General features: G+C 38.2%; 1 long non-coding RNA gene across 1 annotated transcript; it reads right to left on the bottom strand.

Annotated features, from left to right (window-relative positions):
* Positions 1–28968: 28968 nt before the first annotated feature.
* Positions 28969–64758, bottom strand: LOC140492131 (uncharacterized). The gene is made up of 2 exons (XR_011963500.1): positions 64360–64758; positions 28969–33513 (listed from the first exon to the last, which is right to left on the bottom strand). It is a non-coding gene; the product is annotated as an uncharacterized lncRNA (long non-coding RNA).
* Positions 64759–72089: the final 7331 nt, after the last annotated feature.

The following is a 72089-nucleotide window of genomic DNA, read 5'->3' as shown; positions in this document are numbered from 1 at the left end:
GAGGTTTTGTACAGGAAGTTGATGGGACTGGAGAGTCATTTCAGACTGGTGTCGTCTACAGGACATCTGAGATCTCTGTGAACAGAGCCAGCAATGATGTTAAAAAGGCATGCACTGTCTGAGCCAGAAAGTGTAAGTTAATTCACTGCCACAACATGTTCTGAAAGTTAAATAAAGAGAGGAAATGCAAGACAGGATCAAGAGAGAAGTAAAAGGGTCAAAGAAATGTTTTAATTATTTTTATTTCTCCCACAATTATTAATATTCTGTGCCTTTACTTAAATTTTGCACTGAAATGGACAAGTCCTAATATTTTTGGTTATGCTTAGTGTATGGCTATTACCCAACTTAACTCTTTCATAGCATTGTATATGTTTTAATGTTGAATCTTTCAGTGAAATACTGCTACAGCACAGCTTCTGGAAGACCAAGGCAACCTCTTCAGCAACTTTCTGATTTCTTTATTCAACTACACACAGGAAATTACCATAATCTGATGTCTAATACGCATTTTAATAATGGTATGAGCTAATTTGCATAATGGTAGTATTGTTTCTAATCCCTTGGATTCTAGACCTTCAGATATAAAGACTAACCTTTCATTAGCTTTTTAGAATTTTATTGTCTTTCCATGTTATTTAAATTATTTCTATACATAAATCCCTAAAACTCATTGCTCCTCTGCACTTGCATTGCACCATTTTAGAAAATGCCATTTCATCATTTCTAGTTTATATAAACTTTATATTTACGACTGGTTTTGACTCAGCATTTAACTGCATTGCCATTGCTGAATCGGCCACCATCAACATCCTGGGATTCACCACTGAGCAGAAAACTAATTTATTCAATCAGATTAAAAACTGTTGCTAAAATAGCAGATCAAAGAGTGGAGTTACTGCAGTGAGTCATACCACAAAACTTCCGTAAGCCTACCCACCATTTGCAAAGCACAAGTCAGGATGATGGAATAGTTTAAACCTGCCTGGAAATTTCATAACACCCAGAACAAGGCAGCTATTTGACAACCAATCAACTACTTAAAACGTTCAATCCTCTACCACAAATGCTCTGTGGTTAGTGTTTCCCATCTACAAGACATATCTCATCACTTCCTGCAAAACTCTTTTCCAAACATTCCTTGTCACCTAGATGACAAGCACAGCATGTACACAGGAGCAGCACTAGTTGCAAGATCCCCTGTAAGTCATACACCACCCTGATTTTTTAAATTATAATCACTTTTGTCTTTACTGTTGTTAGATATAGATCCTGCAGCCTCCTGCCTAACAGCTCTCTGGGACACTGACACGATAGACTGCAGTGGTTCAAGATAGTGGCTTCTGTACAGCAATAAGGGGTGGACAATAAATTTTGGATTTACTAGTGGCTGTCACAATTGAAGAACAAATTTTTAAAGATCTCCCTTCAAATCCTGAATGCCGTCTCATGGCAAATTATGCTCCAATACCAATTGAAAATAATAGGCAATTTCTGGTTCACATTTGCTCTTCTCTGTCATATGTCAAATCAGAAAGGTTTTTCTTAATCTTACCATCTTTTCTCACTGGTGAAGCTAATTTGCTTTGATATAATGCATACGGCTGGAGTTGGTCTTAGCACAATGTAAAGAATACTTGCTTGTAGAGAGTGAGCATATTTAGACTTACCTATTTATGAATTTATTGCAGCTGGAATCAGATTAAAGCATTTCATAAAACAATTAATTCAAGGTGACAGTGCACAGTTATGGATACATCTTACTTCATAACTTTCTGTTAGTATCTGAATTGTTAGGCAGTTAGATTCCCCTTTAGTAACCCCCTCAATTATGTAGATGGTATGGATAAAAGACCTTATTTTTACAAAGGATTAAAATTGGCTATTGGAACAAACAAGTCTGAATGTGCATTAGTACAAATTCTGATGTTTTCTTTTGTAACATATACCTTTGCAAAAATAAACTATTAACAATTTTGGAATTTTTTTTGCCAGATGTAGTGAGTCACCAAAGATTAATTTAAGAAAAATATGATTTTATAACTCATCTAACAATTTGATCTGTTTTGTTTTGTGATTATTTATCTGAATGCATTTTCAGCAGAAGTCTCACTGGCTTCAAAATTTTATTAAGATAATGTTCCTTTTAAAAAAATGTTTAATCTGCTTTCTGTCTGTTACATGGAAACAAGTATCTCTAAAATAAATAGTTTCTCTTTCATACTGTTTATGAACATTTTAGATGTCATAACCAGAACAGAGACTTGAATAACTCCATTTACGGTAAGAATTCACTCAGGGTTTGGCTACCAGCCCTGACTTTAATTCTAAAATTAGTGCCTCAGTGAAGTTCATAATAATTCAGATTTCACTGCTCATGAACCTGACAAGCTTTGGTGTCTCTTAAATTTATCTCTCAGTGAGCTAATTGAAAACTATCCTGAGATCTGGAAGTGTATGGTACAAATTGTTAGTATTAGAACGCATGAATATTTATTACCCAGAAGTTAATGTAGAGTCCACAATTGAATCTAGCAGCTAATGTAATCCATGTATCTACAACAAAAAATTAAACATAACATAACAGATGGTCAATGATGGATTAAAGATGAGTATATTTTCACATATTGCTTTGAGGCTTTTATATTAGATACTATTTTAGTTTCAAAGTACTGTTAAGGTTAGTACATTTGTTCATTATTTGATGAGGAATTGGTTCAGCTCAGTTGGCAGGATTGTTGGCTTACAGAGCAGTTTGATACCAACAGCCCGTGGGTTCAATTCACCTGTTTGAGGTTATCATGAAGGACTCTCCGTCTCAACCTCTTCCCTTGCCTGAGGTCTGAAGACCCTCAGATTAAATCGCCATCTGTTGCTTCTCTCTAATAAGAGAGCAGCCCCTATGGTTTGGTAAGGGTTTGGTGATGCACCAACATTACTTGTGACATATTTATGAGATTTTAATAAAACAAAGATGTCAATTAATCATAAAATTAGCATATTGGGAATAAGGGAGACTTCTCCATTGTTTTTTAAAGATCTGTTTTATCACTGAATATAGCAGGCTGTTTCTTTCAGCTGTGAGCTTGATCTTCAACAGATGCCTAAATTCATTGCACCAGCACTGTTACTTCATATAAATAGGATGCTGCCTGGTCATGGATAGTGCTGCAATGATTATCTTCTGAACAGGCCATCAGCAGTGATTTTCTTACTCCTTTGTGATCTACTTTAAGATGTTTCTCTGTAATAAAAGAATTTTATAGATTCAGGTGCTCTTTGCTGATGTCACATGCATTACAGAGCAACAGGATGCTGCATCAGAAGTGAAGATTTACCTGGAGATAACTTGAAATCAATGTGTGTCTTTCAAATACTTTTAAAATTTTTCTGAGCACTTACATCGTCCTCCTCCAGCACCGTGGTTAAGCTTTAATGTATTCTATTCATGTCAGGTCTCGGATGTCTTGAATCCCTTGCTGTTTTGTTTAAGATTTTCTAAAGTTACACACTTAGGCTTTGGACATTTTAGTTGACATTAGTTAGGTCAATGGAATTGGCTATCAATATTCCTGTATTGAACACTAGCTGGCATAATTATCAACTCACTTCAGCCACACTGATTATGTCTAAATTAAACTGAGCTACCTCTATCATTAATGGACTCATTCAAGTTGTATACGGCACGGTGGCACAGTGGTTAGCACTGCTGCCTCACAGCGCCAGAGACCCAGGTTCGATTCCTGCCTCAGGCGACTGACTGTGTGGAGTTTGCACATTCTCCCCGTGTCTGCGTGGGTTTCCTCCCACAGTCCAAAAGATGTGCAGATCAGGGGAATTGGCCATGCTAAATTGCCCTTAGTGTTAGGTAAGGAGTATAGGTGGGTTGCGCTGCGGTGTGGCCGAAGGGCCTGTTTCCACACTGTACGTAATCTAATCTAATTGTGTATGAGGCCATGTCAAGTATACGCTCATGGTGTACATGATCAAACAAGATCTTATCATCAATAGTTAGCACAAGTCAATTTTCTGACAATCATATTCCTAATGTATAAAACAAATTTTGGAGATCTGAGGGGGATGGTTGATGCAGTCACGACTGGATGGTAAGGAGAATCAGGTTTGGAGGACCACTTTCAGAAAGCTTTATACCTTCATTGGTAAGTGCATTCAATATAAGAGTTGAGCTAGCATGTGACAGCTGTATGGAACATTGGTTAGGCCACTTTTGGAATACGTTGTTCAGTTCTGGTCTTCCTGCTCTAGCAGAGATGTTGTTAAACCTGAAAAGGATCAGAAAAGATTTACAAGGACGTTGCCAGGGTTGGAGTGTTTGAGCTATAGGGAGAAGCTGAATAGGCTGGGGATGCTTTCCCTGGGGCGTCAGAGGCTGAGGGGTAACCTTATAGAGATTTATAAAATTATCGGGGGGACAATGGATAGGGTAAATAGCCAAAATCTTTTTGTTTTAAATGTAGGGCGGTCCAAAACTAGAGAGCATGGGTTTAAGGTGAGAGAGGAAAGATTTAGAAGGGACCTGAGGAGCAACCTTTTCACGCGTTTATGGAATGAGCTGCTAGAGGAAGTGGTGGAGGCTGGTACAATTACAACATTTAAAAGCTATCTGGACAAGTACATGAATAGGAAAGATTTAGATAGATATGGGCCAAATGCTGGCAAATGAAACTAGATCTGTTTAAGAGTATCTGATTGGCATGGACGAATTGGACTGAAAGGTCTATTTCTGTGCTATATAGCTCTATGACTATGAGTAGTATTAAGTGATTTAAAGCTAGATGAATAGTAGAAATTAAGGTTTACCTGCATGACCTTTAGGGAGTGGGAAAGGGGAGATGTTGTTTGGTTTGTTACATCTTTGGTGTGAGTTCTGAAACTGACATGTGGGTTAGTTATAGCTAACTGGAGATTCTTAAGCTCTATGTTCTGGAAGAGGTGAAAGTGTTAGCATGGAAGTTACTTCTGATTTACAATGGGAAATTTTACTGAGGTACTACTCTGGGATTGGGCAGGGAATGATACATTGAATACTGGCTGGTATTTATCTCAAAATCAAAATAATTTAAGAAAACAGATTTCCCGATCATGAGGTTTATGAGAGTCTGGTGCAGCATTTCTTACATTACCAATTCTTTATAATGTGCATTGAGATGTTCTAAAGTTAAGAAAGCTGCATTATAAAAGCAAATCAATTTTCTTTTGACATGTTTATTAATTTCTATAGATGCTAATGCACAATTATTTGGTTCTAGCTACAGTGTAATGAACTTGTGGGAGGGACCCAAATATCATTTTATAGGACACACAGATTGGCTGCTGGGGTTATTTTGTTTCCTTATATTGCTTATGTGTTAGGAAGACTTGGCTCCTCCCTACTTTTCTTTAGAACATAGAACATCGAAAAATACAGCGCAGCACAGGCCCTTCGGCCCTCGATGTTGCGCCGACCGAAGCCTACCTAACCTACACAAGCCCAATAACCTCCATATGCTTATCCAATGCCCGCTTGAATGACCCTAAAGAGGGAGAGTCCACCACTGATACTGGCAGGGCATTCCATGAACTCACAACCCTCTGAGTAAAGAATCTACCCCTAACATCTGTCCTATACCAACCTCCCCTTAATTTAAAGCTGTGTCCCCTAGTAACAGCTGACTCCATACGCGGAAAAAGGTTCTCACTGTCAACCCTATCTAAACCCCGAATCATCTTGTACACCTCTATCAAATCTCCCCTAAACCTTCTTTTCTCCAATGAGAACAGCCCCAAGTGCCTCAGCCTTTCCTCATACGATCTTCCTACCATGCCAGGCAACATCCTGGTAAACCTCCTCTGCACCCGTTCCAGTGCCTCCACATCCTTCCTATAGTATGGCGACCAAAACTGTACACAATACTCCAGATAAGGCCGCACCAGAGTCTTATACAACTCCAACATGACCTCAGGACTCCGGAACTCAATTCCTCTACCAATAAAGCCCAGTACGCCATATGCCTTCTTCACAGCACTATTTACCTGGGTGTCAACTTTCAGAGATCTGTGTACATGGACATCAAGATCCCTCTGCTCATCCACACTACCAAGTAGCCTACCATTAGCCCAGTAATCCATCTTCTTGTTACTCCTACCAAAGTGAATGACTTCACACTTAGCTACATTGAACTCCATTTGCCACCTTTCTGCCAACTTATCTATATCCCGCTGTAACCTGCCACATCCTTCTTCGCTGTCCACCACTCCACCGACTTACGTATCATCCGCAAACTTGCTCACCCAGCCTTCAAGCCCTCCTCCAGGTCATTTATAAAAATGACAAACAGCAATAGTCCCAAAACAGATTCTTGTGGAACACTGCTAGTAACTGCACTCCAAGATGAACCTTTACCATCAACTACTGTCCATCTGTCTCCTTTCAGCCAGCCAATTCCTAATCCAAACCTCTAATGCACCCTCAATACATTTTGAGATTGTTTAAGGAAAATTGTGTCCCAAGTCATTTCTTATCTCTCCTCAGAGCTCCTGTATACTGAACGTCATGAATTTGCAGTTCTGAACATATCTGATTTAGTCACTTTTTTTTGACTGAATATACATTGGTGATCTCTTTCTCTGTATTGCTGCTTTTGGGTAGTGTGGAATTTAAATAACGTGGGACTGTGCTGTCGTGGAACACTGACTCAGTTGTTAAACTGCACGTCTTTAACCTATGGATATGTTGGCGGATCTCAGCTGTGGTAGTGTGAAATGCAATTGCGCCGTGGTTTATTGAGTAAACTCAGCTGTGAGATGTGAGTTTTGACAGCAGACGAGAGCTGGCAGGGTTTTGTTATGACGCTCCTCATGCAGTGAAGAGTTTGCTGCTGCTCAGCACACAGCCTTCCACGTGAAAAATGGCTCGATGTCTGACAGGCCTGAGGACATCTGGCAAGAGTGCAGTGCTGGAAAAGCACAGCAGGTAAGGCAGCATCCGAGGAGCAGGGGCCCTTCATCAGGATTTTGCCCAAAATGTCGAGTCTCCTGCTCCTCGGATGCTGCCTGACCTGCTGTGCTTTTCCAGCACCACCCTCTCGAATCTAATCTCCAGCATCTGCAGTCCTCACTTTCGTCTGAGGACATCTGGCACCTATCACAGAGTATCACAGAAAAAAATCGAAACGTTTCAAAATAAACTCCAGGTTTGATGCAGTTATTCTCCAGAAGGGGACGCTATATTCACTTACAAGTGCAAAGGATATCACAGCCACACAATATTTATTGCATTCATTGCTGTATGCTAGAAGCCCCTTTATGCAGGACAACTCTTTCTCATATCGACTAGTCTATTCTTTACCTTAATTTTAATGCCACCCACGTTGGGAAGAAGAGGAGCTGTCTGAGAGAGAATGACAGAATGGCAGAGGTGATTTGCACATTGAACTACAGAGAGCCACATTTGCTAATTGAGATCCTGTGGCCAAAACACAGTCTAAGAGATGGGGAACGAAATCAGGGAGCCAGCAGGCTCAGAGCAGCAGCTCCGGAACAGGATAAGTTTGTTAGACTCTAGTTTTTTTAAAAAATCGCTCAGGAAGCCAGCCTGCCTTTTGAATTGAATTTACTCTTTGTCAGGAAGATTTGACTGAACATTAGTAATTGAAATGCCAGCAAATGTAAATTGTGGAATCTTTTTTCTGCAGATCCCTCTGATTATGCCTGGCAGGGTTTGATAGAGGGTTTAATGCGGGCACTGATTTGTCCTGACAAAAACTTTTCCCTGCCACAAAGTCTCCCAAACTTCTTACACATTGTCCGTGTTAAGAAAGAAAAAAAAGCCGCTCTGCAGACAGTGCAGGGGGAGGAATTGCACTTGCATAAATATTATGACGGGAAGATTCTTCATCAGTTCACTGCCAAAAAGCAGGTTTAATGTACAGCACCATAATCAACTCAAGGCTAAGCAAGGAGACAGGCCTGAAATGCACTGCCATAAGGACTAAGCCTGAGCTGTTGGCTCCAATCTGATCCACATAAACCAATGGAGCCAACCATCATTGGCTGAGTTTTATTTCCTCCCTTTTCATGCCAAGTGCAGTCTAGTCAAGATTCATTATCCCAACCACCCTGAAGGCAATTCCACAGAGGCTGGGACTCAAACATGGGACTTTAAATCAGGGAACACACAAACTATTGGAGCATTTATAGATGCTCACTTTGTGAAACTATCTTGGAATTCAACACAATGAAGCAGTAAAAAAATGAAAGTGCCAAACGGAGAATAAGATCCTGTTTTTCCAATAACAGGAAAGGCTGAGGAACAGTTACATCATTGCTTTATAAAAGTTAAGACTGAAACTTTAAAAGCAAAAATCTCTTGAGGAATTTAATATTTTCCCAACAGTTAAAAGATTGACTCTGGAACAGTTGTTCTGCAGCAGACTGCCTCTAACATTTTCCAGGATCTAAGTTTGCACAAGCACGTCTGGTGAGGTAACAATTGCTGAATCTTACATATTTTTTGGCTAAGTGTAAGTTACATTGGATTTTTTTGGAGGGTTTCTCACCACATGCCCAAGCGAGTTTTCTTGCCCTATATTACCAAACTCAAATCATTCATTGTCTTAAGGCCTTAATGGAGTCTGTCATGTCTGATTTCAGCTCCAATTTGTCTGGAAAACTTGCCATTTATCAGCATATTTTGCACCTGAGCTACCTGTAAAAGCCCACTGTGCATCTGGGCAAACACTGTCACACTAGAATTGCCTTATATAGTTCCTTATGTTTGCCCCAGACATTTTCAGACAGGGATAAACAGTGCCGCACTTTGCGGACTATGTCCTGAGCGGTCCTGCTGAAGGGGTAGTGCTGACTTGGAACTTCCTCCTCTCCAGGGCTGACAGAGGAGTCCATTACACCAGACCATGTCGGTCTGGTCCCAGGTTGACACCTGGGTTAAAGCAGATTCAGCTGTCTGGAGGTATGTCTGGCACTGTAGGAAAAAGGTCAAAAGCTCTTCTCCATTCAACTAATGTAAGTGCAACACCTCACTTAGGGAGTGTGCTGGAAATCAAGTCCCACTGTTATAGGACAGACCAAACTCCCTCCCCCCCACTTCAAAACATTTTAAGAAGATAGCCCAGACCCTAGCTTTTCTAGTTGTTTTAAGCAGCTGTACAGTGGAGTGATGCAGCTGGCCCAACCACTTATTCTTAAACAAAACAATTTATTTACAAGGTTATTAAATGAAACACAAACAAAAGAGAAGTGAATACTGAATAACTTAATCCATCCGAAAACCCAACTGATTATTCCAATTTAATGATGCTGTTCCAATACTTTGCAACAATCCCATAAACACCCCTTGGCACAAAAGAAAAAAATCAAACACCGGGTCTTTTAGGAGAGAAGTCAGAGACAGAGTACCAGCCTGGACCTGCTTCTTTGGGTCCAGCAGCTTCAAAACACTAATGGTAATAAAAACCAACCCGAGAAAAGCTGAGCTGAGAGAACTGACCACTCCCCTTTCATTGGACACGTGTTTTTTTTCAAACACATGAAAGCCTTTTGTCTGAGGCAGTATCTATTAGCTATAATCAAACTGGCCCTAAAAGCCTTCAACTTAGACTTTTTGGAATCTGTGCCTTTTATGACGTCTCTGGAAAAAAAGCCAAGGTCAACATAACCTTGTTAAAGGGGTAGCATCATTACACTGCTATTCATAGAACTATTGCAAAATTAGTGTATTTTATAGAAGTACACCAAATTCCTCAATTTTCCTTGACTGATAGAAATTACAGACCCGGTTCCTATAAAGAATTACTATTTATTCCAAATAAATAGATTCCAGCTATAGATGAAGTGATGGACATATGACCTATACCAGCTAAAACTCTAACTTTGTTATCGAACACCACCTACAAGCAAACAGCTAGACACCATAAAGAAATAGGTGTTCTGGACAAAGGGAAAGACTAGGACGGAGGTTCAATGATCTTGTCCAACAAGGTTCACTGAGATAATCCTTTTTGCTTTCCAGGACGTGCTGTCCCTCAATCTTCTTTCTCCAGACACTACTGGCTGGAGTCTTGGGTGACTGGTTCATAGTTATAAAATCTTTGACTTATTGGTTAAGAGCCATAGTTTTCAGCAACTTATGAAAGGAAACAAATTGGTTTTCTTCAGGCTTTTGAGATTTTTTTACTGCGGAGAGATCATCCATAAGTTCATAAGATAAGGGGTAAAATTAGGCCATTTGGCCCATCAACTCTGCTCTCCCATTCTATCATGGCTGATATGCTCCTCAACCCCATTTTCCTGCCCTCTCCTCATAACTCTTCAACCTAATTAAAAGTCTGTCTAACTCCACCTTAAATTTACTCCCTGTCCCAGCATCCATTGCACTTTGGGATAGTGAATTCCGCAGATTCACAACCCTTTGGGAGAAGTTGTTTCTCCTCAACTCTGCTTTAAATTTGCTGCCCTTATCCTAGGACATTTTGTCCTAGAAGGGCCCACAAGTGGGAATGGTTTGGCCGCATTTAGAATACTATGTACAGTTCTGGTCACTACATTACCAAAAGGATCTGGATGCTTTGGAGAGGGTGCAGAGAAGGTTTACGAGGATGTTGCCTGGCATGGAAGGTACTAGCTATGAAGAGAGGTTGAGTAAGTTAGGTTTATTTTCATTAGAACACAGGAGATTGGGGGGGACCGAATTGAGGTTTACAAAATCATGAAGGGTATAGAGAGGGTGTATAGAGACAAGCTTTTTCCCAGGTTGAAGCATTCAATAGCGAGAGGTCACTCTTTCAAGGTGAGATGTGGAACGTTTAAGGGGGATACACGCGGCAAGTACTTCACACAGAGGGTGGCAGGAGTATGGAACGCGTTGCCAGCAGAGGTGGTAGGTTCATTTAGAACATAGAACATAGAACATAGAAGAATACAGCGCAGTACAGGCCCTTCAGCCCTCGATGTTGCACCGATCAAAGCCCACCTAACCTACACTAACCCACTATCCTCCATATACCTATCCAATGCCCACTTAAATACCCATAAAGAGGGAGAGTCCACTACTGCTACTGGCAGGGCATTCCATGAACTTACGACTCGCTGAGTGAAGAACCTACCCCTAACATCAGTCCTATATCTACCCCCCCTTAATTTAAAGCTATGCCCCCTTGTAATAGCTGACTCCATACGTGGAAAAAGGTTCTCACTGTCAACCCGATCTAACCCCCTAATCATCTTGTACACCTCTATCAAATCACCCCTAAACCTTCTTTTCTCCAATGAAAACAACCCCAAGTGCCTCAGCCTTTCCTCATAGGATTTTCCTACCATACCAGGCAACATCCTGGTAAACTTCCTCTGCACCCGTTCCAGTGCCTCCACATCCTTCCTATAGTATGGCGACCAAAACTGCACACAATATTCCAGATGCGGCCGCACCAGAGTCTTATACAACTGCAGCATAACCTCAGGACTCCGGAACTCAATTCCTCTACCAATAAAAGCCAGTACGCCATATGCCTTCTTCACTGCACTATTTACCTGGGCGGCAACTTTCAGAGATCTGTGTACATGGACACCAAGATCCCTCTGCTCTTCCACACTACCAAGTAGTCTACCATTAGCCCAGTAATCCATCTTTTTATTACTCTTACCAAAGTGAATCACTTCACACTTAGCTACATTGAACTCCATTTGCCACCTTTCTGCCCAGCTCTGCAGCTTCTCTATATCCCGCTGTAACCTGCCATATCCTTCCTCACTGTCTACAACTCCTCCGACTTTCGTATCATCCGCAAACTTGCTCACCCAACCTTCTAACCCTTCCTCCAGGTCATTTATAAAAATGACAAACAGCAATGGTCCCAAAACAGATCCTTGCGGAACACCGCTAGTGACGGCACTCCAAGGTGAACCTTTGCCCATCAACTACTACCCTCTGTCTTCTTCCAGAGAGCCAATTCCTAATCCAAACCTCCAACTCACCCTCAATGCCATATCTCTGTATTTTCTGCAGTAGCCTACCATGGGGGACCTTATCAAACGCCTTACTAAAATCCATATATACCACATCTACCGCTTTCCCCTCATCTACCTCCTTAGTCACCTTCTCAAAGAATTCAATCAGGTTTGTGAGGCATGACCTGCCCTTCACAAAACCATGCTGACTATCCTTGATCACATCATTCTTATCCAGATGTGCATAAATCCTATCCCTTACAATTCTCTCTAAGACTTTGCCCACAACAGAAGTGAGACTCACTGGCCTATAGTTACTAGGATTATCCCTACTCCCCTTCTTGAACAAGGGAACCACGTTTGCTAGCCTCCAGTCCTCTGGCACTACTCCTGTCGACAAAGAGGACACAAAAATCAAGGCCAATGGCTCTGCAATCTCCTCCCTTGCTTCCCAGAGAATCCTAGGATAAATGCCATCAGGCCCAGGGGACTTATCTATTTTCACCCTTGCCAGAATTTCCAACACCTCTTCTCTACATATCTCAAAGCCATCCATTCTACTTATTCGTGCCTCAGTATTTATATCGACAACAATGTCCTGTTCCTGAGTGAATACTGACGAAAAGTATTCATTCAGCGCCTCCCCAATCTCTTCAGCCTCCACACGCAACTTCCCATTACTATCCTTGATTGGACCTATTCCTTCCCTAGTCATTCTTTTATTCCTAACATACCTATAGAAAGCCTTAGGGTTTTCCCTAATCCTACCAACTAAGGACCTTTCATGTCCCCTCCTTGCTGCTCTTAGCTCTCTCTTCAGGTCCTTCCGGGCTACCTTATAACTCTCAATTGCCCCTATTGAACCTTCACGCCTCATCTTTACAAAGGCCGCCCTCTTCCATTTAACCAGGGATTCCAACTCCTTATTAAACCACGGCTCCCTCACACGACCCTTTCCTCCCTGCCTGATAGGTACGTACTTATCAAGGACACTCAATAGTTGCTCCTTGAACAAGTTCCACATATCAATTACCCTCTTGCCTTGGAATCTACTTTTCCAATCCACACATCCTAAGTCATGCCTCAACGCATCATAATTTCCCTGCCCCCAGCTATAACTCTTGCCCTGTAGTACACACTTATCCCTCTCCATCACTAGAGTAAAAATCACCGAATTGTGGTCACTGTCCCCAAAGTGCTCACCTACCTCTAGTTCTAATACCTGGCCTGGTTCGTTACCCAGAACCAAATCCAGTATGGCCTCACCTCTTGTTGGCTTATCTACATATTGTGTCAGGAAACTCTCCTGCACACATTGCACAAACACTGACCCATCTAACGAACTTGAGCTAAAGCTTTCCCAATCAATATCAGGAAAGTTAAAGTCTCCCATAACAATCACCCTATTACTGTCACTCTTCTCCTGAATCATCTTAAGATGCATCTGGACAGATACATGAGTAGGTGGGGAGCAGAGGCTTAGGAATTGGGCAACAGATTTAGACAGTTGATTTGGATCTGCTTAGGCTTGGAGGGATGAAGGGTCTGTTCTTGGGCTGTAAATTTTCTTTGTTCTTGTTCTTTGAAATGTCTGCTCTACTTCTATTTTATTCAAATCTTTTATCATCTTGAATACGTCAATTTGATCTCCCCTCATTCTTCTAAATTCCAGAGAGAATAGGCCTGAACTGTTCAATCTTTTTTCATATCTCTCATCTCTGGGATCAGTCTAGTGAACCTCCTCTGAACTGCCTCCAAAACCATTACATCTTTCCTCAAATAAGGGGACTAAAACTGTGCACAACACTCCAGGTACAGTCTCACCAATGCCTTCTATAGTTGCACCAATAATTCTTTACCTTTATATTCTATTCCTTCAGCTATAAAAGCCAACATTCCAATTGCTTTCATTATTATCTGCTGTACCTGCATGCTAGTTTTCTGTGACTCATGAACAAGGACACCCAGATCCCTCTGCACTGGAACACCCTGAAGTCTCTCCCCATTTAGATAATATGTTGCCTTCCCTTTTTTAAGACCCAAATGCATGACCTCACACTTATCCACGTTAAACTCCGTCTGCCATATTTTGGCCCACTCTCCTAACCTATCAATATCCATTTATAAGGTTCTTATTTCCTCATTGCAATTTATCACCCTGTCTACTTTTGTGCAATCCACAAATTTGGCTAAAGAGCCTCCTGTCTCTCAATCTAAGTCATTAACATAGATTGTAAATAGCTGGGGTCCAAGGTCCGAACCCTGTGGCACCTCACTAGTTACATTTTGCCATCCAGAAAAAAAAAAACATTTATTCTGACTCTCTGTCTTTATGCATCAGCCAGTCACTTATCCAAGCTAACAAATTACCCCTAATCCCATATGGTCCAACCTTGTGAATTAACCTTTGTGCAGCACCTTATCAAATGCCTTCTGGACGTCCAGATATATTACATCTACAGGATCCCCATTATTCACTTTGCTTGTTACATTTTTGAAGAACTCTAGCAAGTTAGTCAAACATGATTTTCCCTTCATAAAACCATGCTGACTCTGACGGATAGTGTTTTGAATTTCCAAATGGATAGTTTCTTCTTTTCTAGAGGTCTGCTGGCTTCTGATCAAACATTCACCCCCCCCCCCCCCCCCCCCCCCCAATTCACTGAAATTGAACTATTTAAATAGAGATGCAATGATCTGCTTACCTGATTTTTTTGTTGGTAATACTTGTTTTAGTATTTTGAAATTATGCCATGAGATGTTAGATCTGAGCATGTTACCATTTCTGTCTGGAATTTTTTTTGAATGTGCCATTTTCACAAAATTTTCAGCCAATTACTTCAAATAGGTCAATGGTTCTTTTAATACAGCATCTAAAACAATTTCAGATGATGATAGATTGTGTTTGTACACTAGCCACCTGTGGGGAACGTTTAGTGTTTACTTTTTCAGTAATAGAAAAGAACTGAATAAAACATTGGCATTTTTATCGTTAGAACATTGAATACCAGAGTTGGTTGAATGGAAAACTGAGAATCTTTGCACAGTTTAATGTGAATTCAACCAACTTGAAGACAAAATGGGATAAAATTAATTCTTCAATTTGAGAAATATGAACTTCATGCGAGATTGCAGAAATTACACCAATTATCTTGTGTTAAAACATTCTGAAGAGGTGCAAGAGTTAGATCTACACAGTTTTTTTTAGAATATGAAAGCCAGTCCTAAGTAGAGGGAGAAATGTACAAGGTAGAAAGGATACTCACCATTCCACTGTTACACCAGTAGCTATTTTTCACTACTGATGGGTGGTAACAGGTCTTCCTTAAGAACAGAAAAAAGTACGGTTGATCTCACCAGAAAATTGTTTACTGCATTCCATTAGTATTTTGTCCAATTTGGGATTATATTGTGAAAAAATATCCACACCCTCATGTGCATTGTCAGGAAGAAAATGGGCACATCAGCATGCATGTAGAAGTACAAATTCTACTTTCGAACTTGAAATTATTAAATGTTTGCATTGGTTTTAGTAAGTAGGTGAGTGCATGTGTGGAAACCTCAAGTATAGATGATGGATATACACTGAAATTGAGAGAAAGAGACTGGTGATGTCCTGTATAAATTCCTTGTTATGTGCAAGCATCTCACTTATTTAATCTATTTATTATAACTCAGACAACACAACAGAGATCTGTACACCTACTTTTGTGGATGCTGAAAGGCCTGGAGAGTCTGTTGGTCAAATAGTTGTGCATCAGAACCCCAGTTACAGCAGACTCTACAGGATTTGCCAGGGCAACTGAAGATTTTGATGGGCAATTCCCATGTGTTTGGAAACCTCTGGAAAGAAATTGGTGAATGTCAAAGAATTTGGAGGGTTTCACTTCAGTTATGCGAATAGTTACCAGGAAACTTAGATAATTAAAATTCTACCTAACTTTTGGCTAAATATTAAGTTGATCTCCCAATTTACGTCAGGTGCCTCCCATTATACTTCTGCTAACCTGTTAAACTCCCATACCCCTAACCCAAGCCGCCCCCCCCACCCAACAACATTTTCCCTCCACAAGACCAAAACAACCTTCGTTACAACCAGCGCCAATGTCCTGCGCTCTCTGCCACTGAGCACAACAAAGTATCCCACGAGTCCCAACATTGTCCTTCTATTGTTCCTGGCCCTACCAAGCTACACCCCCGAGAACCAATATCACCGTCCCTGGTCTGTGCTGATATCAACCCCTGCTAACAGCTCCCTCCACCTCACCTCCCTAATGCTTCTGTTCCCAACAGCCACCATTACCCAAAATCAATGTTGTCATCCAGCCCTGACACCATCCATTCACCCATACCCATGAGAATCAACACTTGTAAGCTTTGTTTTAGCACTGTCTGATCTACTTGCTGACTTACTGGGACTTATTTTACACTAATAATGAGATATGGATTACCATGAAATGTGGTTTATTATTGCTGAAACACAGGATAGATATATGTACAATTTTACAAAACCTGTCTTTCCCTCCAATATCCTGAATAACCTTACATTTTAAATGTCTATGCCCACAGACTAGTTTAAAATTGGCTTTAGGAGTGCAAAGTGTTAAGAAGCTTAGACTACCCTGATTACAGCTGGTCAAACTGGAGCTGAGAATGTTCTCTTTGATCGTAAGGTTCCTATTTCTGGGTCCTGATGTTCTCTGGAGTGTATGTGTATCACTCGGATTTGAGTGGCTACTTTTAACTAGTTATCCAGGTCATTTCCAAGTACAGTGGCTTAGCAGTAGATTGATATAACAATACAATTGGCACAATTTAAATTGAGTTTCTATCTCAGAAAGGATGTTACAAAAGACAATATTGGATATTGTAATTTCCCCTGTTGATAGGGCCGACGCTAGGAGCCGAGCTGTCTGAAAGACAGTTGTATTGAAACTCGGATCTATTGTTCCACCCAAAATTTGACTGTTGGATAGGTTGTTGATGAGACAATCAAGGTGAATAACTTACATATCTGTCTGGCTTGATTCAGTTTGACAGTGAATGCTGTAAGCTTCCTGGCTTAATATCTCAGTTCCACTGTCTCATTAACACCTATGCAATATAATCAATCGAGGTTTATGCACCTGTCTATCTGGCCTGATCCAATTCCCATCACACTGTTCTGTTGGCCACTTTTCCCAGCATACCATTCAGTTGGCCAATGTTACTTTCAGCATCCCAAAAGAGCTGTTATTTTATATAAAAGGGATAGTCCATGACCTACTCATCTCCCCCACTCACACCACTGCTACTCCTACCATCATCCTTCTATTGCCACCAATTGTGACACAATCACTGCTGGTTCTGACATTACACCCCTACCCTAAACCCACTATCTCTTACCTGACACCAGATCCAGCTGGTACCCTAACCACCTGGCACCTTAACCCCTTCACCAGCTACCACTCTAACCCCACATATAACCGCTGGCAAAAGTGTCCTGCTGTGCTACTGCAGATTTAAATCGCACAACTTGGCAACTGAATGCTGTGAATAAGGATTAAAGCTTGACTCCCTCATTACAGCCCTGCATTACAGGGATACTATGTCGGTTTCAGCTACATTCCACATTTCTGAAATTGTTGCAATTCTCAGCTAGAAATGCAGTGCTCAGAGCTAATGCAAAACAAAATGATGTGGCAAACTGCATGTGATTGCCACGCGAAGGAAGGTCTGAGCTAATGTTTGGTGATATATTGAGTGATGTAGACAGGAGCATGGAACTATAAAGAGACATTGATAGATTAAATGCATGTACAAAACTGATTTTGATGGATTTTAATCTCTCGGGTGGATTTTAAAAAAATCCATGGCACTATGAGAATCCACAGAGAATTAATCTGTGTCTGATTCTATATATATAGCCAGTTACCATTTGTTTACAGGGTTCTTATAACTTGTGTGGCCATTCAGTGTACCAACAGCAAATAACAGCCAATAAAAATACAGTACACACCTACTCTGTAGAGTTGTTTCTATAAAGTGTTTTATTCTGTTCCTCATCCCTTTCTGTTGTCATTTTATCAACATCTAATTCTAAAAGCACTTAAGGAGTTAATTTAGAATTTTATTTGCTCCTTTTAGTAGTAAGTCACAGTAGTCACAAACATTTCAGCAGCTGATATATCTGATGACTGAAATGTATTACTTGCATTTTATTGGTGTTTTGATTGAAGGGTAATTTTCCATTTGAGAGAATGACCAGTTACCCAGGGTTCTTATAACTTGTGTGGCCATTCAGCACACCACAAGAGCAAATAATTGTCAATAACCATATAGCATTTTAAATAAAGAAATATTTTGCATTTATAAAGAGCACCTTTCATAAGCATCTGAAATGCTTTCCAGTAATTACAGTACTTTTGAAGTTATTGTGTAGGAAACACAGCAGCCAATTTGCAGACAAGAATATAGTAGTAACTATATAATCTGTTTGGTAATGTTTAATAGATCTAGACTAAGGAACCATGGAATAGTTTTTCCACTCGTCACATTCAACTGGGATTCCAGATGAGGCTATGAATTAAAATCTCATCTGAAGGTTGACATCACTGGGTCCGTCAGTAATGCATTGTCAGTCTGGATTATGGTGCTCCAGTAATGGGGTGGTCTCTTCAGTTTCAGACTAATTCAGAAAGTGGCAAAGATTGGAGGTGAGAAACCTGTGGCCTGTCAGGATGAAAGCCCCTGGATCTTCTGCAGATCAGGCATGAGATTGGCGCAGCCAGCAGGATTTCAATTAACGTTAGGACCCAGGAAGCGAAAGTCCCAGCTGTCATGAGCTGCTAGCCAGAGAATGACTGCCCCCTGCCCTAGTGCTCACCAGCTGATGCAGGGACAGCACTCCAGGATTCTTTGGATGGAGGATTGACCATGGAAAAGGGTCGTTCTTGCAGTGTTGGGATCATAGGGAGTAGAGACCCTTATGGACCAGTCCAGAGACATAGGAAACTAGAGCAGTGGGCCCTAGTCCATTAATCATGGATTGATTAATACAGGTTGAGTGATCCTATCCCCTCTATCTGATGCAGAGGCTGACTGGCTGCCTTTACTTGTTCAGGCAGCAAAGTATTTCTTGTTCTTCCAGAAGCTAAAATAATCTCAGCCTGGGCAGAACAATGCTTTTACATTGAAATTAATTTGATAGATGATTCCCCTGGCTATAGATCCTATGTTGGTTTGGATTTTGCATCCCCTTTGAGCTGGATCTTTCTGTCCAATCTCTTTCTCTCTCTCTCTCTCTCTCTCTCTCTCTCTCTCTCTCTCTCTCTCTCTCAATGAAGAAAACAATTACGGGTGCTGCTGGTGTTGCTCCTTCTGCTCTTGACACTGTTGATTTTGCTTGGTGCTGTTCATCTTGTCCCCATCAGAGGGCATAGGCTACTCCCATTCCACATGAATGCTGACAGCAGGAAAGGACAGATTAAAGTGAGTAACGTTCAAAACTTCGAACAGATTGGACATCTCCTGACAAACAGGAAAAGGACACCCTCAGGAGAACTGCTATGGACTCTGACCATTCACCTAGGCATGACTGCAGCTATTCAGTTTCACTGTTTGACAGTTTCTTAGTCTGTCTGTTTCACTGAAAAAGCACTCACCACTATGCACTCACCTGCCTGATCCTGGTAAGTTGCTCATAGCTCTGGAAACCCATGGATTAAGTTCTGAACTCATTGCCTCATTTCATATTTCGACTGCCTAGCTGACACTTCCATGCCTTCTTACAAATCTGCCTTGGTTAAACTTGAAAGGGATGAGATCATTTGGGAATACAATGGGCAGAACCTTATAGAGATCTGAGAGGTGTGATCTATGACATAATGTAAGCAAGTATGGTGAGTCCCACCTGAACATTGAGATCATAGAGTTATAGAGATGTACAGCACAAAAACAGACTCTTCGGTTTAACTTGCCCATGCCGACCAGATATCCTAAATTAATCTAGTCCCGTTTACCAGCACTTGGCCCATATCCCTCTAAACCCTTCCTATTCATATAGCCATCCAGATGTCTTTTAACTGTTGTAATTGTACCAGCCTCCACCATTTCCTCTGACAGCTCATTTAATACACGCACCACTCTCTGCATGTAATGTTTCATTGATCTAGACTAAGGAACCAGGGAATAGTTTTGCCACTCGTCACATTCAACTGGGATTCCAGGTGAGGCCATGAATTAAAATCTCATCTGAAGGTTAACATCACTGAGTCCGTCAGTAGAGCATTGTCAACCTGGATTATGGTGCTCCAGTAATCGGGTGGTCTTCCATAACTTCAAAAGTACTGTAATTACTGGAAAGCATTTCAGATTATTGTGAAAGGTGCTCTATAAATACAAAATATTTCTTTATTTAAAATTATGGGTTATTGACAATTAGTTGCTATTCTGTATATGTGGTGTGCTGAATGACCCTTAGGTCTTTTTGACATCTTTCCCCTTTTACCCTAAACCTATGCCCTCTAGTTCTGGACTCCCCCACCCCAGGGAAAAGACCTTGTCTATTTACCCTATCCATGCCCCTCATGATTTCATAAACTTCTATAAGGTCACGTCTGATGTTCCAGGGAAAACTTATGCTTTCTGGCAATAAACTCACTAAGCAATTACGAGATGATGTTTGAGGATTAATACTTGTTAAATTCATCATGGCTTATGTCATTAATATTCAGCTTTCCATCTTAGCAAACACGCCAAACAAGATAGATGTTGGGAAAAATTGATGAGGTCACCAAAACAGGTGCATGGCAGATTTAGCTCTCCACTTGGATGGAAACTAGAGACCAGCATCTTAGGGCATGCTCCATTGGCATCAGCCACACAGACCCATATCCATGGATATTGGCAGCCAACCTTTGCCAGCCTCAGAGAACCCTCATGGTAGATCCCTGATCTACTTATAGGCTACATGCAGCACACATGGATCAGCTGACATGGATTGCAGCATTGACCTCCAGTTCTGGAAGCCATTGCCATGCCTGAACCTTGCAGATTCACACTGAAGGAAAAATTACACTGCTTACAGGATGCTTCTGCACTTCAATACTGTCCCTCGAGCTACACCAGCAACTGTCATTGTAATATTGCAGCAAGGAAACTGAGCACTTGGGGACATGCACCTAGCTCATGGATTGGACCAGGCTGCACCTTTGGACACTTCACTCACAGTTGTAAAACTCACTCACTCTGAGCCTACCTGAATGTTCACAGCATCCAAGACTTGAATTGCCTTGCTTTGTCTTTTTGTGCTTTGCTCTATCAGCCAGCAATGCCAGGTTCATACTATAGATGTCTTGCTTTGCAGTTTAGTTTAGGCAGAAAGCTTTTCATAGTTGTTAGCGGGCCTCAACCAAGTCCAAGGACTTCACTCAGGGTGTCCCGATACAATGTTTCAAGGAGTGCATCTGATCATAAGAAATAGAACAAGAGTAGGCCATTTGGCGCCCTCAAGCCTGCTCCATCATTCAATACCATCGTGTCTGATCTGACATTTCTCACATCCTTTCCCCATAACCCTTGATTTCCCTACAGATCAAGAATTTATCTATCTCAGCCTTAAATACACAAGGATTCTACCCTTACAGCCCTCTGTGACAAGGAGTTCCAAAGACTCTGAAATAACTGCATAAAGGCCGGTGCCCAGTCACCAAGTCACCCTTTATTTACTTGTGCACAACCCACTGGCTCTGGCCAGCCAGCCCGGAGTCAGTCATCAACTGAGGAGATTCTAATCTCCTGGTTATATATTTCTTTTGCAGAATACTGTTCAATTTATGCAGTCATTTAAATACTAAATGTAAGTGCTTTTCAAAATAAGCTGCATTAGTTTATACAGTGCATATATTAGTATTCAGAAAGCATTCTTGTTTAAAAACACGTAGTAATCATGAATTTCACTGAGCTGCCAGTCCACACGCAAAGGCTGGGGCCCACATACTAAAATAATGGCATAGATGCCAGGGCCCATCACCAAGTCACTCTTGATTTACTCGTAAATAATACACTGCATGTGGCCAACCAGCTTGGAGTTAGCTCTCAACCAAGAAGATTCTAATATCCTGGTTATACTGGTCAGCAAAGCTTTCCTGATTGGGGTTGTTAACCTGGGCCAATCAAGAAGCTTGTGCTTACTGAGGTCAACCTGGTTCCAGTCACAACACTCTCAATTCCTTCTCATATTAGCCTGGAAATGGCATCCCTTTATTCTGAGACTATGCCCTCGGCATTTACCCTCTCAAGCTTCTTAAGAATCCTATATGTTTCAATGAGATCATTTCTCATTCTTCTAAACTTCAGTGAGTAGAGTCCCAAACTGTTTAAACCTTTGCTCATAAGAGAATCTGTCCATACCAAGGATCATTTCAGTGAATCTATGCAGAACTGGCTCAAATGAAATAATATCTTTGCTTAATTAAAGGGACCAAATATGCTCACAGTACTCCAAGTGTGGTCTCACCAGCACCTTGTACATTTGTAGTAAGATTTCCCCATTCTTATGCCCAACCCCCTTGAAATAAGAAACAACATTTCATTACCCTTACTGATTACCTGTTGTACCTATGTGCTAGCTTTCTGTATTTTGTACACAATTACCCCCAAGTCCCTTTATGTTGCAGCTTTCTGCAGTTTTTCTCTATTTAAATAATACTCTGTTCTTCTGTTCTCCTTCCAAAATGAACGACTTTACAGTTTCCTACGTTATACTCCATTTGCTAACCTTTTGTCCACTTGTCTGTATATTTTTCTGTAAATTGTTTGGTATCCCTCTCGCAATTCGCATTTTCGTTCATTTTTGTGTCAAAATGCTACAGGAAGGATAGAAAGGGAGGCAAGAGAGGAGGGGAAGTGGCATTTTTGATAAGGTATAGCATTACAGCTGTGCTGAGGGAGGATATTCCCAGAAATACATCCAGGAAAGTTATTTGGGTGGAACTGAGAAATAAGAAAGGGATGATCACCTTATTGGGATTGTATTATAGACCCCCCAATAGTCAGAGGGAAATTGAGAAACAAACTTGGAAGGAGATCTCAGCTATCTGTAAGAATAATAGGGTGGTTAGGGTAGGGGATTTTAACTTGCCAAACATCAACTGGGACTGCCATAGTGTTAAAGGTTTAGATGGAGAGGAATTTCTTAAGTGTGTACAAGACAATTTTCTGATTCAGTATGTGGATGTACCTACTAGAGAAGGTGCAAAACTTGACCTACTCTTGGGAAATAAGGCAAGGCAGGTGACTGAGGTGTCAATGGGGGAGCACTTTGGGGCCAGCGACCATAATTCTATTCGTTTTAAAATAGTGAGGAAAAGGATAGACCAGATCTAAAAGTTGAAGTTCTAAATTGGAGAAAGGCCAATTTTGATGGTATTAGGCAAGATCTTTCGAAAGCTGATGAGAGGCAGATATTTGCAGGTAAAGGGACAGCTGGAAAATGGGAAGCTTTCAGATATGAGATAATGTGAGTCCAGAGAAAGTATATTCCTGTCAGGGTGAAAGGGAAGGCTGGTAGGTATAGGGAATGCTGAATGACTAAAGAAATTGAGGGTTTGGTTAAGAAAAAGAAGGAAGCATATGTCAGGTACAGACAGGATAGAACAAGTGAATCCTTAGGTACAAGGTATAAAAAAAGTAGGAGTATACTTAAGAGCGAAATCAGGAGGGCAAAATGGGGACATGAGATAGCTTTGGCAAACAGAATTAAGGAGAATGCAAAGGGTTTTTACAAATATATTAAGGACAAAAGGGTAACTAGGGAGAGAATAGGGCCCCTCAAAGATCAGCAAGGCAGCCTTTGTGTGGAGCCACAGAAAATGGGGGAGATACTAAATGAATATTTTGCATCAGTATTTACTGTGGAAAAGGATATGGAAGATATAGACTGTAGGGAAATAGATGGTGACATCTTGCAAAATGTCCAGATTACAGAGGAGGAAGTGCTGGATATCTTGAAACAGTTAAAGGTGGATAAATCCCCAGGACCTGATCAGGTGTACCCGAGAACACTGTGGGAAGCTAGAGAAGTGATTGCTGGGCCTCTTGCTGAGATATTTGTATCATCGATAGTCACAGGTGAGGTGCCGGAAGACTGGAGGTTGGAAAACGTGGTGCCACTGTTCAAAAAGGGCGGTAAAGACAAGCCAGGGAACTATAGACCGGTGAGCCTGACCTCGGTGGTGGGCAAGTTGTTCGAGGGAACCCTGAGGGACAGGATGCACATGTATTTGGAAAGGCAAGGACTGATCCGGGATAGTCAACATGGCTTTGTGCATGGGAATCATCTCTCACAAACTTGACTGAGTTTTTTGATGAAGTAACAAAGAAGATTAATGAGGGCAGAGCAGTAGATGTGATCTATGTGGACTTCAGTAAAGCATTCAACAAGGTTCCCCATGGGAGACTGATTAGCAAGGTTAGATCTCATGGAATACAGGGAGAACTAGCCATTTGGATACAGAACTGGCTCAAAGGTAGAAGACAGAGGGTGGTGGTGGAGGGTTGTTTTTCAGACTGGAGGCCTGTGACCAGTGGAATGCCACAAGGATCGGTGCTGGGCCCTCTACTTTTTGTCATTTACATAAATGATTTGGGTGCGAGCATAAGATGTACAGTTAGTAAGTTTGCAGATGACACCAAAATTGGAGGTGTAGTGGAGAGCGAAGAGGGTTACCTCAGATTACAACAGGATCTGGACCAGATGGGCCAGTGGGCTGAGAAGTGGCAGATGGAGTTTAATTCAGAAAAATGCGACGTGCTGCATTTTGGGAAAGCAAATCTTAGCAGGACTTATACAGTTAATGGTAAGGTCCTAGGGAGTGTTGCTGAACAAAGAGACTTTGGAGTGCAGGTTCATAGCTCCTTGAAAGTGGAGTCACAGACAGATAGGATAGTGAAGAAGGCATTTGGCATGCTTTCCTTTATTGGTCAGAGTATTGAGTACAGGAGTTGGGAGATTATGTTGCGGCTGTCCACGACATTGGTTAGGCCACTGTTGGAATACTGCATGCAATTCTGGTCTCCTTCCTATCGGAAAGATGTCGTGAAACTTGAAATGGTTCAGAAAAGATTTACAAGGATGTTGCCAGGGTTGGAGGATCTGAGTTACAGGGAGAGGCTGAACAGGCTGGGGCTGTTTTCCCTGGAGTGTTGGAGACTGAGGGGTGACCTTATAAAGGTTTACAAAATTATGAGGGCCATAGATAGGATAAATAGACAAGTCTTTTCCCTGGGGTTGGAGAGTCCAGAACTAGAGGGCATAGGTTTAGGGTGAGAGGGGAAAGATATAAAAGAGACCTAAGGGGCAACTTTTTCATGCAGAGGGTGGTAAGTGTTTGGAATGAGCTGCCATAGGATGTGGTGGAAGCTGGTACAATTGCAACATTTAAAAGGCATTTGGATGGGTATATGAATAGGAAGGGTTTGGATGGATATGGGCCGGGTGCTGGCAGGTGGGACTAGATTGGGTTGGGATATCTGGTCAGCATGGACGGGTTGGACTGAAAGGTCTGTTTCCATGCTGTCCATCTCTATGACTCTATGACTCTATCTGCAAATTTGGCTACAGAGTACGTTTGCTTCCTTCCTCCAAATCATTAATATATGTTGTAAAAAGTTGTGGAATCCTGCTGGTCACAAGCCATCAACCTGAAAAGGGACCCCTTACCTCCACTCACAGTTTCCTCCCCAAGAATCAATTCTCTATCAAGGCTAATATACTACCTCCGATACTATGGGCTCTGATGACTTAACCTTTTGTGAGGTACTTTGCCAAATGACTTCTGGAAGTCCAAATACAACGCATCTGCTGCTTGCCTCTATCCATTCTGGTTGAGACTTCCTCGAAAACTCTGATTAAGCCAGATAGAATTTCCCTTTCATGAAGCCGTGCTGACTCTGCTTGATGAGATCATGACTTTTTATTTCTTCCTACATAATTTATTCCAATGTTTTTCCAACAATCGATGTTAGGCTAATTGGTCTGTGGTTGCCTGCATTTTACCTCCTGCCTGCTTTGATGAGGGGTGTCATTTTGGCAGTTTTCCAACCCTCTAGTACTTTCCCAGAATCCAACGATTTTTGAAAAATTCTGAACAATGCATCTATTATCCCAGTAACTATCACTTTCAGGATCCGTGGATACAAGCCGTCTGTCTTTAGCCCCATTAGTTTGTCTAATACTACTTCTTTACTGATGATGGTGGTGCTCAATTGCAGTCCAGGCCCTGCTTATGTTGGTCAGAGTCAGGATACTCTCATTATAAGGGGTGAAGAGTCAAATAAAGAGTAGCACATTACCCATCTTCAGTTTTTCTGCCTTATTGTGGACTATGTTCCTCATGAAGTGAACAAAAGACACGTATTGTGGGGAATGAAAGTGGGTGGCACACTTATTTCTGTTGGTGAAATTGGGTAAATGTCTCGAGTGAATAAGCAGGCAGCAGAGGGCATGCAGGGTTAGTGCTGTTGGGGTTGGGTAGGGGAGAGGAAGCCTGGAAGATATTATAGGCAGTAGTGAGGATGGGATGGAATGAGCCCTGGTGGGAGGTGGGTTCTGTAGCAAAGATAGAACAAGTGTGAAATATTGGTGTGAAAATGGTGAAACTTACCCTGATAGAGTGGAGAAGAACATTGACCTTCTTCCTCCTGCTAGGTGTTTCTCCAAATGGCTGAGAATGCTTTAATCAGGCTGGCAATCCCAGACCAGGCTGAAATGGTATAGTGTCATAGCTTACTCTTGATTCTGGGAATCAAGAATTAACATGATTCTGGAAAATTCCACCTTAGTGCCATTCCGTCCAGCAGTACCCTGCACACAAAGTGGTGTACACTGATTTCTTCCTGTCTGACATGTCCAGAGCTATGTCAGCAAACATACAGGGCAGCTCCACATTGACAGTACTTGTCTGGGTGCAAAATGAGCTTTTAAAAATGATGTGAATGCGAGCAAGACCAGTGAATTCCAGGATATCAGCTGAGCGGCAAGTTTTGCCAGGAGCAGCATGTGACAAGATGGGGAAGAGAAATAGGAGGGACCATAGGGTGGGGTAGATAATTACTTACTGGATTAGTGGTGCTGGAAGAGCACAGCAGTTCAGGCAGCATCCAACGAGCAGCGAAATCAACGTTTCGGGCAAAAGCCCTTCATCAGGAATGATAGGTGAGTTTGGTAAGATACACAACACAACTTGGACTTAGACAAAAAAATTCTAACATTCAGCCGAATGTCACTTTTCAGAGGTTTAACTCTGCTACAGCCTGAACCAATCTCTGCTTGTCATTCTGTTCAGTATGTTGGTGTGCAAAGTCTCCCATAGAAATACCTACATAAATATACTTACATTCTCCTTTATTTAATGCTCTGGCAATTTGTGACTGAATGTTCCAGTTAAAACAGATTTTGATATTAAACCTAAATAGCATTTTGAATTAACAATGCTGAAAATTCATTAATGTTGTAGGCTGAAACCATTTTTGCGTTAACTTTCCTGTTGGAAAAGGTTTGATGGTAAGATGAGTTCTGGCATGAATCCATAGTACAAGCTCTTCCATCATTTAGGACTTAATGGTTAACCTCAGTAACTGAGGTTTTAGTGACTGTGAGTGTAGAAAGATTGTTGGACTTGATTCCTTTTCATGTCAGACTTACATAAAGAAATACATATCTGAATCCATTGCAGGAAATATCTATGTCCTGTAGATTTTTATGTCAAAGGTCAAGAAATTTATATATAAAAATCATGATTTACAATCTTGTTTCAACAACATAAAGTTTCAACTTATTTAAATCAGAATATCTCCCTGCAAATTTAAATAATGATGTAGTGATTCCAGGACTTTCATAGTTTATGTGAATCATTTTGTTTTCCAAGTCCTTTTCAGTTCTGACATGATCATAAATGGCGGAAATACTGCTAGTATAACCACGTAGAACATAGTCTGAAAGCTTCTCACTCATTGCTTTTCTTCTAAATTGTTTCCATGTTCAGCTCTATTTCTTTGTTGGTACAGTTCTGGAAGATACATTAGTATTTTGTATACATTGATGTTGATTGCAAATTCTTCTCTGAAAAATGTGATGGAGTTTGCACTTTATGTTTTAAATGCAGGAAGGACACTCCAGTCGTGGCCGAGCCCAGAACCTAGGGTCAGTATAAGGATACAGGGTAAACCATGTAGGACTGAGATGAGGAAAAATTTCTTCATCCAGAGAATGGTTAGTCTGTGGAGTTCACTACCACAGAAAGCAATTGAAGCTGACACATTGTATGATTTCAAGAAAGAGTTGAATATAGCACTTAGGTTAAAGCAGGAACAGGCTATTGCATTGGATGGTCAGCCATGATCATAATGAGTGATGGAACAGGCTTAAAGGGCCAATTAGGCTATTCTTGATTCTATTTTCTGTTTCTATGTAGCATCACCTTTGTGGGTCAGTGTCAAATTTTATTCTATAACAGTCCTTAAAGCACATGAGGATTTTCTACTATGTCAACATGGAAGTTGCTTTTGCTAATTTAATGTTTCTAAACAATCTTGAATTCTTACTAATTAAATTACAGTCAAACTTAGCACTTAATTTGCATATATTCTACATTTTTTGGTTGTGAATCATTTGACTAAATTTTTTCTTTATTTGTGAAATAATCAAACCAAACATATCATAACTTTGCATGAATTATGCAGCATGAGACAGAAAGTGTGATGGACAAATGAATGCAGGATTACCTTGTGTATGCTCATACTCTTAAATTAAAAAGCTATTGGTCAGAAAGTTACCAAGTTTTGCAGTATAGTTTAACTTAAAAAGAAGTGCTGGACTAGTTAATGTTGCAAACTACATTCATTGACTTGTAAAAAGAATTGAATTTTAAATCTAATCTTGCAGGTAGAGGAAAGTCTCTTAATTGTAAAGTCAGCATCCTATGTGCTTCAATTTACAGATAATAACTACAAACACATTCTGAGTTCAGTAATTCATATTTATCTTTTATTTATGAGTCAAGTTAAGGATACATGCTTTGAATATGTTCTCTTATATGTAACTCAAAAGTGTTAATCTTCCCACAGTAATTCAGAAACTTCTATGCATTTCCAGGTTTGTTCGTCTTCTTACGAAACAGCTGCCAAGCCTTGCCCCCAAGAACAGTATTTCCAGGAATCCCCTTATCAGTACAGAAGGGATTCCTGGGAAAACTGGACCCTGAGGAGAAGGTCAGTGGAAGAGCAGAAGTGATGTTGTGGAAAGAGACAAAACATTCTCAAGAGAAACACCATCCTGCATTTTGTGTCTTATTACAGACAAGAGAATCTGACAGTGCCTCTCCGTAGCTTTATTTAGGAAAGATATAAACTTTTATGTAAAAACATGAGTAACTTTAGGATCATGTTAAGAAGGTATACATTTATGAATGGAAACTCCAGGATTCATCAGAAATGCATTCTACAATGAAACATATTATGAGAGTTGTACTGAATTTGTTAAACTAGCTTTGCAACTAGCAAGTTTTCTGCAGCTTCAATTCTAGGATTGACTTTCATTCAACAGAAGTGTGGTGTCAGAGAATCTCTGGTGAAGGTAACAACCATCTTAAAATTGATAACAGGAAGATGGGAAGTGGAATGAATTGCACATGCTGACCTTTGGAACCCAGTTCTCTGATTCCCGTTGAATCAAGATTCTCACAGACAGCTTTACTTCGCAAAATGTATGTTTCTATCCCAAAAATCAAAAAGGAAAATGCTAGAAATTCACAGCTGCAGGTCAATCAGTATTTTAAAAATCAAGCTGTTCTGGAGTTTTATTAATAGTTTCACTCAAAATTGTTAACCAGCATTTCTCCTTCAGATGCTAAGTTGGTTCACAATTGCAGCAATCATTACTTTTATCCCCAGTTTCTTAAAAAAAAAGTTTTCCCTTTTAATTCCCTGGTATTTCAAGGAGGCAATTAATTGCCATCTTTGTAAAATAGGAATAGCATATTGGGCTGAATCTGAAATTAAATCTGATGATATATGTTATAAACTAATTATTGTTCAATTCCTTAGCATAATAACAAAACCATTAACAAGATTTTAAAAATGTGCATGTTGATAATTGAATTTCAGAAAGATAACATGGTTATTAATATGTATTATTATAATAATTGAATGTTTCTACCTTCAACCGACATTGATCTTAATGAAGTTATAAAGCAGAACAGTGGTGCAAAAGTTCTAATTACTTGTAGAGCAGATTTGACAGATTGTAATCTACTTTTAGGTGGCCCACATACCTATTGGTGACTTTTCCTGCCTGAATTCTGAGATTGGATTATCCTGAGTATGTTCATCCAGGGGAATCCAGGGAAAAAGGCACTCAGTGTAGGAGGAGCATTATAAATTAAGACACACCACTTCCTTATGGCATTTGTTGCGCATATATTGGGTCCAGGACTGAATCAAAGCCAGGCTGGGAGATTTGAGTCAGAGGGTGGGGTTATTGGGTCAGAGATTGGTAGCTATCAGGTTTGATGGGGTCAGGCTGGTGAGGCGCCTTTTCGGTCTGGCACCTGTGTCAGACTGGTTGGCTCCTGTGGAGTTGGTGATATTCAGGGAGTGTTGGTGTCGAGTCAGGAGAGACTGGGTTGTGCCTGGGTAGGGGATTGGGGTGGGTGTGCTGTCACATCAAAGAGGTGTCACGGCAGGTTAGGCAGTGTCTGGTTTGGTGGGAGGAGATCAGGGTTGGGTCAGAGGAGAGTTGGTGTCAGGTTGTGCAAGGTCCAGTGGGTATGGTGGAGGAGGTAAGGTCTGGCTGGGAATGGGGTGCCATGGATTAGAGATGCATAGAAGGGATCAGGAGGAGTTGTAGTTGTGGACGGAGTGGTCAATGGTAGTTCAGGGTTTCAGTTAAATAGTTAGTTAGGAGTTAGAGTAGCATGTTAATCCAACCTATCCAGGGTGACAATTAAGCTTGAGTTGGAACCTGACTTTTCAGGGGTTTTTTAGATTCAGAGAATTGCCCATTACAATTTTCAATTTTCTGGATGATTCTCTTGGAAGTAAGTCACACTAGGAATGCTGCATGATGATGATGTGCAACTCTCGCCTATTCTGCATAAAAGATTTAGGACAATGGGAATATCGAGAACAATGTTTTCTTAAACATACTATGTATTTTCTTTCTTAAGGCACTGTACAAAAGTAGCATGAATTATGGGATTCATGGACTGAGATTAAGAAATGGATTGGAAATGGCATCATTAGAAAGGTGATCCTTTATATGTACAGACATGCTGCAAGTAATTCTGCACATCAATGCTTGACATCTCTAAGTAATGTTAACAATCCTGTTGTATTCTTAAATTCTGAGATATTGCAGCTATATTAATATTAATTCAAGAGATAAACAATGTGCAATACAATGATAATGTGGAAAGAATAACCATCAGGATTGATTGCTGCAGATTGTTGTCTCCCATGACAATAACATTTGACATCCTTTTAAATTTAAACAACCTGGCAGTTTTTAGAATGCAATGATATTATTCCCTCACAGAACATATTGCATTCACATTCTCTGAACATTGAAAAGCGATGCCACTAAAATATACAGCATGGACTCATTCTTGCAAATTCTTTTTCCAAATTTCTTGTGGAGCAACTGTTTTCTCGTGTCTCAGCAGATGCTCAATTATGGACAGGAAAAGAGCTTGAACCATGAGAAGATGACCTTCTGATAAGGCATATTTTTCAAGTTCCCATGGGTTTGTACTAATGAAATCTGACTGTTGTTTGGATATATTTATTTTAATGAGTTTGTGTATGACAAAAAAGGGGCCCTTCTTGCTTAGCGTGAATAGTTCTAAAACAAAATAATGCTTCGACTGTTAGCAGCTTACAGTCAAAAGAATGCATAGCTTGGATCACCAAACTGTGTATTTCTTTTTAAAGGCAATTGGTAATGCCACCCAATGATAACTGTTAATTTTTAAGTACAGCACCTAAAATTCTGAAGAAAGTCGTTCAATAGGGCTACAACTTCAAATATACCCTTTATTTTGATATTCAACAAAAAATATACCTTTGATGATACTTATGTCAGAATCTGTGGCTGAAGCAATGATGGAAAACCTGCCAACCATATCAAGTGCACTCTATAAATGCAACAAAAGAAGTCTACACATTACCTTCATTCTATGTGGTGATACTCTGCTCTATGTTCAAGGCCGTTTCCATTGCTGCAGTGTTCATCCTCCAGAGCTACAGTGCTTCATCTCAGACTCACAACTGACCAGAGATGCAGCACTGCACCTCTGGCTGATTCACATATGAGACCGCATTCTCCAGTGTTCATTGTAGAGGCCTACAATGGGGAAATGTGGTTTTTCAGTTGTTAAGTAAGAGATTCAGGTGGTGGGTGGAGATTTTTAAATTAAAAAAAATAAACTGCTGTTAACATCTCCTTTTAATACAAAATCTCCTATTAATCCCTGGCATCAACCAAATCCCTCCCAAAAATTCAATAATTCTTAATTCCACTTGTAGACTCAATGATCATGAAAGCGAAAATGCACCCATTGAACATAAAGAAGGGGAAATTTAAATTATCTAGCGTATGCAAAAGAAATTGAATTATTTGAGTTCCACTTGCCTCGTGAAAACCAGGCAGATGAGTAATTAATATTACTCAGTTCATTCATCAATTTTGGAGTTAGCAGATCCTTTTTAACGTATGCATTCGTAATGCCATTCGCACCCGATTGCATATTTTTCATTAGGAGCAATTGATGAAAGGAAGCAGTGAAGAGACCAGAAAAAGCAACCTTTTTTTTAAAAAAAACTTTTCTTGTGTAACAATGAGAAACAGAAGCATTCCTCCAGTTTCACCAAGTTTCCACTGCTACAATCACCCAGAAAATACTATCACAAAACAGAGAAAATTCAACTTTTGAAATGAAACATTATCAAAGCACACTTCTCTTTTTTTTGACACTAACAAATTTGTGCATTTAAATAAATAATTCATCAATTAACTAAATAGCCAAATAAAATCCTCTACCATAAATATTGGATGACTGGATAAATGATTGGATAATTTAAAAACACTTCTACAATTTAATCTGACTGATAAATGCCTCTTGTTGTTGATATTAATTAGAACCACATTTTAATTTCTCATTTCTTAAGCATTGTGAGACACAATATTTTCAACAATAAATGAACCTTGCCATGTACTTGACCTACTTTATAAGTAAAATTATTACCTGTGAAGACACTACAAATTCAATGTTTGATTCACTTAAAAGGCAATCTGTTATGTGTTATATTCAAATCAGTTTCCTTTTCAAAAATAGACAAGAGCTTAGGGTTTAAAAGGTTGAAGGCAGATAGTGGAAAAATGAAGTTAGCTTTTAGTTGGATCTTTGTTCCCAGAGTTTCAAACTTGTTGACCTTTTGACCTGGTGATGTACATTGGCTGTCCTCTTAGTCCCAGTTCCTTGCTCAATAATGCACGACTGTGGTTGGGCACACCTTTAAAGAAAAGGAAATCATGAATTTCCATTCCTCGCCAAACTGGGAAGAAAAGTATAGATTCGATCAGAGTTGCGAAGAAAAATAATTATATTTCACGTACTATTCACTTGAACAGCAGTGTCAATTCAGAAGTCAATATCTGGGACAGAGTCATAAAGTGTCAGTAAGTTAGTTCCGTTTTATCCATACATATAAAATGAAGGAGAGATCGAATATTAATTTATAAAGAAATAAGTACAATATTTCATTCAGACAATAGTTTGATATATAAAATAGTTTGCATTTCAGATCAAAGAATATTCCTGAAATTGCTGGAAAAACTCAGCAGGTCTGGCAACATCTGTGGAGGGAAATCAGAGCTAACATTTCGGGTCTAGTGACCCTTTCACAATCTTTGCTTCTGATTTACATTTTCCATAGTTCTTTTGGTTTTTATTTAATATTCCTGAATAATCAACTTTATTTTTCAACTATTAACTGGTATTCAATTGATCACATAGTCAGAGTTAATCTAGATAACCTCAGCTATGTAAATCATTTGCCTTTCACCATCCTTCTTACCCATTTCATTTTCTGTATAAATCCCAAGTTCTCTCCACTTATTGTCTTGATGCAGTTTCTTCCTTCCATTCCCACACTCCTGTGTCACATAGACTTTTGACTCATGAGGGCATGACACCAGTTTTCCCACACGTGGGATTTAGTATTTCTCCCAGGAGTTAGCAAGTTTATGACCAGCTCTTTACGATGTTTTGTTAACCCTTCAGGAGCAATCTTTTCCAAAACGCTAGCTGATTTAAAAACATTGCTATTCTCATGACTGTCAGCTTTACAGCAGATGTGGATCTTTTATAGTTAAAGCAGGTTTGATTATTAGAATCCTGATTTAAAATTTGATGCAGACCCAGGTAATCATTATTATAAACATTAATTGTTTCAGTGAGAAAACCCAGCCTCACAATACATAATATATGTAACAATGTATGGAAACTCATTAGCAAGGAAGATTAGTTTTTCAGTTATGAAGTTTATTAATTTTCAGAACCTGCAGCACAGTTTTCCATTTTGCCTATCATCATTCGAATTGCATTAATCCATTTCCATTGCTCTATTTCCATAGTTCAGCAAGTACTACTTTTTCATGCATTTTTCCAATTCAATTTTGAAAAGTTATGATGGAATGTACCCTTTCATTCAGTGCATTCTTGATCATAAAAGCTAGCTGCTTATTTCACCCTCTTAAGTTGACTCTGATCCTTTTGACGAAGACCTTAAATCCATTTCTTTACTGATGCTTCTAAAACTGAAAACAGCTTGTCCTAATTTACTACATCAAAATTACTTCAACATTTTGAACACCTTTACTAAATCGCTCCTTAATCTTCTGAAGTAGTAACCCTCATTGTACAACTGAAATTAATTTAATAAATCACCTATGCATCCTGTCAAAGGTGTTGACATCCTTCCTAGTTATTTATATTCTGTTGAAATCTTTTAGATGACAGGAAAGAGAGTTGTCAAGTTACATAATGTATAAAAATATAAGTGCTTTTATTTACCACTAGTGAAAACTCAAGGTCCTGTAGTGGAAATTAATTGCTTTTCATGTATATTTTGTTTGCTATTTAACTAACACCTAATGTGTGGTATACATTTTCACATGAAACTGGCACCAAATCACCGATATAATACATTTTCTTCTGTACTGTGTAGTCTTCAGGTATAGCACATATGCATATACTTATACCAAACATGCATTGTTATAGTTGAAACAATATTAAGGATATAATCCTAATATTTGCATACTTTATCAAATGAGCTGGGCCCATTAGATGTAAACATAGGATGTGTTGTTCTCATGAGTAACCAATCTCTAATATTTAGACTTATTGCTGATCAATGTTGACTAAAATTTCATTTAAAACAAACCTTCAAGTTTGTAAGGCTGTTGTACTTTTTAAGTGAAATTAATATATTTTGTCTTTTTCTCTATTACTTAATGTATTGCAACCAAAACTAAGCCACTTCACATCATATAAGTGCTGTTTTTGTCTTTTTTTGAATAATTCTCTCGTTTAGTTTAAAAGATTTAACCATTTACAAAAATGAACTGAATATTTAAGCTGTTGCAGCTGTTCGTTCAACAGTCTAAATATTTATGACCTTTAAAGGATCTTTACATTATAGTTGACCATCCTGATATATATTACATACATATATGCTTGAAAAGAAATGCATGTTAAACAATTTGTGTGTGGCCATATTGGACATTGTTAACAGAGCTCTTGACTGGCCAATTGCCAAAGCACCTAAAAAAGGTACTAAAACAGAAAACCCTGGAAAGACTTAGAAGGTCTGACAGCATCTGGGGAGAGAGGAAGAGTTAATGACTCAAGTCATCCAATAAATTGCTTCTTTAGTAACAACTCATACTCAGGAGAGAAGCACATGAGAACCATACAGATGGGGCTGGACCTGGAGAGAAATCTGAAAGGTTGTTATTGAAATGAAAAGCTGATGAATCCCAAGTTGGGTCACTTACTGGATGTGAGTGAGCAATGTAAATAGCTGCCTGCCCATGTGTGGCTTTGGAACAAAGGAAGCTGAAGAAAGGAGGTTCACAGAGCCAAGTTTGGGATACTTCTTGGATCTTCCCAGTGGGTAAATGTCCCACACTCTAAGCCTTCTTTCTTCAGCTCCCTCTGTCCCAAAGCCACTTCTGTCACAGGCTCAGAGCTCCAGTCATATACCATCCTGCAGAGGGCACCCCCCCCTCCACCTGGTAACATTTTCAGAAATAATATTGATTACATTACAATGCCATCACATTATTCTGCATTTTGCTGCAGCATCTACCCCTTAAGGTGGAGCTGCTGCAGGACAATTCAATGATCTCTCCTGACAATCTGAAATGTTGGGTGGGTCTTACATTTTGTTGACTGTCAGTTTTATTGTGTTTTACAGAGATTTTGCTCCATAAGGTCTAAGAATATTTTACTGCATCATACTCAACTTGCCTCATTAACGACTATTCCTGCCCTTTATGCACCTCTCTCCATTCTAGGTTTTGCTGTAACCGCAGCTGGCATACTTGACACTGGGTCCCATCTTTGAAAGCCTTTGTGCACCCAGAGACTGATAGTTCAAAGATGCCCTGAACAGTTTTGCCCCAGGTATGATAGAAGAGAAAACTGGTGCCTCAATTTGCAGGCAAAAACCTAGAGGTCATGTTGGACAAGGTGGTGCAGAAACAAAACTTTGTTTTCCCTCAGGCCATTGGTGGATGTCATGATACCAGACCATGCCAGCCTAGTCTGAGGTTGCCACACAGGTCACTGCAGCCTCAGCTGTCAGAAGGATTGCAGATGCCAATAGAAGGTCAATGATTTTCTCCATTCTGCCAGAATAATCACCATTATATTCCGTCTGCCACCTTACACTCACTTGATTTCTGTTACTGTATCCACATCTCTCTGAGGCTGCTCTACCACTCCCATTGTTTCATGCACCATTTTTCCTCACTCATATTGCCCACTTCAAACCCCAACACTACCACTCCTGCATGCCCTCTGCACTCACACGGCTCCATGTATTCCAAAAGTAACGTCCACTCCACCCAATTTCATCTCCCTTTAATACCTGCCTCTTTCTCATTACAGAAGGAAAACAGCCCACAATAGGACAGAAAGAAAGAATCAAGATAGGTAGTGAACTTCCTGACATTCAGCTCTTCATTCCTTATGAGAAGTCAATCTTGACTTTGGCCATTGTGAGTGCTGACTAATTCCATCTAAACCCTTAGCCTGGTATTGCAGGCTGACCTTGACTTACTGTGCAAAGATCAGTGACTGAAGGCTATATCTGCCTTGGCTTGACTAAGGCCTACTGAAAAGCATGATTAGCTTCCTGGCTTTGGGTCTGTGCTAAAACAGCAAGGTCATACAGCAGCATTGGCATTGAGCCTGGTAGCTCTGGCTGAGGGCTATGAGGCAAAACAACAGGGCAAAACAATATGGTGAGCATCCTGGTAGACTCAAATTGATTGTACAGTAAGAGACCATGCAAACAGACCCAAAATGCAGCTTGTTCCAGTCCGTGATCTGGGTGTATGTCCTTGCTGCAACATTGCAACAGTACTTGCTGTTGGATTCCGACGTCCAACGTTAAAGGAGAGAAACTTACTGTAAGTGGATTGGAGATGTGCTTTAAGGTAAAATTTACACATTAATGAGGTGAGTTAATTAACAAGCAATAATCCCCATTAATAGCCACCTTGATGTTGCCTAACAAGCATTCTGACACCCTAGAACTTAGTTAAAAGATGCAGCGAGCTATTCTGAGAGATAGGCCTGACTGGATTTCTCATGCAATTATTACACATTTCTCGCCATCGCCCACATCATTGAGGTCAAGATTCTTTATCTTTGTTCTTCTCTCTCCACCAATGCAGCCTTACCTGCTTGGCATTTGCAACATTTTCTTTTGCTTATATTTTAGATTTCTATATTTTGATTCCATTAAAGTGTGGTTTTCTAAAGAAACATAGCCTCCAAACAGCAATCAGCAGTAGTTTCCCAGCACGGAAGAAATTCCAAAAAAAATTACTTATCCATCTCATTGAAGTTACATGTTCTTCCATTATTTACTAGCTAAAAAAGTGCCCAACACATTTTTTTTGAAAAGAGCTATCAATCAGGGAGTCATGAATTTTTGATACCTGGTCATGTTATCCTTTCAAGCCTCACCTGATTGCTGAATTCAGCTCAATGGAATGCAACTAACTCAATTGTGTGCAAGCTGATGAGATCCATAAAGCAAATATATTTTTCAAAGAAGTAGTATTTTCAATCGAGTACCATCCTTCTGCAGAAATCAAACCCGTGATAATTTAAAATCCACAAATCAGACCACTTTTAAAGTCAAGTTCAAGTTTAGACTATGTCTATTCTCCTCAAGGCAATGTATTACATTACTGTGGGGCTGCAATGAGTATAAAATCTGAAAGCACAATATAGATGAACATTTGACTGTTTGACTTAACCATTGATGGGTGCAGAATCGATCCTTGAATCATTGGTCAAGCAAGTATCTTGTGAGATCAACTCCTTGATCTAATTTTTAAATGAGAAAGTACAGGAATCATTATGGATCATTGATGCATACATATGACCTAAGACTAAAACTTTTGGAGAAAAGATACAACCAATTGAAGCTCACTACTTCTGGAGAAAAAAGAATGATAACACCAACTTCTTGATAAAATTAGCCAATTTCCAGAAAATTACACTAAGTGGGGTAAAGATATTTTGCATTGGAAATTATTTGTAGTTTTTGTGCCAGGTACAGCATGAGTCACAGTTAGTTATCAGTGGACAATACAGTTTAAAGTAGCTGCAAAATAATGAACTTTGGGAAGGAGGCCATAGACTCAGTATTATCAACAGAACTGTCCATAACTTTGAACTTGTAGATTTTGTGTGCATTATCACTATAATTTCTCAGAAGTTATATGTTGCAGTTATTCAGAAATTTAGTCGATTTGAATTGAACTACAGCTATATAAAATAAGTTATGTTTTGCAGATATTGGTTTCACTCACGTCCACTGCCCTTGTACTTCTACATCTAGAGATTGTAGGTTTGGAATGCGCTGTCAAAGATACTGTGTTGAGTTGTAGCAAGTCTCTAGGACCAACAAGACCTTTCTTGTTGCTCTTTTGATTTATTTCTCTCTTAATTTGAGCCATTAACTTTTAAAACAATACTTGGCCATCTGTTTAAAAGGAGATATGTTATTAAATAAAATTATCCAAAAGATCCTAGATATAGAAGTCAATTTGGTGCCATGAAGCAATCAGAATAGAGGGGAAGGATGAAAGTTGCTTTGGTTATTAACGCTATTGTACACACATTCACTGAGGGCATGTCTTCAACTCCATCATTGTGAACTCTGGTCATTATCATACATTATAATAGCAGAATCTGATTGTTAACAAGTTTGTTAAAATCCTAAACCATTTCTTCTTCAGTATGCTGGATGGCTGGTTTTCAATGCAGAGTGATGCCAACAGCATGGATTCAATTCCTGCATTAGCTGAGGTTACCATGGAGGACTTTTCTTCTTAACCTTTCCCTTTACCTGAGGTGTGGCGACACTCAGGTTAAACTACTACCAGTCATCCCGCTCGAATGAGAGAGCAGCTCTATCCAATTTATTACGACAACATCTCTTAATTTAAATATCTTAGTTTGTGCTGAACAATTTTACACTTATATCAGCTTTTGAAGCACTTTTTGTTTATTCTGAGATGGGTGAATTTAAAACCAACATCCTTGATTCGAGAGGTCCTTTTATCTTGAAGTTATATAATTTCCTGCTTTGGTTCTGAGTGATATTATACATATCTTACATGTATAAAAAAAGTTGTCCCTGTCTCTCAGTCTTCCTGCTTAGATGAAAGTAGGAATTTAAGCAGTGTGCTATTCTAATGGTGTAGCTTTTACACATAATCAGACATCAAAATGGTGCCCACTTGAAAGTATCAGGATAAGGGCATGATAAATGTAGTGTTTTTATAAACAACTGTCAGAATGTTGTGGCAGATCAGACTTTAATATCTCACAGTTTTGTAAATGAACAACTTGATTATTCATTGTTGTACTTTTCACATGCTATTACTTGGCCATTAAATGCTGCTACTCATCATGTAAATAATTGATAAAAGACAGTCATTATTATAAATGGCGTTTATGAACATAGTGTCCTGGAATGACACAAAGTTATACTGTTTCATCATATTGTTACATCTGCAATAGCATGTATTTGATTAATTCATTCGATCAATGTCTGAATGCATTTCATTCAATTACTTTGCTGTTAAGTTTAAAAAATGTTCTGCAGCATCCATTTAAAAGCTGTTTTTATCTATTTGAAGATATTTCAGCTGCATTTTATTCAGAGAATACAGTAGGGGTTGCTTTTAACTTCAATGGAATATCATAAATATTAGATGGTTAATTCCCTAATTGAATGGCTAGGGCAGGTAGAGGGACAGATTTATACACTTCATAATCATACACAAAATGTCTGAAATTGTTACAATTGTCATACAATCATAGAAGTGTTAAATTTACAGACTTTTGCCAGGGAGGTAGAATAAATGGTTTCCTATATTAAATATCCTATGTTTGCACAATGTGATCAATTTATGTTTGCTGATTTACAACAAGTGACAACACACTGCTTTATTATATACTGCAGAATGAGTACAAACATTTTGTTTCTTAATTGTGTGTAAATTGAGAAAATAATAATTTGTATTATGTTGTCTGAATACACCACTGCTACATATTTCACAAAAAAAATGTTTTCCCATTATCAAAAAAATGCTATGGTCTATTTGTAGTTGAACAATGGTAATTAACACGAGAATCTCAGCAGGTCCATTGTTTACCAGCAGCAGATCTCAGTAATCTTGTGCTCCTTTTCACTTTGAAATGTGGACAATCTACAACAGGCACTTCAAAATACAAGAGAGATACCACCAATTGTGACTATATAGGATCATTCAAATGTAATGGCAAAAAGGAAAGTGGCCCAAGACCAGTGTCCTCTCACAAGCCAAATTGACAAAATGCTAATCGCTTAGCTTCTCTGGACTGTTCATGTTGTCTATATGACTGACACCAGATTCCTGAACCAATTATTAAACTTGGAACTTAGCCACAACAGGAGACATCCAGACAAGCAGCAGACACGCTTTAGCAATGTCTTTCAGGCATGCCCAAATAGGTGAAACACTCCCACCAATTCACTGGAGATCTTGGCTTGTGACCAACCAAACTGGAGAAGACTTGGTTATGAAAGCACCAATCACATTGAGCCTTTGGTGGGAACACGCAGGGGCAAAGTCAAGATGGCTGAGGGAATACACAGAATCCCAAACAACCCATCTACTCCATACTTCAAGCATCTGTTTGAAAGTGGCAGAATCTGTAGCTCACATCTTATACTTATCAGCCATTTCAGAACTTAGCAAACTGATTGGAAGCAAGTTGGATTCTGAGGGTTTGCTAAGGAAATGATTGCTAGAATGCATCATTTGATGGCTACGCTAAAAGGACATTAAAACAAATAGCTCTTTCCCCTCACAAATAAACCTGAAACAATTCTTATTTGGAAATCATTGAGTATCAGAGTGTTAATGCATCTATGGATAGAAAGATTCAGATGAAGCATTTATAAGCAAGCTTTTGATTATTTCTTCAAATACCAGAAGAAATGTAATTTGTTTATGTAATTTCATAATTATGTTTTCATGTATGAAAAGCAAAGAAGTGCAGGCTGCAAATTCTATTTACATTGAACTTTTAAGAGACATGCACTGTCTACATTGAGAATGTTTGTTGAGGCTTGTGGGATTCAGGATTTATAAACCCTGTGCAGTGAGAGGAAACAGCAGCTGTCATTGAAGCCCAACCTTTGTCATATACAAACCCAGACATAGTAAATTTCAGTACCAAGAAAGGAAATGCTTTGCTCTTTGACTGCCCAAGAGTTCATGTTATTCTTAATTCCAGTCTCCCAAATTCCAGTCCCCTTCACTGCTTTCCCAAGTGCACATGTGTATTCTGTTTATAAAACCGGGGCTGAGGTATGTCATGCCATTGTTGTGATTATAATAGTATGTGGATAGACTCCACACAAATAATTTGAGATAATTTTTAAAACTGTTTGAATAAAGCTTTCTAATAATTGGATTTTTATTACAGAAAACATTTGATTAGATTTTGAAAAAGGTGACAGAACACAAATCTTTGTGTACTTTATTACAACATTTAAACATAGCTTACATCTACTTAAGAACCAAATTAAAAAGTTGAAAGTTTATTAAAAATGTAACATACAATTAAATATTTATGTTTATGAGAAGGGACTATGTATTTTGCTATATTTACTTTCAATTATTATGAAGATGAGAAAAACAAAACTCATTACTTTGTTTTAGAATCATTTCAGTCAACAGCATTCTATTACTGAAATAAGTTAATCTTTATTCTGTTAACGTTGCAATGTCATCATCAATCTACAAACAATATTGAAAATATTTGAATTTATTGACCACATTGGCACTAGCTGTTAATGATAAAAAGAAGAGCTTATAGTTTCTTTTGAAAAAACTTAGTTAAAAAAAGGAAAACTTCCAAGTATAATTCCTAGACTTTTCAGAGCACAGTATTAACAATCCGCCAGTGATCAGAATTCCAGATTCTATATTTTTGGAGAGACTGGTTCTTGTTTGAAAGTATGTCTTTAAGCCTGGAAAAGCTGTGATATCTAATCGTCTGCCAGTTACTGTGAAGTTCCCTTATAATTAGATGCAATTATCTCAGATAGTTTAGAATGACTTTCCCTGTTTCTCAGAGGAAACCTTTCAAGGTTTTGGGCATGGTCACTGCAAACTATTTGGACATACCTAACTGGTCTACTACATGTCAATTATTGCCAAAGTGGATATAGATTATTGTAAATGTAACATGTCATGATGAGCATTATTAATTTCTTTAGTTATTTGCACATTTTAATAAACTAGTCTCTGCTTTACCTGAGATATATACAATATGCCAAAGTTTAATAAATCTCTTGCAATAACATTCATTGAGCAATACACAAACTTGAACATATTTATGTAATTTAATATTCAGTCAAGGCCTGATAGATAAGGGAACTCCTTCATTGTTGAGTAATATCATAGAATCCCTACAGTGTGGAAACAGGGTATATGAATAGGAAGGGTTTGGAGGAATATGGGCTGGGTGCTGGCAGGTGGGATTAGATTGGGTTGGAATATCTGGTTGGCATGGATGGGTTGGACTGAAGGGTCTGTTTCCATGCTGTACATCTCTATGACTCTATGACTATGACTCTAAGGTCCTTTGGCCCAACAAGTCCACACGCACCTTCCAAAGTGACCCACACCTGACCCTATTATCGCATATATTTCCCCTGACTAATGCACCTTACCTACATATCCCTGAACTCTATGGGAAATTTAGCATGGCAAATTCACCTAACCTGCACATTTTTGGATTATGGGAAGAAACTGGAGCACCTGAAGGACATGGGGAGAATGTGCAAACTCCTCACAGGCAGTCACCCAAGGTACGAATCAAACCCAGATCCCTGGCGCTGTGAGGCAGAAGTGCTAACCACTGAGCCATCATGCGACCCTAAAGTAAGATAAACATTATTTGTGTGAATATGAGCAATTAAGCGAAGGATTTTTTAAACAAACTAAAATATCTACTTTTCCAATCGTTTCAATGTTTTTAAAGAAATAAGGTGAGAAAGTTTACTATCCATGTTGAATAATTATAGTAACAGAATAAATTAACATCCTACCAATACTATATTATTTGTTGGGAAGCTGCATTCTGCTTTTCATAAGTAGATCTTTAAAAATACTTCAAATAAAAACAATGCTCCAGCCACATAAAGTGTCATCCAATACCTTCATCCAATAATTTTCAAAGCTGCCAGTACAAATCATTTATACTATGCACCTTAAAACTCATATTTGACTAACTACTATTATTACCAACTATCTTCAATGATTATAGTTGTTGTTGGATATCTGTGCAATAATCTGCTCTTTCGATATTCTCATGTTCTGCCCTAAGGCAAATACTAATGTAAGGCGTAGCTACGAGAATTATTGAGCTACTTAATAGGGAAACATAGTTTATTTGGTTTTCCATGTTGCCTGCTTCATTGCCATTATCTTTAGAGTTGCTTCTCTGACGTAAGCCACAAACAAACCTGGAGAGGTGAAATGACCTGAGAGATTATTCAGAGCCATTTCTCCAATCTCTGTTTGCCATTATGTCTAGATTGGGGCCTGTAAACCAAAATGGGCATACCTCACTGTATTACTTATTCCATCTTAATGTAAAAATTGATCAATGTTTAGAGTTGAGTTTTCATCCTTCACTCAGGCTTGTCTGGAGTGGGGTGCAAATTATTTACTTTTTGATTTCGCAAAGGGCAAATTAGCACTAAGTCAAAACATCACTCCAAACTATTAGAACAAACTTATAAGAAACTTTCCCCATAGTTCTGTTTGTCAACTTTCATAATCATAATACCTTAATTTTTGATGCGATGAATCTGCGAGAAAAACTTACTGTTCTACTATATTCATCGGTTTATAACAATGAAATTAAACTGAATTAAACTTTGTCATGATATACGGAATTACATATTGCAAGAGATTTATTAAACTTTGGCATATTGTATACATCTCAGGTAAAGCAAAGACTAGTTTATTAAAATGTGCAAGTAACTAAAGAAATTAATAATGCTCATCATGACATGTTACATTTACAATAATCTATATCCACTTTGGCAATAATTGACATGTAGTAGACCAGTTAGATATGTCCAAATAGTTTGCAGTGACCATGCCCAAAACCTTGAAAGGTTTCCTCTGAGAAACAGGGAAAATCATTCTAAACTATCTGAGATAATTGCATCTAATTATAAGGGAACTTCACAGTAACTGGCAGACGATTAGATATCACAGCTTTTCCAGGCTTAAAGACATACTTTCAAACAAGAACCAGTCTCTCCAAAAATATAGAATCTGGAATTCTGATCACTGGCAGATTGTTAATACTGTGCTCTGAAAAGTCTAGGAATTATACTTGGAAGTATTTCATTTTTTTAACTAGGTTTTTTTAAAAGAAACTATAAGCTCTTCTTTTTATCATTAACAGCTAGTGCCAATGTGGTCAATAAATTCAAATATTTTCAATATTGTTTGTAGATTGATGATGACATTGCAACATTAAGTTATTTTACAAAAAAGTAAACAAAGTGGACTTTCAATTGGGGAATCCACAGGCATCTTCATGTTTTTAGGATTGAAATCACCAAAACTTTCTACAACTTCATTGTTGCTTAATTAGCACAAAGAATTGCATGCTTTATGTGAAGTATTAAATCTTGTTGATCATAAGACTCATGAATTGCATCACTGTCTTTTGCTCCAAATCACTTCTTATGTGCAACTGCGCTTGCCAATATCAATTATCTCTAGAGCCCTTAATCCCAAAAGAGACAACACAAGAATCTTGAGATGGTGAATGGCCAAAGTTTATTTGTGCTGCAAACAATTAAAAATTTTAATTAATAATGGAGGTAACATTTCTATGACCTTCTTTCATTAGGTTAATGGCAAAATATCTGCAGGTGGAAGATAACTCCTCCCTATTTATTTTTCTCCTCATTGACTCAATAATCATGCACCTATAAGTAATGGAATCTTCAATATACCTTTACTTCTTAAAGACTGAAATCGTAATCTCTTTCAGACATAGACCCCACTTGAAAATGAAACTGTTTCAGACTACTATGTTCAAGTAAATCCAACAGCATATATATGCTCCTCTTTATTTAAGCTTATCAAGTACAGCCAGATCGCTGTCGAAAGGAATAATTTCATTATAGTGTAACATATTACCTACTACAACTTTGAATTTTAACATCCTATGTTATGTTCAGATAGGTAAGGAGTGAAGGATGTAAATACAAAACTGGGATTAAGTTTTTATTTACAGAAATACAAATTACACACCATGCAACTCCAAATAATAATAACACATTCAGCCTGATTCTATAAATAGAAACACTCCAAATCTCCAGTTAATGGCCACTAGCTGAATACAGGTAAAGCCAAATGATATGCAGTTAACATGGGAGATAACCCTCTAAGAATTACGACCTGGTTAGTGAACAATAGTCAATAGTGAGCAATCTACATCTGCAGCATTGAAGGTTATTGTGGCACAGTGGTAGTGGTTTCTGCATCCGGATTCACTATCTGTGCCACAGATGTGTCACAACATGTCTGAACAGGATGATTCAAAATGCTTACATTTGCATCATTAATTTTCTGGATTATCTATTATTTCTTGCGGTAGGTTTAGACATGCTCACAGTTAAACTCTGCTGACTGAATTTAGGAGATGAGACTAGGGAAGCAGGATATTTCAGTCTTGCTTCTGAGAGCGAGATATGTTGTCCCACCCAAGTGACTGCATACTGAATTAGAAATGCTTGTTTTTTACCTTTGTCAATAAATAGGTCAGTCAATGATAACTGCCTTTCAATAACTAATATTGTTAATATCACTGAGCCAATTGCGCAGTCCAGTTATTTTTTATTTAATCAGAGTGACAAGGTTAGAGCCTCATCACTTTTCATCTGTTATATTTAGTCTCCCAAGGTTTATACAAAACTTGTCAATTACAGCTGGATAAACGTGAAATGCTTCTTACACATGTTACTTCAAATGTAACTCTGCTGGATAATTAAGGGGAGATCAACAGTTCACCATCTGTGAGAAGGTGTTTATTCTTTTCTGTTTGTGGTTTGTACGTATCTATTTATTTTATAGCATTTATCACTTTGTAATTTCTCAATAACCATATGCTGTTTCCAACAGCTAAGCAACAGCTAAGCTTGTTAGGTAATTGATTTTTAATGTTACAAAATAATTTTAAAACAAGCAAATAAGTCTTTGCAGCTTCAAATGCTGTTCATGAGACTCACTCTGCATCAATGTAACATCCATATGCAACAAAGCTGAGGATTTGCTTGTGACATTACAGTTGTACAGGAAAATTAATCATTGAAAATTGGTTGCAGGATCAAAATGGCAGTCAGCAGGGAATTTAAATGTGTCAGGGGAAATATCTGCAGGACTACAAATGAGACCTTAGCATGGGAAGAGAATTAATTTAAGACAAAAGAACTAGAACTAAATGTTTAATTTTGCATTAAGCAGAACTGAACTTAAGAATACAAGTTTGAGCAGTTACTCTAATAATCATATTATGCAAGACATGAAAGCTCAAGAAAGCCATCATGGAATATTTTGTCCACTGATTTGAGGCACATTTGGATATGTAATTCCGTATGTTATGACAAAGTTTAATTTAGTTTAATTTCATTGTTATAAACCGATGAATATAGTAGAACAGTAAGTTTTTCTGGCAGATTCATCGCATCAAAAAATAAGGTATTATGATTATGAAAGTAGACAAACAGAACTATGGGGAAAGTTTCTTATAATAAGTTTGTTCTAATAGTTTGGAATGATATTTTGACTTAGTGCTGACTTGCCCTTTGCGAAATCAAAAAGTAAATAATTTGCACCCCACTCCAAGCAAGCCTGAGTGAAGGTTGAAAACTCAACTCTAAACATTGATCAATTTTTACATTAAGATGGAATAAGTAATACAGTGAGGTATGCCCATTTTGGTTTGCAGGCCCCAATCTAGACATAATGGCAAACAGAGATTGGAGAAATGGCTCTGAATAATCTCTCAGGTCATTTCACCTCTCCAGCTTTGTTTGTGGCTTACGTCAGAGAAGCAACTCTAAAGATAATGGCAATGAAGCAGGCAACATGGAAAACCAAATAAACCATGTTTCCCCATTAAGTAGCTCAATAATTCTCCTAGCTACGCCTTACATTAGTATTTGCCTTAGGGCAGAACATGAGAATATCGAAAGAGCAGATTATTGCGCAGATATCCAACAACAACTATAATCATTGAAGATAGTTGGTAATAATAGTAGTTAGTCAAATATGAGTTTTAAGGTGCACTGTATAAATGATTTGTGCTGGCAGCTTTGAAAGTATAATTTTCTAATTATTTGATCTGAGTTTTGCCAGTTGGACATATGCAAATATTCCTAATGTATTCTATGTGATTAAGTTAAACAAACTGACCTTATATCAAAAAGAGCTAAAGTTTAGTTATGTTTCTTTTTCTTCCAGAGGGATTAACTTTGCTTTAAACAGCAGGGAAATTGACATTGTTTGGTCATAGGTGGATCGTATTGCTTTTGATGGCTTTCTATCTGAGCTTAGACCTTCTGCTTAGTTTGCTGGTTTGCCCATGAAGCTTTCTGGATAACTTTGCACAGAAAGTACTAACTATTTGGTGATATTGTAGAAACATAGATACATAACTTAAAATTAGATGGAAAATTTTATAAATTGTCACAATCTAATAGAATACATTTTGATTAAACAATAAAAGCAATGGATAATGTATTGCAGTATAAACGTGATGAGAAGGAATGTTTTCCTGAATGTTTTCAGGTCCATGACATTTTCCAAAACGTATTGCCTACAAAATCGGTAAATTAACTTGTTTAGTTAAGCCTACAATCAAGGTCTGAGAGTTGAACGAGACAAAGCACAAAACCAAATAACTAGTTTCATGCTGAAAAGCACTTTGAACTTCATCAGAAATCGAAGAAATAAGTTCAACCAAGAAGTAGCAAATAAGTGTACTAGAAAGCATTCCAAGAAGACTCGAGGTTTTAAATAGTTCTGAATATGTGTTATACAACTTATATTGCATTCCATGAAGACAACACTTTTCTACAGACCTACATCCTCTTGGTAACTAGTCAGACACTATGTACAACTACAAATTTAAATTGCTTTTTGACTCAGTTACTACTTTAGATTTTCAGATTCTTTGCTCCATGCCAAAGTTATTAACAGTATTGCAGAGTGTTCTGTATCTTAAATTCCCTGTGCAGCTCTGCAATTTCCAACATATCACATCTGTGACATGTTTTATTTGAAAAAAACAATTCCAGTGCTGAATACTATAAAATCAAACAATTTATGTTTAAAGGCACTCTTTTTCTTACTGTGTTACTTATTGAATTCATTTATCAGTTTCCTAATCACAGTCAATCTGCCAACTTAAAATATACAAGATGGAAATTTATGCTGAAACTTCTTCTGTTAAATTCCAATTATTTGTATGGCACATAGCTAATATGCAGTACAATCCAAATGTACTGTATCAAGTTTTGATCCCTGATAAACAAATGCCTTTTCATTTACTGATTCTTTCCAAGCTTCAGTTTGACTTCCTTAAATAGGAATTATATTGGCACTCTTAATATACACGCTGCTTGTAAGTTACATTTTTGGATAACAAGACTGTGAAGTGCATGGATGTTGATGTATTCCTGATAGGTAACAAATAAATATTTAATTTTCTTTCATGTTCATTGGATCAGAATTGAAAGCACTTACTGTTCTAGTTTATTAGGGCACATAATGAGTGAAAATTATTTTGAAAGTTATACAAAAAGCAATAAAACAGTCTGGTTCTGATATCAAGTCTGAATATTGATGATCTCATACAAAGTCTAATGTTAACTAAAAATACCATTACTTTTTCCATTCTCTGAAAGAAAATCAATTCCATATATGGTAAAAGTCAGCTTCCAGTAACTGTGATTCAGAGCGCCTTAATCATGTTATTGGAAACATGCCAAAAGATTTAAGGAATTTGTGGTTTTTGCTGGGATAAATTAGAATACCATGACTTGTAAAGGGTATAACATGTTAAACTTACAAAGCTCAGCCTGACTTTGAAAAGTTTCTTTGCAAGAGGTCAGAAAGATACCTTTGCTTTGGGCATTTTTTTCATTTAAGCTGTTTCTGAGAGGTGGTAGGACTGGACTCATCCAAAAACTGCTCTGCATCCAGTTTAGCCAAAATGCTTTTAGCATTTGGAACTGCAAGTAAAACAAAAATCTAAACTTATACAGGCGAGACTGTACTTTTCATGAGAACGCAACTTTTTTTAGGGAAGGAGAAATCACTGGGGTAAATCTTGACCTTGAGCTATCGCGTAAAACAGTTGAAAATGAATCAACACACTTCATATTATTGCCCATGGGCTGCCAACTTGTTCTAAAATGAGTAACATTATCATACAAGATTGCTCTGTCTCACTAAGTCAAATACAATATATCTGTGGTAGTGTTTCTTTAGTACTTATTGTGCAACTATTGGAATGATCTAAATGGTGAAATGTTTGTTAATAAAACTGAGAAGTATGGAAAAGTATTATAGTATGGCCAAGTTTGGAAAAGTCAATTTACTGATCATGCAACCATCCAAATCTGGAGCAGGAATAGGCCATCCAGCCCCTTGCTCTTGCTCCACCATTCAATAACATCATGGCTGATCTGATTGTAGCCCAAACTTCACACTCTTTCTTACTTAGTCTCAATATCATTTAACTAACTTCTCAGTCAAGACTCTACCTACATTTGCCTTAAATATATTTAATATTATTATCTCCACCACTCTGAGGGGAACAGAAGTCTAAGGATCCTGGAGTTGTTGCTTGGCATGCTGTTTGATTCAGTTGGTTTAGTTTAGTTGGTTTTCAGAGAAACATAAGACAACAAACATCATAGTTTAACTCAGGAAATGTCATTGGGGATCCTTGTGGGAGGCCCAGCAAAAAATGAATGTTTTTTATTTGAAACAGCAAGGCATGGAGTACCACATTAGATGTAGATGGTGTGAAAACTACAATACTGATATAGAAGTATTTTATCAAAGACATAATAAAGCAGTTAAGATTAAAGTACCAATAAGTCTTGAAGAAAAAATAGCACCAATAATTGTAACCATGAAACCGCTTAATTGTTCCAAAAACCAATCTGGTTCACGCTGTCATTGTGGAAAACAAACCTGCTGCCCTTATATAGTATGGTAGGTAACGGTAAAACTGCCACAGTCCTACATGACCTAGGATTAATTTGTCCATTAGAGAGAGAGAGAGAGAGAGAGAGAGACAACTGGTTGTGGTTTAACCTGAGGGTCATCATTCCTCAGGTGAGGAGAGAGGCTGGAAAGAAGAGTCCTTCACAGTGACTTCAGCTGGTGTAAGAATTGAACCCATGCTATTGAACCATGCTATAACTCTGCATTGTAGGTCAGCCATCCAGTTACTGACCCTACTAATATGGTACATGATTTGGAGTTGCTGGTGTTGGACTTGGGTGTACAAATTTGAAAATCAGACAACACCAGGTTATAGTCCAACAGGTTTAATTGGAAGCACTGGCTTTGTCACAACCACCTGAAGAAGAAGCAGTGATTCGAAAGCTAGTGCTTCCAATTAAACCTGTTGGACTATAACCTGGTATTGTGTGATTTTTAATATGGTACATATCTCACAATAGACTTACAGCACTGCAGTTGTCTCTTAACTCTCTGCAATGGACTAACATGGCATTCAGTTGTGTAGGAATAGGCAATAAATGCTGGCCTACAGTGATAGCTATTCTACGACTGAATAAAAGAAAGTTTACATGCAAATTAGGAACAAGTGCTTAGTATGACAATGACATTTCCATTTGGGAATTGTAAAATGTACCCTTAATATTCAATCCCTCTTTGCTGAACAAATATAATCCAATGGTATATAAAGCAAAGCTGAAGACCATTAATGACCATCAGCTGTGTTTGTGACCATCAGCTGATCAAATACCTTGAAATCAAGGACCAGGCTTCACAAGGAGACTGACACAGCATAACATGGCAGCAAGAAATTCTTTCATGAAGTATTGGATGATGTCCAAATTCCATGAACTGAAAGCAGAATACATTTTGCAGGGATGTGGAATATCACAGGAGTAACTGATAGCAATGGCATCATCATGTAAACCTCCAGCTATCTCTAGAGCTTTTCAGCAAAGGAAACATCTGGTTCGGATGCAGAGCAATTAGGATTGGATATAGAAACAGATAATGGCTCTTCTAATCCCATGCACCTTACTGATTGGTTATGGAATCATGTATGAATTCTATTTCATCAGTTAGATGAGCACCTCAGTCATTGTTTATGCTCAGATAAGCAACATGAAGACTAAGCAATAGTTTAAGAGAAATCTCCCAAGAAAACATATTAAATGCATATCAAATAATTATAAAATAAATTTAATTCAATTAAACACTTTTAATATACCATGGTTATTTATGCATTGTTAGGAAAATAAAATGTCAGATGTCCAGAGTACAAAGTGTCTAAATCTGCATGTTCCTTGTGGAAGTTTAAAAAAAATCTGTGGTTTAAAGATTGATTATAATGGTGATCATCATAGCCATTGAGAACTTTTCATAGAAGATTGCTTGTCATTCCAGATCACATTGTTCATGTATAACCCTTTGGTAAGCATGCATTGTTACCCACTCTTAACCGCTCACTTTTATAGTTTCCACGATGAGTTGTTATCCTTTATCTTTCCATATTCTCGTCTGCCCCCTTTCCTCTTCCTCTCACTTCACATTAATATAATTACCAATGGCAAATATATTCACGCTATTGGATAAAAATTACAGTCACTGCCATATCTACATTCTAAAATGTTTTCCTCCTCAACCTGGTTGAAGATTTCAGCGCTTATTATGTTTTTCCTTATTCCTACTGTAAAATTTGTGGTTTGTATTTTCCTATTCACTAATATCCAAAAACTTTGAAAAAAGACTCATTGGAAAGCCACTGACCTTCATTAATTAAAATCTGCTCGACTTGCGTGTGAACACATGATCTGCACGCTTTTGTAGTACATATATTCAATGCATAACAAAAATAAGGTAAAGTTGAATAAGACTACAAGGAATTGAGAGAACAGAAAACGGTTCCCTGAAAGGACCTCTTGTTTTATAGATAGGTTCTTGATTAGTAAAGGAACCAAGGGTTTCACGGAGAAGGCGCAAGACTGAAGTTAAGATACCAATCGGCCATTGTCGAATGCTAGATGGGCTAAATGGCCTAATATCTGCTCCTGTATCTTATGGTTTTATCACTGTTAATTCTCCAAGAGCAATATTGAGTAATATTTGAATATGTAAGTATAACCCAGGAAAGACAAAATCAGGAAATTATTTTTTAGAAACTGATTATCTCAATAAATAGGAAATAAATGAAAAGTATAAATAATGAGAAATAAGGTCTATTTGATTAAGCATGCATCATTGAAAGACCTCTGCTTACCAACAGAAAGAGATGACACGATCCCAGTATTTGAGCAAAGATTTGCATCACAGCCAATCGTTCCTCTCTTAAGTTTAGTATTAAAATATTTTTCTAGCCACAGATTCATTCAATGGCCAATTACAAGGGGAAATTAAATGAAAAAGTGCCACAAACCAGATGGTTTTAATCTTGCTGAGCTAAATTGCTTTGATGAACTTGAAGGTCAACTATCTGGAATGTAGCTGTTCATTTTCTGCTAAGTAGAAAAACAGAACAGTATATTTTTGTACTGAACATGGTTTAACATCATGCAATTTTTTCTGTCAACTAAAAAGATTTTTAACTCATATTTTCAAAATTAGGTTTAGAAAAGACTAAATCTGCCGTATTTCAAAACTACAGACATACACTAAGCATTATTATTCATAATTTAAACCATTGACAGCATCTTAAGTTTTCATGTGTGGTAACTTTTTTTAAAAAAAAACAAACTTCCCAGAACAAATTGGCATAAATGATATAATACCTCCATACATCAATGTGTTGCGAGCAGAAATTCAACATACATCTTACTGTTCTGTTAAAATTTATTTTTTTTTAAGGAAGGACCTGACAAATGTTGATATAAGTTGTTAATATGCTCCACACAGTTGATTGTTGCTAAGGTCCAATGATTGTAATTTTGAATCGTGTATCAGTTTCAGTCTAGTAATTTCAGCTATGAACAATTTCTTGAACTCAAAGTCTGATCTGCAACATAAGACTGGATCTACATGAAGTAATTAGATTTGCAGCTGGAAAACAGTTTGCTCGTGAAAAAAGTGACAAATATCAGTCGGCATTCCTTTGCAGTACATTTACTGGTATAATAAATTGTTTTTTCAATAAATGGTTCAAGATTTGTTCGGATTCGCATTTCACACTGTACTTTTCTGAACTACAATATAAAATATATTCGTAAAACAATTACTTTGTCAAAGAAATTTGTTATCAATAAAAAAAGTAGCAAATGTTTATTTGAGAAAGTTACAAAAGTTAAAGTGCATTACAATAGAGTATATAGTTCCATGAATAGTTAGAAACCTTGAGAGAGAATGGAAGATTAAGTGGATTTTTTGTAGTTTTGTCAGATGCAAGCTATTGTAGTTGGTACTTATTTTCTTTATAATTTGTAAAAAAAGATTTGGACATACACATGAAAGAAGTGATCTTGAAGTTTGCTAATAGTTCTTAATTAAGGACCATAATAGACTATAAAATTCAAATGCTTAGATTTGCATAGCACTTATCACAACCATATGATGTCCCAAAGCGTTTCACAGCCAAGAAAGTACTTCTGAAGCTCAAAAGTAAAAAAAAACAGCCAATTTGTACAAAGCAAACTCCCACCAAGAGTAAAAAGATAATATGCAGATAATCTGCTTCTGATAAATATTGGAAAAGGCATCAGAGATAATTTCTCTGTTTTTCTTTGAAGTTGTGCTATGGAATCTTTTGTATACAAATCCAGATGAACAATTGTTTAAAATTTCAGGCAAAAGGCAGCACTTTCAATAGGCTGTTAGTCTTGATTTCTTTTGCTCAAGTCTTGTAGTGAGACTTCAGTCCTCGTATAGTGGTACAGTCACTGAATAAGTAACAGAACTCCAGGAACATGGTTTTGCATCTCACAATGGCAGTGAAATTTGAATTCAATGAGAATCTGGAATTGTATGTTCACCTAATGGCAACCATTACTGCTAATTATTGTAAAACCTAACTGACTCAATAGTGACCTTTTGGGAAGGAATCCGTCATCCTTGCCTGGTCTGGCCTATATGTTACCCACAGAAATGTGTTTGACTCTTCACTGTCTTCTGTGCAATAAATGTTTGCCTAGCCAGTGACACCCACATCCCATGAACAAATGAATAAGGAGAAACTTTGACTATCTGAGTTGGACGCATTATGCCACTAATTGAGATGTATAGGGAAGTACGTAGGACATTACAGATCGATGTAGACAAGGTACAAGCACGGCCAAATAGGTTAGTGATGCAGTTCAGTGCAGAGAATTATGAAGTTAGATGGGGAAAAAGAATGTATCACAAATGAGACAGTTTTTAACAGAGTGGTGAAAATTTGGGATGCAGACATGATTAAAAGCCTAGAATACTGTTAGAAAAGGTTGTGAAATGAGAGATGGTGGATTTTTCAATGTAGGAATATCAAATATATTCACAATGATGCAATACAGAATTTGTCAATTTGGAGTGCTGTATATATTCTAGACCCTGTCAGCAGAAAGGTATTAGAGACATGGAAATGTTATAGAAAAAGATAATTGGAATGATAGTAGGAATAAGATGATATTGTTTGGATGAGAAGCTAGATATGAGAATTTTAAAATTTAGATTCAGGAAACCTATTAGAGTTCGTCAAGATTAGGTAAGTATTTGAGAAGATAAATTATGAAAGCATGGTTCTATTTGTTGAAGAATCAAAATTAAGAGGACTTAGAAGTAATTCTCATTCTAAGACAATTAAAGGGGAAGTTGGGCATTTTCATTCAAAGCCTTACTTAAAAAAAATTGAATATTTTAATACAAATGTACGTTTTGAAGCCATAAATTAAAATGGTACTGAATAAACATTTGAAAAGGATGTATATGCATAGGGAAAGGTCACAGTAAATTGTTCCAGAGTCAGCTCCTCAATTGAAACTATGATCGGTCAGGGTGCCCTACGTGCTTAAAGTTCTAATTTTTTAGAGAATGCATCTATCATGCATGAAAGCTACTTTATGATTTTTAATGTACATTTTGGACGTATCATCATCAAAGTAAAGGATAATTAGCTTCACAAACATTACTTGAATGGGAACAGATACACAGTTGGACCATTTTGTTCAAACATTTTTAAGTCTAATTTAACCAGCATGGTTTTTTCCAAAACAAATATTAGTTATAAAGAATGGGTCCAGGCAAAAGGATCTGAAAGAGAACAGTTGTAGAATAATTGTAGAAATTAAAAATATATAAAGTTGCAACATTCCTTAATTGTTTAAATTTTCAATCCAATGTATGTCTGACATTTTTGTCTTTAAAACTAAATCAATGATATCTGAACAGCTTACCTAAACAGAATAGATTAATTTTTAGAGACAACTAACCACAAATAGCTGTAATTAGACTCTGAGGGTGAATCAACAAACCATGTCTGAGATTTAGACTGCTTGATAAGTTCCTTTAACCCTTCAGTGGACACATCTAGACTTGTCTAAAATATCTTTACTGCTGATAGAACTTTCACCAAATATATCCTAAAAGATTCTAAAGGCTGAATTTAATGGAGCCTGTCACAGTGGGAAGCATTCTGGCTGGGTCCATGACTGTGGACAAAAGTGGCAGATCAGTGGGGGCAAAGCCTTCCCTGATTAATTCAGAGCATATTGGGGGCTGACACAGGATTCACAGCCACTGGCAGCATGATGTCGGTTATGCTACTTGAAGAGTCAACTGACACACATAATCAGAGGGTCTGGTCACTGAGAACTGTTCCGTGCTCTTACTTCCAACACTGCTCTCCAAGCTGCGATCCTCATCGTGCAACACCTTTCTGCCTCCACTCATCTTTGGTTAGGTATTCTCCCAATGATCCTATTCCTTTGGTGGGCACATTATCGCCAGCAACTACAACATCTACTGTGCTGGTGGTATGAGGAGCTATGGTTCATGCCAGCAGCTCTCCGAGAGTGAGACATTCACCACTGGACCCTCTATCACAGGGAAGACCCAAAGGTGGCTACTCATGTACCTGAGAGACATTTCACTCTGTTGACTGTCCACCTCATAGCAAGTGTTCCCTAATGGTTGTTTGACTGTTGGGCAAGACACCCAGTGACCTCAGAGTTTCTCATACATTTTATACTTCGGAGAGCTGTTTTTAATTTGCTTCACATGATGTAAGTCAAATAGTAGTTTGTGCTGCAGTTGTTGCTTTTTTAGAGAGTGTCTATAGACTGAAGGTCAGAGGTCCTCCGAGGTTCAGGTGGCTGTACATCACTTGTAGTTTACAGGTTGTGGTCTTATGATGTACATTAGAGCATGGTTGTCATTCTGAGGCACAATGAAATGAGTTTGCATTCATATGTTCTTCTCATTTGCAACAGTGTGTAAGCAATTGCTAAAATCCTTTTGGAAATCACACTCAAAACAGTCAGATACAGTTGACCCATTTGAACTGCACCACACCCCAGAGTTGTCTTCCCTCACAAGCACCATTTGTTGGCCTGCTCTGGTGCCAGCCAATTTCATGTCCTCCCAGATCATGTTAATGAGCCTCAAAATGGTTTAGACAGTATAGCAACGAGAACAGGCAAGCAGAGGGCCCATCACCAGCTGTCCCCATTTACTCTGCTACAACTAATCAATTCAAATGAATAAAATCTCCAATCGCTAAAGTTATCATGATTCTGCAAACATTGATTTGAAACTAACACTGCTGAAAGTAAGCCTAAATAGATCACTAAAACAAAATCAGGGACAGACAATTTAAGATTTCAAGTGTATCCTTAACCTGATGGAAGGGCTGCATTAGAAACATTAATCTATCTGTTCTCTATGCATACTGAATGAGATATTAGGTGCTTCCATCATTTAGAGATTTTTGCTTTCTATTTGAATTATTTGGTGGAGTGAACAAAAATACTTTATACTGAATGCTTTGTGCCGTAACTATGGTTAAGCAGTTTTTAATGCTTTCCTTCATGTTAGGGTGTCACATTTTGATAGAAACAAGGAGTAAGTGAGACAGCTAGCACTTTGGTTACATAATAAAGATAAAAGTTAAGTTTCAAACATCGATTTCACGCTACTTGCCTGAATGTAATTTTAGCCTTTTTTTATTCACAAGGCAGTTTCCATTAAAGTGAAGCTGAAACTGCTATGCTTCAATAAACCTGTTTTATATATATACTGATGTGTATTATTTTCTTGCATCAGATTTCCAATGGAATTGATTCTAAACGTTGAAGCATACAGGAGGGGAAGCTAAAAGATTTACATTTTAATTGGTTTGAAAATAGCTTTCTCTAATTCTGTTATGGAATGTATACAGTATTGTTATGGAGGTTTTCCTATAATGCTTTTCTTTTAAAGCAAAAACATTTAAAGGATGCGATTTCCCTTCAGGAAGCCGCATTTTACAGAACATGCTGTAACATTTTATGTGAAGGAATTTTACTACAGTTTAAGGTTAATTGTTCCTTTGCATGCAACCTTGTGGTAAAAAACAGAAAGGAAGTCTGCGTGGAGAGAACTTAATAGAGTACAGAGTTCCTGACTGGTACTGCATTTTCAAATTAGCTTAGCAGGAATAACATTGTACTTGGATAATGTTAGTGGGCTAAGGTTGAGTAATAGCAGAGTAAAAAGTCACAACTGATATTGTACTGATTTATGTTGTGAGATAATTATGTTCCAGACCAGGTGCATAGATCTTTAAACATGTCTCTTAATATTAGCCATGAAATATTGTTGAGGAATCAACAACCTGAAATACAGAATCCAAGTCACAGATTTTGTTTCAGTGCTTGTATCAACACTGAGCTTCTTGAATGACTGTTGTTTGTCACTGACGTCAAAGATGTAGCTACGGGAAAAATTAAATTATCCACAGCCTTTTGTTTAGCACTGTGAAAGATGGGCAACTTCAGGGTACTTTTGACATTTAATGGTTTTGTCATGGTTAAAATAAAAGATTAGATATAATTCTGTCAGACCATAGTGTAGATCATAAACTGGATTTATTCAGATATTGTTTGTGGAACCATTGCCATTTAAGAAAAATGCCCAAAACCTAAGACAAAAAAAAATGCATGAAGTAAATCATCCTAATGATTTAATCTTTAATGAAGTTAGATTTGAAAGTAAATCAAGGTGGATAAGTTTCATTTTAATATGGATAATAAATACTTTTAAAACATTTAAAAAAACATTTTCACAAAAGAACATACTTTAGAACCACTGATAACAGAAAGGTGTGATGTATATTTCTACAAGTAATATGTTAAAAAAAAGGATGGTCTTCAGTAATAGAAATTTGGTTGGTTATTATTTGTTTTAAATGCAATATTAAAATTTGTGAAAGAAGCCAAAAGATGTTGCTCTTTATGATGAAGATTTACAGGGTTGTAGCTTATACTTGGTGCTAGTAAAGGATAACTCTTAATTGCCAAATTGTTTTGTTTGGATTGTCCCAAAATATTATAGGGAATTCCTTTGTTTTAAAAATAACTTAATTTATTCTTTTCAGTAAGAGTGATTGATATTGGTTATCCTTTACTCATTAGTAACAACTGATGTTCTGGGATAAATTATATTGAAGATGTCAGAACACAATGCAAGATTGATAAACTTTCAATTTACAGTTCAATCTGTTAGAGAGACTCACACATTATTATTTGCATCGACAGACACCGCAGAGACCTCATTATAGTGCTCTTCCCTCTCCTAACTCCCACAATTGCCTTTCCATTGTCATCCAAATCTTCTTATTCCTTCACAATTCATCCTGACTGCCATCAAAGCTCAGAATGGAAAAATCTATTTTTGTATGTTTAATTAACACTTGTTAAAACAAATAAGTCCCAAGTATAAAACATTTTTAACCTAATTTATTTGATTAATTTAAAATTTAACGAAGATACAAAAGAAGAATATTTGGTAAACTTGGTGATTAAACATTTGATTTGTTAATTGCAAATTAAAGTAGTTTGTCAGGCCATGTAAAGTGTTATTGATTTTACACATAAAAACATTATTCTGTTGTCATGAGAAATAAACCATTTTGCAACCAACATTTTCCTTTAAAGGGTTGAGAGACTAAAAGCATATTATTTTGTTGGTTTTGTTCAGTGTTATCTTTGATATTGATGAAAGAAAAATAAACACTTAGTTGAAATAGCAGAAAATGACAATATATTGAATTAGTTCTAATTCGTTACAATGGACTGGAAGAACACAAATAAATCTCTATTCAAAACATATTGTCAAAGTTACAGATTCAAGTAAAAATAAAACTACTGCTTAAATCTGGCCATTGCCTTTTAAGGTATAACTTGTCATCTGATCTGCTATATTCATCTAGACAGGAATCAGCTTAAATCTGGAGGAGGCCACTTCAGTCTCCCAGCACATTTCCTGCTTTCACAACAGTGTTCTTGGAATTTAGCTCATTTTCCACTAAAGTAACAAATTTATGATGCAAATAAGTCTGTATTTTTTAAAAGCTTTGTTAAATACATCTACTTTCTGTATGGGCATATGTACAGTGTTTGGAGTACAGGATGAAAATAACAATTTAAAGCCTGCAGAACTGTACTTAAAATCTACCACAAACACCATCTGGCCTTAAGGGCTGAATAAAATGTTTCCTGATGGAAAAGCATCAGGAGGTAAAGATCAGGGGCCCCATTGTTTAATCTCCTTTTACTGTTCCTTACAAAATTGATTTTTTCGCTGATGCAGATTAGAAATTTCATAAAATATTTTTATATCGGTGCTACATACATATATACACAGGATGGTAGTGTGCTCCCTCCTGAAATTTTACAAATATTCATCTCATATACCTTCAGCTGTCAGAACATTACCAAGTAGCTCGTTAGTGGGGTGCAGCCTTTCCATCCTGCCACCACTGTCAAAATGGTGCCTTCATGATGTGGTGTGGTAAAAGCCATTATACTTTGCTTAGATTAGATTTCCTACAGTGTGGAAACAGGCCTTTCAGCCCAACAAGTCCACACCAACTCTCTGAAGGGTAACCCACCCAGACCCATTTCCCTCTGACTTATGCACCTAACACTATGGGCAATTTAGCATGGCCAATTCACCTGACTTGCACATCTTTGGACTGTGGGAGGAAACCCACATAGACACGGGGGAAACATGCAAACTCTGCACAGACATTTGCCCAAGGCTGGAATTGAACCCAGGCACTGTGAGGCAGCAGTGCTAACCACTGAGCCACTATGCCACCTATTTTGTAGAATTCTCTGGCCTTTCCTTTTAACCCCTTCACAGAAGTAACCAACACCCAATTTTTGATTAAAACCAAATACCCCAGATGGGACTTGAACCCCAATCCCTGACTTAACAGGCCAATGCCTTATCCGTTAAGCCATCTACCTTTGCTCCTCTAATATTTAAAAGATATTTAACATGATCTAGTGCAGAACTGTACGAGCATCAAACAGCTGCAGCCAACAATATACCCACCTCCAAAATGAAATTAGTGCATATCATGAAAGATATTGAATAAGAGTCAAATAACCTCAACTCAATGAAAAGCAAACATGTTAGCTTGAAACCTCTGTAATTTTTATTTGATCTTTTTAGTTGAAGTTAGCTTCCCCAATGTTTCTCCAGTTTATCTAGTGAGTTGCAGAGCTATGCAAACCAGATCAAACTCCATTTTCATCCCTCTGTAATGAGTTAGCTGTAGAAATGCATAAGCCTCATGCCCACTGAGTTAGGAAAGGTGATGGGGAGTGCTTGACACCATGGAAATATCCTTTAACAAGGTGTTGAATCCTTTGGCAGAGGAGCAAAGGTAAAACATTTGGCATGAAAAACAAATTTAAAATTAATTAGGATTGATTCAACCAAAAAAATGCCCATCAGGGTTTGCAAATAGATATTATTACAATACCCCTTAGGCCATTTGAACTAACATAGCAAATGTGTTGATATCAAGTTAAAATCAATTGCTTCCTTCACTGTTATAGTGATATTATTGGTGGAAGTTTATTTTGCTTAGCTTAAAATATAAAGTGCAATTAAAGCAAAGATATTGTATATAGTTTACCTTTTTCATGAGTTACAAAGAAATGACTAAAACAGATTTTGGCACTAGCATTGAAATACCTGGTAACAGGTTCACCAGTTGGAATGAAAGTGAAAAGGTTTACAACACAATATACAAATAACAGTCTCTTTTTTTCTTTCTGCACTATTCTTAAAGTTCAATGAAAAGGTAAGTGAACAACATCAATGGTTTTCTGTCCTGAGCAAAAGGACATACAATTCTAATTAACCTCACTAAGTCAAATGTTTGTCATTGTGATAGTCCCACCTAATATTCCATTGAAGGTAGGTGAAACTAGCTAAAGGACAGAAGTCTAATGCCCTGTACCAGATAATTTGATAATAATTCTGGTTGGACAGTTGAGAACTGAGGGCCATAGTCTCAGTATAAGAGATCAGACATCAGGACTTTTCACTGAAAAATGTTGTCAATTTTTGAAATTCTCCACCACAAAGAGCTAGGGATGCTAAAATGTTGAGCATGTTCAAGCAAGAAAAGGATAGGTTTTTGGATACTAAAGAAATTAAAAGGTATAAGGATAGTACTGAAGAGTGTCATTTAGGTAGATGTCAGTATGATCACATCAGATGTTCAAATAGTCTCAAAGGGCCAAATGACCTACACAGTGTTCTCCTATTTCTTGTGATCCTATGTTCTGTGCTACTTGGCTACCTTTCCTTACCTTTTTTGAGTTTTTTGAATCCCAATGCACTGATTTAGTTTTGAAAATATTTCCATACTGAAATTGGAATATTTTTTATTACTGACACCAGGGAATGGTGCTGAGAACTATTAAGTCATTGTGCATCTCAATCATGCCTGACAACTAAAAAAAACACTTTAGCAGTGCAGAACTAACCCCCCACAATTTTGGTAACATTGCCAATATCCATCTGTTCCATCAGAGCATTTTTGAGACAAAAATGGGTAACAGAGGCAGCAGAAAAATGCATAACTTATTTACTAAGTGGATTAGAGTGAAAGAATTTATGAAGATTTTTATCACTTACTTTGAATGGTAAATTTATTTTAAGTACACAGCGGTGTAATAGTGAGAATTTGTCAGGCAGTGCATTGATTTGTGGTACATTGCACAATCTGAGTAATCCTCCATCTGGAGGTGCATATTAAGTATAATCTAGAATCTGGTCCTCTTTGAACTCTGTGATTTGCAGAAATTTAACTGACTTTCAGTTAAGGATCCACAAATACAAATACATGGGCCATCATAATTATATTGTGCAATTGGACAAGGTGTTTCAATATGGTTCTTAATTGTTGTTGAGTTGCTTTTTTCTGATAGCACCCTAAGATGTTTAACCTTGGCTATAAACACCAAAATAATAATTCTGTATTAATATTAGCAATCAGTAAATTTGATCTGACACTATCATGTATCATAATTATTAAACCTTTTCTATATATTTTAATCAAAATGAGAAAAAAAAAGTTCTGTGCCTTGGCCAAAAGTCAAAATTATTTTTGCACATAGCTGGAACCATCTGGAATTAGTATTCTGTTCCAGAGACAACCACTGCTGTGTATTTCATTATGCGTTAACATAAAACGCTGCATTTATCATGGAGTCTACAGATGCTATTTAAACAAAAACGTTTTGGAAACTTACAGACACTTTTAGTGTTGTGAACTTATTCATTTGTAGAAAACTCTACATGGATTTAAATCTAAACTAGACAACTAAAGCTATGCATTGATTTATGCAATAGTCTTCCTAGTTAGTTATGAAAAGCACTTTTACATTTTGCAAATGAAGCATGCAACAGATGGGAATCATCAGAGAATTTTTTTTGACTATCAAACGTTAAAGCAGGGGAAAATATGACTGCACTTTGGCTAGAAACTAAAGCTGTAATGAGAACTTGTGTACATATGTATAGGGTTAGAAAAGGGCTACATTCTTAATTGCCTGGGTAAACTGTAAAATTGCATCATGCTGGAGAAACAACAAAAATACTCACTTTTTTGACAACAAGAAATGGTTTAAAATCTTTAACAATACTTACATAGTGCAGAAGTTAAGTGAGTTAAAATCTAAACTTAAGTGTAAACAATGTTCAGATTAGGCAGTTCTGGAGTTAAGGGCACTAACTGTACATACCTCTATTGTCACTCCTCGATTGTTGAGTCACACCTGTTGGAAATGGACAGAGCCTCAATTTTTTCTTCCTCAATATAAATACAGTCACTGAGGATCAGAGCTACATCTCTGGAATTTTATAAATTATGTGGGTCTTTTGAATACTCTTCTGTCTGCTTCCTTTGGAAAACTCTTTTCTTTTACCTTATATGAACTGAAAAAGAGGCACTGCTGCTGCATGCCACAACTGACAGATCCCTGAATGAATTCTATTGGCCACAGTAAGTCATATGAACCCTGCTGTGACCTGTGGCAGTTGAGTACAGAACTTGCTTTACCCACTAAGGAAGCCGTATTTGGCGATTTTCATATTTCTTCTAAATTTGGAGTTTTTCAACGATATTGTAGGCTTGGCTTGAAACTCCCCTCATCCATGTGGAAATCATTAAAATTGAGAGTCTCAGTGACCAGTGCCAGCTTTGTGCCTGGGAACGTGAGTGAACTGCCTCAGAGGTTGTTTATAAAAACTAACTTCCTCCTTCTCCCCATGGACAATCTCTGGATCTGAAGATTATAGCCACAAAAAGGGAAGGCAAACTAACAAGCTTTAAATTACCTAAGTGCTTAGAATTTCTATCTGCTTCGGAGTCTGACAGAATCTAAATAACTCTTTTTCTCTTCAATACCTTCTCATTCTGTGCATTGAATTTAATGAGCTGAACACAAGGAACAGATTTAAATTCACAGTTTTTGAAACTGACATCATAAAAATACAAAATGAAATTAAGCCAGAAACTCTGAGCTCTGTAGCATGTGTCAGTCGATACAAGAATGCAGCTTTAGGATCCAAGGAATAATGCATATTATAAATTAGAAAAAACTTTAATGAGATCAGAATCCAAACAACACTTTAAATGGCAATGTTATTGTAATTTGTCTTTCTTCTGCCTGAGAAAATATCTGTGAAATGAGTAATCTGGCTTGCTTTGCAGCTTTGCATTTATAAATTATGAATCTAGCCTACTAAGCTATTTAGTTCCTATTGCCATCTTTGCATATCTACTCTGACTTATGAGTGCCAGGACCTGAAATATATTCAAAACTGAAATTAACTAAAGCATGCAGCAGACAGCAATTATGATTTATCATATATAAATGATACATTTTAAATATATCTAGTTCTGTCCCACTGAAAACATAATCAACAGTTTTAAGGAATGTGGATCTAATATTAATCATGCAAAAAAGCCGAAGTAATGATGTTACGTGAATTTACTTTCATTAAATCAAAATAATTTTTTGCAAGATTTTTCAACAAATGATTTAATCCTGCACTATGTATGTGTTTATGTTTATATCTTTGATTTCTTAGACTGTGAGTAGGCTTTTCCACTCCTCTCCATGGTGAGAAGAATGGTGGATAGGTGAACCAAGAGGCCAAAAATTGGAATCTTTCCAAATGGGAAAAGTTTCAGCTATTATGTTCTTTTTCTTCAGGTGACTGATGGAGTATGTTGCTGATACAAGACAAGAAGACTAACTGCATATATTTGCATCTCATTGCTATCATAATTTGCTGGAATTACTTTGGCCTTCCAAATTAACTTCTGCTCTTCGAGAAAATTGCATTTCATAAATTTGCTAGAGAAGGCAGCTGTGCATATGGCAAATTGCACCTCTTCATCCACCTCAGTACTTGCTGCCGAATTTGCACTATTGCTACTCCCAAAACAGTCAAAGCAACTTATCTTCCTGTGCCATCTGAAGGCCAAGTGGCTCCAGGGCATACATTGTAAACAGGAAGCTGTTTATTACTGATCTGCGCTGAAACTATAAAAATGGGAATCAGGGAGTGGTGTTGCCTGAATGGCATGGGATGGCAAAAGTGGTGATGAAGGAAGGCATGATGTTGGGCATGACTGCACTGCAGTAGGTCTGGTGGTTGAGGGAGCAGGAGGTGTGTTCTCCAGTCAGTTCAGGGGCAGGAGTATGGGGAGTTGGACTCCAGTGTATCTGGGATTTGTTGGCCTGCCATTAATCGAGGTGCTGAAAGATCTGTCGAGGGCTTCATTCACGTTGAGGCCAACTTATTTATGTCTGGGTGTGCCTGATGCCACAGCGGACATAAAAGAGACAGGAGTTAGGGAGCATATTGTAGTCATGGATTTGGAAGGCCAGAGCAAGAACATATAATCTCAGGGGGTAGAGGTTAAAAAATGATATGATGTGGATGGCTTCTGTCTAGCAAGAAGTGAAGCTCAAGAGGTACAGTAAGAGCTCAATGCTTAGGAACTCCATGGAATATTTGGGGACCTCACTGGTGGCAATCATTGTTGCTATGATTAACAGGGATGGTCAACTAATGATGAAGGAACAAAGTGGGAGGGAAACTGGTGGGTCATAGTAGATGGGCAAAGGGCAGGGGATGTGTTAATTGGCACTGGGGTGGTCCATTCACAGCAAGGGTGGAAATTTTAGTCTAGAAGCAGCCCTGTTAGTATAAGTAATACCATCACAAACCCTACGCATTCAGGCATCCCAGCTAGATGCCTTGCCACACAAAGGGAAGAAATCCAAAACCTGGGTGTTTAAGGAGTATTGCTGGCAGTACCATGATGCTAACGCCACATTAGAAGATCTCTGCTTCAACCTTCCTGAAGGGAAACTGATCTTTGAGCAGGAATGGAAATACTGGATACTGCAAAGGCTATGGGTCCTGACAACATTCTGGCAATAGTACTGAAGGTAAGTGCTGCAGAACTTACCATTTCCCTAGCCAAGCTCTTCCAATATAGTTACAACACTGGCATTTGTCTGACAATGTGGAAAATTGCCCAGGTTTTTCCTGTAAACACAAAGCAGGACAAATCCAACCCAGCTAATTAATCCTCCATTATCAGTAAAGTGATAGAAAGTATCATCAGTAATGCTATAAAGCAGCACCTCCTCAGCAAAAACCTGCTCAGTGATGCCCAGTTTGGGTTTCGCCAGGGCCACTCACCTCATTACAGCCTTGGTTCAAACATGGAAAAAAGAGCAGAATTCCAGAGTTGAGGTAGAGTGACAACCCCTGACATCAAGGCTGCATTTGACCAAGTGTAGAATGAAATAGCCTGAGTAAAAAATGGAATCAATGGGAATCTGGGGGCAAAATCTCCAGTGATTGGAGTCCTACTTCGCACATAGGAAGGTAATTTGGGTTGTCGAAGGTCAGTCACCTCAGCTCCAGTACATCTCCACAGGAGTTCCTGAGTGTAGTGTCCTGGGCTCAACCATGTTCAGCCCTTTCATCAATGATCTTCTCTCCACCATAAGGTCAGAAGTGGGGATGCTTGCCGATGATTGCACAATGTTTGGCATCATTCCCGACTCCTCAGGTACTGAAGCAGTCGATATTCAAATGCAACAATATCTGAACAATATTCAGGCTTGGCTGATAAGTAGTAAATTACATTCATGCCACATAAAAGCCAAGCAATAACCATCTCCAAAAAGAGATAATCTAACCACATCTCTTGACATTTAACGATGTCACCATCACTGAATCTCCCAATATCAACATCCTTGCACTTACCATTGACCAGAAACTCAACTGGACTTGCCATATAAACACAATGGCTTCACAAGCATGTCAGAGGCTAGGAATACTGCAGTGGGTAACTCCCCATCCTGACTCTTCAAAGCCTGTCCAGCATTTACATGGCACAAGTCAGGAGTGTGATGGAATACTCCCCACTTGCCTGGATGGGTACAGCACTCAAGAAACTTGACACCATCTGGGGCAAAACAACCCATTCAATTGACACCACATACAAAAACATTCACTCCCATCACCACCAAAGCTCAGTAGCAGCAGTGTGTGTTATCTACAAGATACAGTGCAGCAGTTCACCAAGGTTCCTTGGACAGCACATTCCAAACCCATGACCACTCCTGTTTATAAAGACAAAGATAGCAGATACATGGGAACACCACCACCTGCAAGTTCCCACCCAAGTCACTCACCTTCCTAACATGGAAATATATTGATGTTCCTTCACCAATGCTGGGTCAAAATTCTGGAATTCCTTCCCCCAGGGTATTGTGGGTCTTCCTACAACATGTAGATTGCAGTGGTTCAAGAAGGCAGCTCACCGCTACTTTCTCAAAGATAACTATAAATAAATAAATGTTTGCCCAGCCTGCAATGCCTGGTTTCTGTATCCCATACAATGCAGACTGTTACAGTGCATGTGTTATGTTGCTCTCAAGGAGCAACGTTGGACACAATTTCCCATGGAACACATGCCAGTTGGGGAAGAGGCTAAGGGGAAATGTTATGAGGTAATAAACTTTCCTGGGTATGATGGGTAAGGTTATCAGTGTGAATATTTAAGAGAAACATGACTATCTGTGTGATATTACTGCTTGTACTGATTTTTCGAAAGCAACTTCAAGAAACCTCTGCCATTATTTGAGTCACCTTGCTTCTCAAAAAAACTGCAGGCCTTGACTGTTCTGACAACAACAACAAGAGCAAGGACTCCTATAGAATTGGCACCAGTTGCAACCTGATTTATGGAGGCACAGAACAGTGGTATTACCACTAGACTGTTTATCCAGAAACCCAGGTAATGTTCCAGGAGACCCATGTTCAAATTTTATCACAGCAGATGGAGGAATTTGCATTCAATAAAAATAGCTGCAACTAAGTGTGTAATACTGGCTATAGATTGATTGGCAGAAAAGCTCATTTGGTTCACTAATATTTTTTTGGGAAGGAAATTGCCATCCTTACCTGGTCTGGCCTACATGTGACTGCAGACCCACAGCAATGTTGATGACTCTTAACTACCATCTGGGTGAAAGAATCTCATTCAACAAAATATGTTGATCAAACATGGGGTGTTTTCTAATGAATATTAAATGCTTCTCCTGACTTGCCTCCTTTTCCAAGTTGTTAGACTTGGAACTTGTGCATCTGTGTTAAAAATGAGCAACTTCCTTAAGCCTCCCTCAGAATCCAAACTTCTACATATTTGCTTCTTATTTCTACAGCATCCTAAACAGAATGACAACTTACCAGTCATGAGGAGATGAGGATAATGTTCTGCTGAGATCTATTCAGTGTTTTGCAGCAGAAAAATGGCAGGACTCAAATCTTGTTGTTATGACTTTTATTCATATACAAGCCTTAGAAACAAATTATTCACAGACAAGCTGTATAGGGCATTACAGTTAAGCTTGCTCATATCTTTACTAATGACTATAAACACACATCCAGTTGAAAGTTTCAGACAATAATCATAAGCAACCCCAGCCAAAATGCTTCACCCTTGCATGGAGTATTCAAGTCAATTGTTGTGCATCTCCTCTGTCCAAACTGAGACAAACTAATAATACAGGCTAAGACTCTCATCTGGTCCGTTAGGCTGATTTACTCACTGCATATTTTTATTGAGTCATCCATAAAGTAATGTTAATGTGGTCTTGGTTTCAGTCTTTACAAATGCCAGAATTTTGAACTTATTAAAGCACAGTTAGTACAGTACAAGTAATTTAAACAAAAGTAAATGTCAGTGTATTTCTCACATGAAATTATCCAAATATTGTGAATTGATCTTGGTGATGACTAATGATATATTTTATAAATATATTAAGGACTTGAACACCAAGGTTTTATGAAGCACTGTATAACAGGACTGAATTTTCTCCAGCAACACAGGTAAAAAATATTTTGTCTTGACAGACCAACATCAGTAGAAAGAATCCTCTTCGACCTGGCTCTCACTAAGATGAGATTGAGTTAGATTTGGCAACCCTGAAAACAAACTCTAGTCAAGGAAAAGAATGGATCAGTGCTGAGGCAAGATTGTTAGTTCAGTTTACTCAGACTTGTCTTTGTAGTTTTAGAAACTGTTATACCCTTATCGCCTGTATGTAGCACTCACCCCCTAGTGATCTTTCATACTCTGCATGCCACCTCTACTCACTCATCCAGTACCCATCCTGGGCAGACGACAGGAGCCATATCAGGATGAATAAATGTCTATAGATTTCCTCTCAGGTGCATTTAATAGTGAAAAATATCCATTCATGAAACCCAAAGTTTTTAAATCACCCCAAATATTTAATCTCTTTAAGATAAATAAAGAAATGCCACATCAAAAAATCAATAATTTAAACCTTTAATCAAGCTGGAAACTACTTGCTGAGAAAATCAAACACAGTCAAGCATTCATAATGGTATAATACTAGCCTCTTATGAACTAACAACAGAGACCTTGTTTTGGTATCTTTTGATATAAATAGAAATCTTTCAGATGATTTTATTTATTTCACATGGGTCTCACAAAGCTTACCTCAATTGTGGTCAAGTGATCACTGTAGCTATTTTAGGTCCTTGATTCTTCCTTGTAAAAAAAGCATTTTAGTCCAAGAAAAGTTGCAGGTGTAACAATCGGATGATGTAAGTTAAAATTCGACAGTGTATGTTTATCACCATCATAACAATCTCCACAGCTTGAATGTACATAAAGACATAAGCACTGGGGAGGAATAGGCTGACACTGCGGCCACCTGGATCCCTACACATTTGGTTATTTGATGCTTGCTATAGCCTTCCCTTCCAGCTTTGTTAGTCCATCTGCCTATTTCTGAACTGGCAGAGGCAGAAAGGCAACGGTATTTGGAAAACAGCTGGTTAGCGATCTATATTGTAACCTGATATTATGTAGTCAATGTTACAGACACCGATGGACAGAAGGAATCAGAACAAGATTAACGGAGAAGAAGAGAAAGAGATGGCAGAGCTGAATGGATGTTAGAGACAAAAGAATTGCACATGCTGACATCCAAGGTAGACAAGCAAGAGGCTGGAAGAACACAGTAAGCCAGGCGCATCAGGAGGTGGAGAAGTCAACGTTTTGGGTGTAACCTGGTGGAATCTCCATCTCAGCTTTGAACAGACAGTGGAAGATTACCCACAGAGGCATCACCTAATGATCCTGTGAGCGTGGGCAACCTCAGTCACTCTCTTTTCCTCACTCACCCTGTCTCATTTAGTCACTCATTCACTTACTCAACCTCACTCACCCTCCCTGCCTCACTCATTTACTCACTCACCCACCCTACCTCATTTACTTATCAACTTACCCACCCTGCCTCACTCATTCACTCACTCATTTATTCAGCCTCACTCGTAACCCACTCTGGCCCTCACACTCAAGCACTCACTCACTCAATCAGACTCACTTACACTCACTGCCATGATTTAGCTTGTTGCCAGCTAGTCAAATCTAATGACCAGCCTGCTGGGCTCAACAGGCAGGTTACTCAATCAGCCCCGAGTTGGGGGTGACTGGGGACATAGATATGGGTTCGGTGAGTAGCTGTTGAAAACCATTGTCCCACCTTTGTTTCTGACTCTCTGGAATCCCCTTCCACTCGACTCCCATCCAGCAATCTTCCCTCTGAATAGTCACCCAAGTTGCCTGATGCTCTGGCACTTCCTTATGCTGTGCCATAAATGTGACATATTGGCCACTGAGGCCGCTGTCACAGGTTGTCTTAATACAACCTGCATGACTGGTGCAAGATCTGGTCGGCTTTCCCATTGGTGGTGATGTTAGTGAGCGGGTCGGTTGTGAGTTGGGAGGTCTGGGGGCTGGTGAGCAGTGTCCTATGCATTGTCATGCACACGCCACACTTTGAAGATAAATCAGAAAATCATATTCCATCTGGATATGGATCCATCCATCAACACCATCTGT

Source organism: Chiloscyllium punctatum, chromosome 20, assembly GCF_047496795.1.
Source record: "Chiloscyllium punctatum isolate Juve2018m chromosome 20, sChiPun1.3, whole genome shotgun sequence".
Lineage (NCBI taxonomy): Eukaryota > Metazoa > Chordata > Chondrichthyes > Orectolobiformes > Hemiscylliidae > Chiloscyllium > Chiloscyllium punctatum.
Note: the sequence above shows the minus strand (reverse complement) of the source record. Positions and strands in the feature narration are given on the sequence as shown.